At 36.7% G+C, this 72,089-nt stretch overlaps 7 protein-coding genes across 7 annotated transcripts; all 7 read left to right on the forward strand.

Moving 5' to 3' along the window:
- Positions 1 to 927: 927 nt before the first annotated feature.
- On the forward strand, positions 928 to 1,860 carry LOC138837466 (olfactory receptor 6C2-like). The gene has a single exon (XM_070036306.1). The coding sequence runs from the start codon at positions 928 to 930 to the stop codon at positions 1,858 to 1,860; it is 933 nt and encodes a 310-aa protein (XP_069892407.1).
- Positions 1,861 to 12,295: 10,435 nt separating this feature from the next.
- On the forward strand, positions 12,296 to 13,231 carry LOC138837472 (olfactory receptor 6C2-like). The gene has a single exon (XM_070036320.1). It carries the CDS (start codon positions 12,296 to 12,298, stop codon positions 13,229 to 13,231), a length of 936 nt encoding a protein of 311 aa, XP_069892421.1.
- Positions 13,232 to 19,615: 6,384 nt separating this feature from the next.
- LOC138837475 (olfactory receptor 6C2-like) lies at positions 19,616 to 20,551 on the forward strand. The gene has a single exon (XM_070036335.1). It carries the CDS (start codon positions 19,616 to 19,618, stop codon positions 20,549 to 20,551), a length of 936 nt encoding a protein of 311 aa, XP_069892436.1.
- An 8,921-nt stretch (positions 20,552 to 29,472) lies between these two features.
- Positions 29,473 to 30,417, forward strand: LOC138838311 (olfactory receptor 6C2-like). The gene has a single exon (XM_070037656.1). The coding sequence runs from the start codon at positions 29,473 to 29,475 to the stop codon at positions 30,415 to 30,417; it is 945 nt and encodes a 314-aa protein (XP_069893757.1).
- A 13,475-nt stretch (positions 30,418 to 43,892) lies between these two features.
- On the forward strand, positions 43,893 to 44,828 carry LOC138837482 (olfactory receptor 6C2-like). Its single transcript, XM_070036348.1, has one exon. It carries the CDS (start codon positions 43,893 to 43,895, stop codon positions 44,826 to 44,828), a length of 936 nt encoding a protein of 311 aa, XP_069892449.1.
- A 6,673-nt stretch (positions 44,829 to 51,501) lies between these two features.
- LOC138837486 (olfactory receptor 6C2-like) lies at positions 51,502 to 52,440 on the forward strand. Its single transcript, XM_070036362.1, has one exon. It carries the CDS (start codon positions 51,502 to 51,504, stop codon positions 52,438 to 52,440), a length of 939 nt encoding a protein of 312 aa, XP_069892463.1.
- Positions 52,441 to 69,419: 16,979 nt separating this feature from the next.
- On the forward strand, positions 69,420 to 70,352 carry LOC138837491 (olfactory receptor 6C2-like). Its single transcript, XM_070036376.1, has one exon. The coding sequence runs from the start codon at positions 69,420 to 69,422 to the stop codon at positions 70,350 to 70,352; it is 933 nt and encodes a 310-aa protein (XP_069892477.1).
- Positions 70,353 to 72,089: the final 1,737 nt, after the last annotated feature.

Raw genomic sequence — 72,089 nt, forward strand, 5'->3', positions numbered from 1 at the left:
AACCAACCTACAAAGATACACATTGAAGTATTCAAGAACTCAAGATAAGGCATTAGGACCCACCTTCAGTTAGAAAAACATAATTATATGGCTACTTCTAATACTGTGTACAGACAAAAAATAAGACATAAGCTGGGAATCAAAAGTCAAAAATAATTCTCATGTTTAAGTATGATTTAGATAAAAATGACCTGAAATCTTACTTTTTAAGTAACTATACAAAGACAATTCCATAGGTCAGCTTATGAGTAAATGCACCTTGATCAATATCACCCCTCCCATTGTTCTCCCTCAATTTTTCTCCCTCCTTTTCTTACCCTCAAGTTATGCAGTTCAATTATTAGATAATATGCACTGAATATAATTGGTGCATTTGTTCACCCTTCCTCCCTACTTTCCTGCATCCACCCCACAATGCTCTCAACCCCTGAAAACATGTTCTTTCATCCTGGTATTAATTTTTGTGTGTGACCCTGTCTTGGGTCTTGAGCCCAGAGCCTGGGAACTGTCTCTGTCCCCGAGCTTTTGCTCAATGCTAGCACTTGGGTCACAGATCCATTTCCAGTGCTTTTGCGGGGAGGGAGAGGCACTTAACTTGGAGATAAGACTTCACAAATTTTCATGCCCAGGCTGGCTTCAAACCATAATCTTCAGGTTTTAGCTCCCTGAGTAGCTAGGAACCCCTGGTGCCCAGCTGATATTACATTTTTAAACCCTTCCTTGGTAGTTCAAAGGAGAGCATACTGTACAAAACCTATATTATCTGTATAATGATACATTTCTAAACAAATTAAAGAAAATTTATGTCAAAAAACTTTTGCATCACTTTAAGGCACTGATTTATTGCTGTGCAATGTTAACAGGACTCTGTCATCTCAAATATTTCTGAATTTTCAGTGCAGACTGAGTAGAAGTCAGGAGTCCATGATGAGAAATCACACCGTCACAACGTTCCTCCTCCTGGGCCTTACTGATGACCCACAACTGAAGGCTGTGCTCCTCATCTTTCTGTGTCTCACCTACATGCTGAGTGTCACCGGAAACCTCACCATCATCTCTCTCACCATCGTGGATCCACAACTCAAAACTGCCATGTACTATTTCCTACAAAATTTCTCCTTCTTAGAAATCTCATTCACATCTGCTTGTATGCCCAGGTATCTGTACAACTTATCAACAGGGGACAACACAATCACATATAGCAGTTGTATCGCTGAAATATTTTTTACTGATCTATTTGGTGTAACAGAATTCTTTCTGTTGGCCTCCATGTCCTATGACCGCTATGTGGCCATCTGCAAACCCCTGCATTATGTGACCATCATGAATAGCAGGGTCTGTAGGAGACTTGTTCTTTGTTGCTGGGCAGCCAGCTTGTTGATCATATTTCCACCATTTAGCCTTGTCCTGCATCTGGAATTCTGTAACTCTGTTATCAACCATTTTCTCTGTGATGCATACCCCCTCCTGAAGATCTCATGCACAGAAACATGGCTCATAGAGCAGATGATCATAGCCAGTGCTGTGTTAACTTTTATCTTGACCCTTGTATGTGTGGTTCTGTCCTATATATACATCCTTAAGACCATTCTAAAATTCCCTTCTGCCAAGCAAAGGAAAAAGGCCTTTTCCACCTGCTCTTCCCACATGATCGTGGTTTCCATCACCTATGGCAGCTGCATCTTCATCTATGTGAAGCCTTCAGCCAAGGATTCAATGGCTGTCAACAAGGGTGTGACTGTCCTCATCACCTCCATCGCTCCTATGCTGAACCCCTTCATTTACACCTTGAGAAACAAACAAGTGAAACAGGCTTTCAATAACACAATCAAAAGAATGGTGTTGGGCTTTAAGGAGTAAAGAAAGTGGTTCAAGCCAGGTGTTGGTGGCTCAGGCCTAGAATCCTAGCTACTCAAGAGGCAGAGATCTGAGGATCGCTCAGATCCTCAGCCAGCCCAGACACAAAAGTCTCCATGAGACTCTTATTTCCAATTAACCATTCAAAAACCAGACATGGCACTGTGGTTCAAGTAGCAGAGTGCTATCCTTGAGCACAAAGAGGCTCAGTGACAGTTCCCAGACCCTGAATTCAAGCCCTGGAGCAGCAAAAACTTTTTAAAAAATGGTTCAAGAAGAGGAACCAAGTTTTTATCATACAGGCCTCAGTTAACTTGCTCTATGCTATCCATATCATCAAGATTTTATTCCTTTGCTACCTATATTATACACTTCCATGAAACAGAATTGCTGATCCTAAGTCCAGTTTGGGGTGGTTCTCTGAAGTCCCATCATTTTTTTTTGGGGGGGGGGGTCTGGTCGTGGGGCCCGAACTCTGGGCCTGGGCGCTGTCCCTCAGCTCTTCAGCTCAAGGCTAGCGCTCTACCACTTGAGCCACAGCGCCACTTCCGGCTTGTTTTTCTTTTTGCTTATGTGGTGCTGAGGAATCAAACCCACAGCCTCAGGCATGCAAGGCGAGCCCTCTACCACTGAGCCACCTTCCCAGCTCCCATCATTTTTTCCTAAGAGGATTCCTTTCATTTTTCATGACTATTTTATGAACATATAAGTCATTTTCAGGGAGTAGCAATTGTCCTAGTTCCATTCTGCAACTCTGTGCAGTGTTGCATGATCATGTTCAGCAAGAAAGGCAGCGATTTTCATGCTCCCTTTTTAGGATTTGCAAGGGTTTATCGTCCCATCAATTTTATGATGAACAATAAGCTCTGAAATGAATTGTCTCAGGATATGGAATTAATATTATAGAAAAGATTAAAGTGCTGATGTCCGTAATGGGTTTGCCTTTCCAGTAGAATGTCAGTGGTTACCACAATAATTACTACAATACCTCCAGTACCACTAAACATCACGGAAATCCTATGAATTTTTCTTTAAATGAAGTAGAAAATATAAAACACATTTTATCTTAGCTTTATTTTACAGATAGAATATTGAAATACAAAAGAGTTAAATAATGCCAGTAAGAGAAAGAGGTTGTCAAGTACTTTTATTTTATTTTTATCTGGCTCTGACCTTTTGTTTATTACAGTATATCTGATGCCCCGCTAACAGACATTAAACCATTGGGATGTTTATTTAATTTTTATTGTTATAAAGGTGTTATACAGAGGGGTTACAGTTACATAAGTCAGGTAAAAACTACATGATGTTTTTAAGCTACACCTAAGGAATGTCACACAATCCACTTTTTCATATTTCAATTTTTCATTTTCTAAACTTCCAGTGGATGTACAAGAAGGCTACAATTTAATGCGTCTACTTACATGTTCAGTGTTTCTTGGTCAGTGTCACCCCTTCCATCATTTTCCCCATGTCCCAGACTCATTTCACATTTCCCACACATTACACATGTTGAATATTCTGACGGTATCTGTGCTCTTTTTCCTTTTTTATTCATCCACCTCCCAAGAAACATTTTTTAATGAAAACCAAAAAGTTGAGTTCTAGGGGGAAAAAATTGTACAAAAGTTTATTTTTTGATATAACATCTTTGGCGGGGTGGGGGGAGGAGATGGGAAGGGATAGGAAGGGGAAACAAACAAAGGAGGGGGCAACAATGCTTGATAAGAAATGCTCATTATCTTGCCCATGTAATTGTAACTCCTCTGTATGGTATTTTCACAATAAAAAAAATAAAAATAAAAAAATTGTACAAAATATACCATGTCATTCTAACATGAGCATTCATGGTTTGTAAAGGGCAGAAATAGTTATGATGTTAGAAAATAGCTTATATTGAATGTTGTATTCATAAAATTAAGATTCATACTTTAGAACAGTGAAAAACCAAAAAATTGAAATCAACAAGAAGTCAAAGTGACTCAAGGAAATGACCCTGAAGTAAGAAATTCAGAGTCCCAAGAAGTTGAAAAAGTCAAATCAAAAGTTCTTTAGTCCTGAAGTCTTCAGAAAGTATACACTCCTAACATCTACTTGCTTTCATGCTTTGGATCTCCAGAATCCAAAAAGGATTATTCATGTTGTTGTTAAGCCAATAGGTTTGTAGTTATTTATTTCAGCAGAAGTAGGAACCTAAATCATAAAGAGAATTATACATGTGGGTCAGAATATTCCTGTGTACATATATAGATTGAATTCAGCCATGTTCCCTGAACAGAGAGCCTAACAAAACAAACCCATAACAACACCCCCATCCCAACACCCTCCTCAAAATCACTATTATGTGGAGCCATGAAGTAATGCCCCTGAAAAAAATCTTTAACAAGTTGAGCAAGGTAAAACCATTACATACTAGTGGCCACACATATCACAGGACCTGAATGGGGAAAAACATGCTGTTCTTCCTGGAAGAAAAAAAAATTCCTAGCAGAACATCTAGAGATATTCTAGGGTCTCATGCTAGGTTTCTCATTCCACAGTGGAGATAATTTAACCACAGATAATTTTCAAAGAGACAATGAAATGAAAGAGATATTTCTATAATCAATCAAGACTGATTCCCAGGAAAACGTTTTTATTTCATACCCTAAATAACTCTAATGTTCATGAAAACCACAGACAGACATTGCAACTCTTAGGTGTGCTTCTTTCATAACTCATTCTTGTGACATTGATGGACTCACAGCAGAATACACTCACCATTCCAATGATCTACTTTGTGTTTCCCACATTCCTGGGCTTATAAAACTGTTAACCTCTATCAATACTTCATCTAATGGAGTCTCTGGAAATCTGCCTTTCATTTCTCAACACAACTATATGCATTATATAGTAATACAAAGCAACTCAATAAGTTAATATGTAATCTGTTTTCATGAACTCATCCTTAAAGATAGACCAATTATCACTGAGCTATGGACCAGACATTATGCAATATACCATTTCTGTGATTCCAGAAACAGACTTTTAAAGGTTGCACTTACATTTTTTTCTTAGGCTAAAGACTTCCAGATTTCTCAGAACAAAAAAAAAAAAGATCTAGCAAGAACTTTTATGTCTTTATGTCTCCAATTTGGGGATCATCTTGCTCACCATTAAGAAACTACAAATCATTCTTGAGATTAGGACACAAGGCTTCTGACCACTCAGAGAAGAGATTTCTAACTGTCCTGATTTTTCACCTCAAACTCAGAAAATTTATGCCCTAGATATATTTATTAAGAGAGCTATATTTCAATATCAGTTAACATAACAAAAATACAGTTGCATAAGAATAATTCAATCAAGAGATTTATTTATATGGCCCAGTATAGTGATTTGCACCTGTAATCCTGTCAACTTGGGAGGATAACACTGTAAGGACAACCAAAGAGTTTGCAAGAATGCTTTCTCAATCAATGAAGAGCTGGGCATCTTAGCTATGGTAAAAAGCGTAAATAAGAAGATCATAGATCAGGTAAGTCCATCCCAATAATGAGGCCATATCTCCAAAACCTACCAAAGCAAAAGGAATAGAAGCATGATAGTTACATGCCTAACAAGCACAAGATCCTGAATTCAAACTCCAGTACTATTTTCTTAAAGGAGAGGAGTTTTGTTGTTGTTGTTGTTGTTATTGATATTTACAAAGGTGATGTGTAGAAAGATTATAGTTACATAAGTCATGTAAAGAGAGCATTTCTTTTTGGACCATGTCACCCCTTCCCTCATTCTCTCCCAGTTTTTCCCTCCCAGATACCCACCCACAAGTTGTATAGCTCGTTTTCAACATAGGGTCCAGTAAGTACCACTGCTGCATTTGTTCACTCTTTGTTCCACCATTTCTGGACCCTTCCCTATCCTCCCAAAGACAGATAAACAAGACAAAAAGAAAGCAAAAGTAACAAAGAAAAAGCTCATGTTTTCATTTCCTGAAGTTCATTTTGATAAATATTATTTTATATGATCAGAGGGACATAGGCATTGTGCCTTTATGTTCCTCCCTTAAAGGGTTTTGTTTTGAGGGGGTTTATTTTTGGTTTGGTTTTGTTGGTGGTGGTGGTGATGGTGGTGTGTCCATTGTGAGTCTTAAACTCTGGGCCTGGGCACTGTCTCTCAGCTCTGTAGCTCAAGGTAAGTGCTCTACCACTTGATCCACAGCATCACTTCCAGTTTTCTGGTGGTAAATTGGAGAAGAGTCTCACGGAGGTTCCTGCCCTGGATCCTCAGACCTCAGCCTCCTGAGTAGCTAGCATTACAGGCGTAAGCCACTGACACCCAGCTTTGTTTTGTTTGTTTTTGTTTTTTGTTTTTTATTTATCTCAGTCTGGAAGCCTGAACTCTAGATTGAGTCACTTTCTTTATGCTTTATTGTTCAAGGCTAGCTCTCTGCCACTTGAACTACAGCTCCACTTTTTGATGGTTAATTGCAGAAAAAAAGTCTCATGGTCTTTACTGCCCAGGGTGGCTTTAAACTACAATCCGCAGATCTCAGCCTCCTGAATAACCAGAATTACAGGCATGAACCACTGTCACCCAGCTTGAGAAAGATGATTAACTCATGCATATGAAACATACCTAATAATAGCAAAGTAAACTAAATAGATTTGTTTTGTGTAAGATAACTTTAAATGACTATAATTTACAGTAATAGTGTAGAAACAAAGAATGATTTGAATAATGGTATTCATAACTTATGGAGAAAACTATTTAATTTTACTATGTATTCATTAAAAATAAAATATAACAACTTGAACCAAAGAATACATATATCTTTATTTCAGCATTTTGTTATTTCCCTTCCCCGGGTGAACCCATTGTAACTTTACAACTGTGGAGTGGGAAGAGGTGTGAGGGAGGTGGAAGAAGGAAGGGATAGTGGGAGAAAAACAAAGAGGGGGTAACAATGCTCAGCAAGAAATATACTCATTACTTTAGCCATGTAACTGTAACCCCTCTGTACAGCATCTTTACAATAAAATAAAATTTTTAAAAAGATGCATTGTAGTCATAAATTAATGTTGAATTCAACCCTTTGTACAACTACTTAAAAATAATTTAAAGTATGTTATTTTAAGTACTACAAAGAAAAAGAAAGCTGGGCACCAGTGGCTCACACCTGTAATCTAAGCTTCTTAGGAGGCTGAGATCTGAGGATCACATTGCTAGCTAGCCCAAACAGAAAAGCCCCTGTGAGACTCTTATCTGTAATTTAAAAAACAGAAGTGGGGCTGTTGTTCAAGTGGTAGGGCACTAGTTTTGAGCACAAAGAGGCTTGGAGACAGCCCAGGCCCTGAGTTCAAGCTCCACAACCAACAGGAAATAAATAAATGGAAGGAACAAGTGCAAGAAAGGGTTGCAAGCATGACTTAGCAAGAGTATCTGCCTCACAAAGGAAAACCCCTGAGTTTAGACCCTGTATTGCCAAAATAAAACAACTACCCTTCCAGAAAAGTGTTAAGAGAAGATCACTGGTGTTCCATAAGATGACAGAGTTCCATGTGTCACAGAAACTTGAGATGGCAGCACAAAGAAGGGCTATGAGGCATCTGGTAGCAAGGATAGCAGAAGATCCTCAGCCACCTTAATTACCATCACAATCACCTACACAGGACAATCCCACAGTTATTACACGCCTTGAGTTCAGTTTGAAGAGTTGCTCAGACTCTATGCAGCAGGAATGGAATGCATGTGTCCCTTCTTTACCAACGACCCAAGCTGCTCTAGCACAAAACCATCTTCAACACAAAGCTGCTGCTAACGTGTATCCTGATGGAGAGGTCAGTGTCCAGTACATCATCCCTCCATCCTTGAGGACCTGCTGTCATTCTACCATGCTGACATAGAAGGGTGGAATTCCCAGATAGACCCTGTGCTATGATCATGCTTCTAGTTCCCAAACCCAAATGAAGTGCCTTTCATTCCAAGGAACAAGTGGCCAAGATCAAAGTAAGACCTCCCTCATGTCCAGGGGACTGACATGCACCAGGGACAAAGAACTAGCATGTGTAACAAACTCAGAAATATTATCCACACCACAGGGGGCCCACAAGCACCAAGAAAAGAAAATTACATGTCAATAACAGTCATGAATGCAAACAGATTAAACTCCCTGATTAACTGAAATTGACTGGGTAGAATAATTTTCCAAAACAAGATTCAACCATATACTGCCTAGAAGACATTTTTTTCACCAGTGAAATACACATGTATACTGAATAGAATATATACTGGATAGAAAAATGCATTCAAGCTAGGCACCAGTGGCTCATGCTTATAATCCTGGCTACTCAAGAGGCTGAGATCTGAGAATCATGGTTCAAAGCCAGCCCAGGCAGGAAAGTCTGTGAGACTCTTATCTCCAATTAACCACCAGAAAGCCAGAAGTGGCTCTGTGGCTCAAAGTGGTAGAATGCTAGCCTTGAGCCAAAAAGAGCTCGGGGACATTGTCCAGGCCTTGAGTTCAAGCCCCACAACAGACAAAAAAAGTACATTCCATAAGCACAGAAACCAAAAGTGAGCAAGAGTAACTATATCTGTGGCAGATAAAATATACTATGCTAAAAGGAAAATAGACACAAAGCAGATCACTAAATAACAGTAAAAGGCTAAAATCCACAAGAGATCTAACTCTTGTAAATGCATGCACCCAACAGTATCCAAATGTACAAGTACATTTGAGAGAAGAATCTAGTAAAATAATAGTTGAAGACTTCAAAACCCCACTTTCAACAATAAAGAGATCATCCAGACCAAAAAAAACATATAAAGAAACAGGAAAGCTAAACTACACTATAAACTAACTGGATCTAAAAGACATTTGCAAAGCATTGTGTCCAGCAACACAACACATATTCTTCTCATCAGCACATGGAACAATCTTGAGAATAAATAAATAGAACATATGTTAGAACTCAAAACAGTTTCAACATGCTTTGAAAAAAATTGAATACCATGTATCTTCTCTGACCACAATAAAATAAACCTAAAATCAACAGGAGTAACTTTAGAAGATAGACAAATACATAGAGCCATATTTCTGCACATCCAATGGGATGCAAACATGGCTCACTATATCCTGATTAATAAATATGATATACTAAATCAACAGAATAAGCATAAAACAATATAACCATACCAACAGAAGCAGAAAAACGTTTTGATAAAATTCAAGAGCATATCATGATAAAAAGCCTTTAGGGTAAACCAGATATAGTAGTTGTTAACATATTGGTACATTTGTAGAACAAACCTGGAATTATGTACAGTAAATATATATATATATATGTATATATATATATATATTGCATTTTCCTTCTCTTCTTGTCTAATTAAAATTTCCCAGTTATAATGAGTAAGTCAGGTAACAAACATAAAATGAAAGATGTGATTTCTTATGACTGTCTTATAGGTTTAACCTCAGTTTAGATAGTCTAGCCACCTAGCTACTCAAGTGGATAAGATCTGAGAATTATGAATTGAAGCCACTACTAGCAGACAAATCCTCAAGACTCATATCTCCAATTAAGCAGCAAAATTCAAAAACTGGAGATGTGGCTCAAGTGGTAGAGAGCCAGCTGAGCAAAAAAAACTGAATGAGAACTCAGGAGCCTGAATTCAAGCCACAATACTGGCACCAAAAACAAAATAAAAGTACCCAAAATTATGTTTTATTTTACAATCAGGTTTTTTTTCTATAGTCCCTACTGCTCTACACTCTAGTCTCCAAGGACACTGTCTCCAAAGAAGCTAAAGGTAGCACATTTATACACCTGTTTAACCTCAGATTTGGTTACTAGGAAGATTCATTAATGACTATGTATGGGTCACTGGGGACAATGTTTATACCCAGTTATCAAATAAGGTAAATGTTGAGCAAGATGCAGTGATGTGTTCATTGTTCTGTGAAGTAAGAGAAGCAGCTATCCTGAACTGGAGAAGGTTCCTGGCACTTTACATCCTTCATATGATACTACCCTTTCTTTTCCTTTTTTACTTTTACTTTTCCTTTTTTACTTTTACTTTTTGGAGGGGGAGTGGTGATGGAGAGTAACAGTAGTGCAGCCAAGATGCCCACAAAACCAGCAGAAGATGGATATCCTGAGATGTTTGTATGTCTTAAGAGTTGCCATGAATTTGACTGTGAATTCATAGCCAATGTGGCCAAAAGTTCACAGGGAAATCCACATTCTCCGTGGCCATTCCCAATTTATGAATTTTAATATTTCAAGTTTCAACCTCCAGTAGAAAATATAATTGGCAATCCTAATAGTAAGTTCAGTAAGTCATTTCTCATTCTTATGCTTACTTCCATGTAATCTAAGTTTCAATTATGCTCTAGAAGAAAAAAAAATGTTATACCTTAAAACAGGAAATGGAAGTGCTCATTTGTATATTCTGTAATTTTTTTTGATATATACAGGTCATTTAGAAAGATTTTTATACGCAAGAAAATGATGGCATTTAAATGTTAAAATGTGAGTATTGTCCAAAAGTAAGTTATCTATATTGTCAATCTCACATCAAAATATATATATGCATATAATTAGCAGTCCATATGTTCCCCTAAAAAACTGACAAATTGACAGAAGTAACATCCCTCATTAACAATGTCTGTCCTCATTTCAAACATATAGTTTGAAAGCAGACTTTTTAATCATATTTAGTGTATTGACTAATATCTGCTGGTAAGAGAGTTGATTAAATTGATTCTGTGATGTAATCTCTGTTACCTGAGAGATTAGAAGACAGGATTGTAGAAGATATTATGCCAAAATATCACACAAAGAGAAGTTATTTTTTCTAGTCTGTGCTATGCAGATAACAAAGTAAAGAAAACTAGTATCTCTAAAAGCAAAAGTAAAAAAAGACATTTAATGATAGGTTCAAAGTTCAGAAAATTTAAGTAAAATTAATATCAAAACATTTTGTGTGTGGGAGTACTGATCCTGGGCTTCAACTCGGGGCCTGAGCACTTTCTCTGAGTTTTTTTTTTTTTACTCAAGGCTTAACACTCTACCACTTGAGCAACAGCTCTGCTTCCAGCTTTTTGTTGGATAGTTGGAGATAAGAGTCTCACTAGCTAGGCGCCAGTGGCTCAGGTTTATAATCTTAGCTACTCAGGAGGCTGAGGTTTGAGGCAGTTGAAAGCCAGCCTGAGCAGGAAAGTCTGTGAGATTTTTATCTCCAATTAACCACCAGAAAACACAAAGTGGAGCTGTGGCTCAAGGTTGTAGAGTGTTAGCTTTGAGCACAAAAGCTCAGGGACACACCCCAGACCCCAGACCCTAAGTTTAAGTGCCATGACTGACAAGAAGGGAAAAAAGGAGTCTTACAGAATTTCTTGTCCTGTTGGTTTCAAACTAAGACCCTCAGACCTTAGCCTCCTAAAGTAGCTAGGATTTCAGGCATGAGCCACTCACTGGTTCTCAGCAGCCCCAAATTTGATGAATGGTGTTTGCTTGTGTCGATGTCTTTGACTATGTCATAATTATGACCATAATTTCTATTCTGTCTTAATTCAGATTTGTCATTTTTCATATTCTAGTGCTAGGTCAAGATTGTTTCACACAGCCAAAATTATTACCATAGGATATATTAGGGGAAGGAGAAAAGAAAACTGTAACAAACAGGCAAAAGAGCCTGAAGCTATTTGTCAGAATATTTCATGATACCATGTAGTATATCAGGCATTAAAGTATTCTGTATTGTACACCATCATGAATTGGAAGTAATTTCTTAAGGACCGAAGAGGCAGGCAATATCAGGAGAAGACCAAGGAAACTTGTGTTTGTATATATGTGATCATGCATGTTAGTTTGGCAGTGGGTGCCCCAGAGAGAAAACACACAAATGCAATGAACAAAAATGTAAACATGTTTAATGGTTGAGCTAAAAAAGAGATTCCTAAGTGATTATAGTGTGCATCATGATACCAAGTTGTGTGAGTTCTATCAGCATCTTAAAACAGGTCAAACAAATGCATCAGAGGATCTTATTAAGTACTTTTTATTCTCCTTAAGTAGCTGTTCAAAAGTGTTTAATCAGTTTGTAAGGACAATGCATGCTGATCAGTGTCACCCATTTTACCATACTCTCCCATCTCTCCAACCCCACCCATCCCCATCAGTTACCTAGTTCTGTTTTCACATATGTACATTAAATATTATGACTGCATTCACACACTCTTCCTCATCAGAGAATTCTTGAGTCAAAAAAATATATATATCTATGTTTGCATAGCATCTTTACAGACCCACAGACACTTGGAAGGAATCCTTGGAGTATGCATTTAAATAAGAAAAAAAAAAGAAATCTGAGTGGTCTAGGAAAAATTGTTCATCTCTAACAAAACATTTCTGAATGTTACATGCAGATGTACCAGAAGTCAAAATCAGCAATGAGGAACAGTACAGTAATAACTTTCATTCTGCTGGGACTGACAGATGACCAACGGCTACAGGTCGTGGTGTTTATCTTTCTCTTCCTGGCGTACACATTGAGTGTCACTGGGAATCTGACTATTATCTCCCTTACCTTAGTCCATTCTCAGCTGAGAACAGCCATGTACTATTTCCTACAGAACTTTGCTTTCTTGGAGATCTCATTTACATCAGCGAGCATTCCAAGATATTTGTATAACATAGCCACAGGTGACAAGATGATTACTTACAATGCCTGTGCTACCCAAGTCTTTTTTACTGACCTCTTTGGTATAACAGAATTTTTTCTTCTGGCAGCCATGTCCTATGACCGCTATGTGGCTATCTGCAGGCCCCTGCATTATGTGACCATCATGAATAGCACAGTGTGCAGAAGACTTGTCTTCTGTTGTTGGTTAGCTGGTTTGTTGATCATAATCCCTCCACTTAGCCTAGGCCTAAATCTGGATTTTTGTGCTTCTAACACCATTGATCATTTTCTCTGTGATGCATCTCCCCTCATAAAGATCGCTTGCTCAAATACTTGGTTCATGGAACAGACTGTTGTCATCTGCGCTGTGCTGACTCTCATTATGACACTGATGTGTGTAGTTCTGTCCTACATTTATATCATCAAGACAGTCCTAAAGTTCCCTTCTGCTCAGCAAAGGAAAAAGGCCTTTTCCACCTGTTCATCCCACATGATTGTAGTGTCCTTCACCTATGGCAGCTGCATCTTCATCTACATCAAGCCTTCAGCAAAAGACGAGGTGGCCATTAACAAGGGGGTGATGGTCCTCATGACCTCCATCGCCCCAATGCTGAACCCCTTCATTTATACACTGAGGAACAAGCAAGTCAAACAAGCTTTCAGCGACTCCATCAAAAGAATCATCATATTTTCCAAGAACTAACAGAATGTTGAAGTTGAACCAACATGGAATGAACTTCCCAAGTTCCCAAGGGTCAACTGTTTCAAAACAACCATCCAGGTCTAGTGACATCTTCCCCACAACCCCCTCTGAAGATCCCTTCCTTCCAAGCTGACTGTGATGGCTTGCTCTCACCTGTGAGCCTAGATACTCAGGAAGAGCAGATCAGAAAGATGACGACCACCAGAGACCAGCACAGGCACAAATATTAGTGAGAATTCCATCTCAGAAAATAAATTGGACACAGTGACATATGGCTATTATCCCAAGTATGCAAGAGATCTGAGGTAGGAAGATCGTGATCCATTGAACCTCAGGCAAAAGTGCAAGAGCCTACTTAAAAACTAAACTTAAAGCCAAAAGGGCTGAAGGTATGGCTCAAGTGGCATCATTCATGCCTAACAGGTGAGAGGTCCTGATTCAAAGCCTGGTACCACAACCACCAAAAATTAAAGTGAAATCAATTGTTAAAATCACATAATAGCTATGTTAATATCTTTCAAAAATATAAGGCTTAGCTTCAATTGAAAATAAAAAGAGGCAAATATAAATAAATAAATAAATAAAATCTAGCAAAATAAGAAGCAAATTGCCAATTACACTTTTAGCAACAAAAATAATATGATTGTCTCTTCCAAGCTGAAATACTACAGTCAAGCAAATTAACATATTTGTCATCTCAAAGGTTTTCTTCTTTTTTATTATTATTAATAAGTTTTTTATTGTGAAATGGTATACAGAGGGGTTACAATTACATAATCAAGGTAATGAGTACATTTCTTATCAAGCATTGTTGCCTCCTCCTTGGGGTTTTCTTCTTTGTATGAAGTAAAAGCACAAAATATTTCTTGTCAGTTTTTCAGTATAAAATACAATATTATAAGCTGTGTAGAGGCAAAGGAAGGAGATTGTGAGTTTCAAGCTCCATTGAGCTTTGAACCTTGTCTCAAAAATAGGTATATTGCAAGCATATTGTGCATCTTAAGAATAGGCAATAAAATTTTTAATAACCAAAATACTTTTACTAATATGCGACTTACATGCCACAAAGTTGAAGTATAAATTATGATTGTCAATTACATGATTTTAGTAATATTCACAAAATTGTGTGTATCACCATAATCTAACTTTAGAACATTTTAATCACCCCAAAAGGAATATTGTACCTATTAACAATTCCATTTTTTATCTTTCCACATTTCTTCACAGCCAGAGGCAAACACTAATACCCTTTTTGCTTTTGTTGCTCAAAGGATACAGAGTTTCAGTTGGACCACAGAAAGAGGTTTTGACATCTACTGAACAGCAAGCTGACTATGCTCCAAGATAATGTCTTGCACATGACAAAATAGCTATGACAGTAAATGCAATTCTTTAATCCCCCCAAAAAAGAATAAAGTGGTAACTTTACAATTTGGGGGGGGAGGATTGGGTGGGGGGGAAGGAGGATGGGAAGGGATGGGAAGGGTAAACAAAGGAGGAGGCTACAATGCTTGAGAAGAAATGTACTCACTATCTTGCCCATGTAATTGTAACCCCTCTGTACAGTATTTTCATAATAAAAATAAAATAAAATAAAATAAAATAAAATGAAATACAAAAAAAGAATAAAGTGGTTAGTATATTACTTACCTTGATTTAATCATTCAAAAATCACATGCATATATCAAAATTTATTCTGTACAAAATAATCATATGCAATAATTGTATGTTTTTATTAAAATTATTTCAACAAATATATGTATATAACTGGGTGCTGGTGGTTCATAACTATAATCCCAGCTACTAGAGGCTGAGATCTGAGGATCATGATTCAAAGCCAGCCCAAGCAAGAAAACCATGAAACTCTTTTTTAAAATATATTTTACTTATTGAAGAAATGATATACAGAGAAGTTACAGTTACATAAGTCAGGTAATGAGTACATTTCTTTTTGAACCATGTCACCCCTTCCCTCACTCTCTCCTAGTTTTTCCCCCCATTCCCACGCACAAGTTATATAGTTCACTTGCCACATAGTGTCTAGTAAGTACCACTGCTACACTTGTTTAGCCCTTGAATCTCTTATATCCAATTGACTATCGTAAAAAGTCAGACATGGAGTTGTAGCTCAAGTGATAGAGCACTCATGGTAGAGCACAAATGCTCATGGACAGCCTCAGGCCCAGAATTCAAATCTAAGGACCAGCAGAAAAAGAGAGGGAAAGAAAAAGGGGGAGAGAGAGAGAGAGAGAGAGAGAGAGAGAGAGAGAGAGAGAGAGAGAGAGAGAGAGAGAGAGAGAATGAATGTATATGCAATAAATGAACTTCAAATATTCCTAGATTACTTGTAAAATAAATTATTTAAAATATGATGTTTTGTGAAGTAGAATCTGCTGTAATTCTGTTACAGGAAAAATTATAAGTCAATAATGGAAAGCCAGGGCTGGGAAGGTGGCTCAGTGGTAGAGTGCTTGCCTTGCATACATGAGGCCCTGGGTTCGATTCCTCAGCACCACATAAGTAGAAAAAGCTGGAAGTGGCGCTGTGGCTCAAGTGGTAGAGCTCTCGCCTTGAGCTGAAGAGCTGATGGACAGTGCCCAGGCCCAGAGTTCAGGACCCACGACCAGCAAAAAAAAAAAAAAAAAAAAAATTGAAAGCCAAAAGAATGGATTTCAAATTAAGTGATCGTCCAAGAGTCAGAGGGATTCTTAGGTATTAAATATCAAATATGTTAAAAATAAATAAATATCAAATATGTAAATGCATTAAAATATGTTTCATGTCTCTTAGAGAATGCTTAGTTTCTAAACCTAGGAATGTGTAATGAAATTAATGATTAACTTTTACTGAAAAAGTTTTATAACTGGCCTGATGAGGAGAACATAATGAAAGTAGAACCAAATGGTAGTTTTAAAATATTAACATGGAATTCATTCACTGTTAAATTGATAAAGCCTAAAAGGAGATCTAAAACTTTTAGCTGTCTTTCAAGACAAGACTGAATGGAAAGAAACTGGACTAGTTTGTTTGTAATTAGGTTCTTAATGTTTTCCTAACAATCTCTTTGCAATGATCCTAGTGCTTTCTCTGGTCTCTGCAGGCTGTGTTCCCATAGCTACTAAGGCAGATTGGGTTTTCCCCCAAGTTCATTACATAGATAATTCATTAGTGATTTTCATCGTGAGTTACCATGGACTCCTTTGTTAATTAACTCGGTTACAGATTTGAAAAATAATATAAATATAGAGCTTAAAATTAGAGAATCTTCTCACTAAGCAAAAGAACTCACGGCATCCACTATTTCAAAGGTACTACAAACTCTGTGGACCCGTTTTTCAATGATAGAAAGAAAACCAAAGCTGCTTTCTTGCCTGATTGCTGGTGGCTCTATAGGGGTGGAGAGAAAGTTGATGTAACCAATTAGAGAGAGAAATCTCAAGCAAAGGGTGCATGGCTAGGCTACTAGAAATCATATGATGTTAGTGTTCAATGTAATGTTCATTTTCAAATTACATATCTAAGAGTAAGTGTAAACCATTAATAGAAAGATATAATTAACTGCCAGAAGTGTAAGTATAGAAAATTCTATCATTTGTTACATTTTTTGAGACTTGGGCTTCATAAACCTTGAATAAATGGATCTTTCTGGATTGTTGCAATTTAGAAAAGGAATTCATAAGATGATATTAATTCAAACATTAGCTTAGAGTAGTTTTATGTTGCATAGTACATAGGCATTGATACAACTACATTAAACAAACTTAAGAGAGTAAGTAGTATAATTTGAGTACTGTGAAATTTCAGGAAATTAAGAATTAGAAACCAACGACCAAGTATGTGTCTTTCTAGTGGAATTAGAGACTGAGGTACAGGAGTGGAAGGTGGAAACATGGAGCATTGGAGGGAATATTCCTGCAGACAGATAATTGACGTGAAGTACTTATTTCTGTAGCTAGCATAAACCACAGGTGCTCTAACTACAATACACTAGTTTATAAAGAATACATGGGAGAAACAAAAGCAGTGTGAATATCAAAAGTTTCATTTCTGACTTACACTTAGGGTGCATTTGGTTATATGAGTGACATCACAAGAATATTTGGAAATCATATACTAAAATACTACTCAAAGCTATTCAAAGCAAGTGCATATGTTAAGAAATAAATGAATTCAAGCGACTATCAACACCAGAGACATCAGAAGGAAAATAAATATCTACAAATTATAAATTGGAAAGATGACAGGTAAAACATGCATGCCGCAATAAAGGTAAGTTGTGAGAGAATGATTTCAATATTGCCTAGTTAAAAATACCCATTTTAGACAGACACAGTGGGCCCCACGTAATCTCAGGTATTCAGTAGACAGAGATGAATAGGATTGTAGTTTAAGGTGAAGGAGGGAAGGAATAACTAAAACAAAAAAAATTATTGAGGAGGGGTACTTATGGCTCACACCTATAATCTTAGCTACTCAAGAAACTGAGATCTGAGGGTCATGGTCCAAAGCCAGCCTTGGCAGTAAAGTCCATGAGACTTTTAGCTCCAATTAACTACCGGAAAACCAGAAGTAGAGCTGTGGCTCAAAGTAGTAAAGCCATAGCCTTGAGCAGAAAGAGATTAGGGACAGTCCAAGCCCTTAGTTCAAGCCCCATGACCAACAAAAAATAAAAGAAAGTGCTAAGGGTCATGGGTCAAGTGATCTATCATTTGAGGTGGTTTCTGTTACCAAGTACTGTTCCTTTACTACCAAACCTAAACAAACTTGAGGACCAGTGACTCAAACCTGTAATCCTAGCTATTTAGGAGTCCAAGAGCTGATGATCTGGGTTCAAAGCTGGACCGAACAAGAAACCCATGAGACTCTTATCTCCAATTAACCAGCAAAATTCTGGAAGAACAGGTTTGGTTTAAGTGCTAGAGTATCAGTCTTGAAGAAAGGACAGTTAGGGTCCAAACCTCAGTACCAGAACAAAAAAGAAAAAGAGAAAAGAAAAAGAAATTCTGTTTAGAAATTTGTAACTTCAACAGAAAGAAAAGATAAATTTTCATCATTTTCACTTTAAAATTACAGGGAAAACACATGATCTCAGTAAGATCAAATATATGTTATCCAACAACAGGGAAACCCTTGGCGACCAGGAAACAGAAACAGTTAATATTTCTCATTCATTTTCAGCCAGGTACTATTATAAGTATCTTATATGTTCACTTATTTAACTTTTTAGCAAAATATAGGTATGAAGGATAATATTCCTTTCATTACAAAATAGTGAAACAGTAATAAAATAAACAAAATGGGATCATGAGTAATAACAAAGTGAAATCAATCTGTACTTGTAGAAATGTTATTCAGCATCTGCTTAAACATATTTAAATTTAACCCATTAAACATGAATTAAATGTCATAGTTGGGGCTTAGTGAAATGAATAACAGCATTTTAAAGTATATTCCAAACTTAAATAAGCAGAAAACTAAAAACAATTGCAGTAACTTTTGTCAAGTATTCCTTTTATGCCAAACTATATGTTATCATACTACACAATAAATTGTATTATACTTACAATATTCCATTTCTTCAGTACCAAACAGAAAAAGAGTAGACTTGCAATTTTAAGATTAAAGTAATAATGGAAAACTAAAGGGATAGTAAAGAAAATGTAATTTTTTTTGCAATTTTCTGACTAACTTCAACAAGTTTTGTATATGTATGTGTGTGTCTGTGTCTGTGTATATACCTGCGCTAGTCTTGGGGCTTCAACTCAGGGCCTGACCAAACATAATGTCAGCATGACAAATACCACCAAATACTTGGAAAAACAAAGGGAAGAGAGAAGGATGAAGTAGAAATAAAATGGAGGAGATGAATTTGTTGAAAACACACTGTGTGCATATGCATTTCCCAATTACCAACACATGCTAATTCAAAAACAAAATTATATAAATATACAATATAAAATATATATGTATACTGTATATTATATATGTTTATCTTATAACAAGTACATATATATAATATATAACACATAGTAACAAAATATAGCATACAACACAATTATGACACATGTATTATTGAGTTACAATAATATAATATGTAAGTAACATGTTATGATATTATATATATATATTATATTACTCATTATAACAATATATAGTATTGTATATTTAAATAGTGGAATGTTATATGAATACTTGAATTTTTCATTTTACCTTGAAATGACATGAATGAATTATACAACCTAAACTATTATTATAATTGATAATATGTGTGAATAGAACATTTAAATTCATATGATGTAATTTCAACCACTTTTTGTTCTGTTAATTACCACACCCCAATATCTGAACTTGCCATGCAGACTGAGTAGCAGTCAGGAGTGGATGATGAGAAATCACACCGTCACAACGTTCCTCCTCCAGGGCCTGACTGATGACCCACAACTGAAGGCTGTGCTCCTCATCTTTCTGTGTCTCACCTACATGCTGAGTGTCACCGGAAACCTCACCATCATCTCTCTCACCATCGTGGATCCACAACTGAAAACTGCCATGTACTATTTCCTACAAAATTTCTCCTTCTTAGAAGTCTCATTCACATCTGCTTGTATTCCCAGATACTTGTACAACCTATCAACAGGGGACAACACAATTACATATAACAATTGTGCCATTCAACTTTTTTTTACTGATCTCTTTGCTGTAACTGAATTCTTTCTGCTGGCCACCATGTCCTATGACCGCTATGTGGCCATCTGCAAACCCCTGCATTATGTGACCATCATGAACAGCAGGGTCTGTAGGAGACTCATCCTTTGTTGCTGGGCAGCTAGCTTGCTAATCATACTCCCACCACTTACGCTGGGCCTAAGCTTAGAATTCTGTGACTCTAATGTTATTGACCATTTTGTCTGTGATGCATACCCCCTCCTGAAGATCTCATGCTCAGAAACATGGCTCATAGAGCAGATAGTCATAGTTGGTGCTGTGTTAACCTTTGTCATGACTCTATTGTGTGTAGTTCTATCTTACATATACATCATTAAGACCATTCTACAATTCCCTTCTGCCAAGCAAAGGAAAAAGGCCTTTTCCACCTGCTCTTCCCATATGATCGTGATTTCCATCACCTATGGCAGCTGCATCTTCATCTATGTGAAGCCTTCAGCCCAGGATTCAATGGCTGTCAACAAGGGTGTGTCTGTCCTCACCACCTCCATCGCTCCTATGCTGAACCCCTTCATTTACACCTTGAGAAACAAGCAGGTGAAACAGGCCTTCAGTAACACAGTCAAAAGAATCTCACTGTTGTTAAGAAAGTAAGTAAATTCACCAATGTTAAAAAAAAGTTCTGATAAGTTTTCTTTAAAAAAGCATTGGTTTCTACACATGTGACATTGGATTTTTACCTCAGGCCTTTCCTAACAATTTCAAGGTGACTCCGAATGAAAACACAAAACACAAGGAAACAACAGAATGACCACACATATCAAGACTTGCCAAAACCACAAATAAAGTGAAACAAAATCAGTAATTTTATTATGTATTTTGATTTCAGTAATTGTGCTTATTGTTGAATTTTCTTAATACCAGACTAGACTTCAGACACTGAGGATGGAATAGAAGACCCAGAAATCTCTGCTCTTTTTTCCATTCCTCACAATCTAATGAGATTCCATCTCACCAAGATAGATTGAACGATATTATGAATTGAACAACAACAAAAGTGGTCAGGGATGTGTGAAAAAAGGGAACCCTATTGCGCTGTTTGTAGGAATGAAAACTATTGCAACCATTCTGGACAGCAGTCAGGAGGTTCCTCAAAAACAAAAACAAAAAACAGATATTCCCTACAACCCAGATATACCACTCCTGGACTTCTACCAGAACATCTAAAGCCAAGATATTGTAAAGACACATGCACATCCACATTCATTGCTGTACTATCCACAATAACCAAGTTGTATAACCCAGATGCAACAAAATGAATGAGTAGATACAAAAAATGAAATGCCTGTAAACAATGATATTTTACACTGCCATAGGAAGAATGAAATTATGTCATTTGCAGGGAAATGGATGGATCTAGAACAAATCATATTAAGTGAGGTAAGCCAAGCTCAAAGAGACAGAGAATGTTTTTCTCATATATTGACACTAGATCTAAAGTACATCAGGACATGATAAATCATACAGGATTCTAGGCATTCACACATAGTGAGACCAAAGGAAAATGCTCTTAGGGGAGGTACACAAAGGCAAAATGACTCTGTGCATCTGACCATACAAAATAATATTTATCAAAATGAACTCTAACAATGGAAACAAAAGTATTTTTTTCATTGTTGCTGTTTTTGTTTTCTTTTCCTTTTGTCTTATTTCTTGGAGTACAACAGTAGTGCAGAATGAAGGCATAAATGGTGAACAAATGTACATAGCTTTTGACCTTTTCTGCCTGTCCTAAACATATACTAGTCATTGCAGATAAGGGAAACCATGGGACCTATATTTCTTACTTCACTTAATATAATTTTTTCCAAGTCTTTCCATTTCCTACCAAATGGGACAATGTCATTCTTTCTGATGGAGGCATAGAATTCCATTGTGTATGTGTATATATATATGTATATATATATATATATATATACATATATATATATACCACACACACACACACACACATATATATATATATATATATATATATATATATATATATATATATATATATATATATATACCACATTTTCTTGATCCATCCATTCATCTACTGAGGGGCATCAGGGTTGGTTCCCTATCTTAGCTATGGTGAATAATGCTGCAATAAACATAGTTGTGCTGGTAGCTTTAGTATGGCCTTGTTTGTGATTGTTTGGGTAAATGCCTAAAAGTGGAATTGCTCGATCATAAGGGAGCTCTATGTGTAGTCTTTTGAGGAACTTCTACACTGCTTTCCAAAGTGGTTGAACAAGTTTACACTCCCACCAACAGTGCAGTAAGGTTCCCTTTTGCCACATCCCCTCCAGCCTCTGTTGTTAGTAGATTTCTTGATTATAGCCATTCTAACTGGGGTGAAGTGGAATCTCAATGCTGTTCTGATTTGCATTTCTTTTATGGCTAGAGAAGTTGAGTATTTCTTCATGTGACTATTGGTCATTCTTATTTTCTCTTCAAAGAAGTCTCTCTTTAAGCCTTGAGCCCACTTCTTCATTGGTGGTTGTTTCTTTGAGGATTTGTTGTAAGTGGATTTAATTTTTTTAGTTCTAAGGGCTCTTTGGCACAGGCCAAAATTTTCTTAACAAAGACCTAGAAACACAACAAATGAAAGAAAGGTTGGACAAATGGGATTCCATGAAACTGCAAAGGACATAGCAAGCAAGATCAATAGAAAGTCCACAGATTGGGAGAAGATCTTCACTAGCCATACAACAGACAAGGGTCTCATATCTAAGCTATACTTAGAACTCAAAAAATTAAATCCACAAAGAACAAATCCTCAAAGAAACAACTGCCCAATTAATAAGTGGGCTAAACCCTTAAAGAGAGACTTCTCTGAAGAGGAAATAACAATAGCCAATAGACACATGAAGAAATGCTCAATTTCGCTAGCCATAAAAGAAATGCAAATCAGAACAGCATTGAGATTCCACCTCACCCCAGTGAGAATGGCTATCATCAAGAAATCTACTAACAAGAGATGCTGGAGGGGATGTGACCAAAAGGGAACCCTACTGCACAGCTCCACTTCCGGCTTTTTTTTTCTGCTTATGTGGTGCTGAGGAATTGAACCCAGGGCCTCAAGCATGCAAGGCAAGCCCTCTACCACTGATCCACCTTCCCAGCCCTGGTTTTTTTCTTTCTTGCTATTGTTTTAACGTATGTATAATTTACTATATGATTTTTTTTGTTTCTCTTGTATGTTCTTTCCCCCATGGTACAACCCCTGCTTTCACTGTATTTAATTCTGGTGCTCTGCACCTTGTATAGATACTTTTCTAATTTGGGGAGGGGAAGGAAAATAACAACATGCTGAAATAAGTATACAAGTTGACCCATTGTGGCAATGACATGTACGAGACACTATGTTGAAAACGAACTTTACAACTTTGGGGGGTGTGGGTGGATAGGAAGAAGTTGGGAAGGTGGGGAGGGAAGAGATGGTGGAGGCAAAACAAAGGAGGAGGTAACAATGCTCGACAGGAAATGTACTCATTACCTTACTCATATAACTGTAACACCTCTGTACAGTATTTTTGCAATAAAAATCTATACAAAAAAAGAATTTCAGTTGGAAAAGAAAAATAAGTCTTAACATCTACTGAACAGCAAGTTGAATATACTGGAAAATAAGGATTGGCAAAGAAAAAACAGCCAGGAGAAAAATTCAATCCTTAATCCAAAAAAGGAAAGAGTAAGAGAGGTGATTAATTTAATTATTTTACACAGCATGCATATATCAAAATTTATATTGTACACAATAACCATATAAAATTAGGGGTTGTTGTGTAAAAATGATGGCAATACAAATATATTTATATTAAATGAACTTCAAACTCTTATACTGCTTGTATTGTCAGAAAAATATATATAACACATGATATTTTCATAAAGTAGAATCTGCTGTAATTCTGTTCCAAGAGAAATGATGTATCAATATTGAAAGTCCAAAAGGATGGATTTCAAATCTTATGGACTACTAAGCATCTGAGGGATTCCTGGGTACTAAACATTTAATAATGGAATTCTATGCCTCCATCAGAAAGAATGGCACTGCCCCATTTGTTAGGAAATGGAAAGACTTGGAAAAAAATTATATTTAGTGAAGTAAGCCAGGCCCAAAGAAACATAGGTCCCATGGTTTCCCTTTTTTGCAATAACTAACATATGTCTGAGACAAGCAGAAATGGTTAGATAAGTTGATGTTAGGCAAAATGAACCCCAAGACAAGGACACGAGTGGTTTTTTCTTTCTTGCTATTGTTTCTAACATATTTATAAAGTACCGTGTGTTTTTGTTGCTTTGTATGTCTCTCCCCCACGGTATAATCCTTGCTTTCACTGTATTTGATATTGGTATAATTTGGGGAGTGAAGGGAAAAAAACCAATTGTTTTAAATAGGGATACAGGTTGACCCATTGCAACAATGAGATGTACAAGATGCTATGTCAAAAAACGAACTTTACAATTAGGGTGGGGGAGTGTAGTTGTGGAGATAGAAGGGAAGGGATGGTTGGGGAAATACAAAGGAGGAGGCATCAATGCTTGATTAGAAATGTACTCATTACCTTGCTGTGTAACTGTAACTCCTCTGTACAGTATTTTTACAATTAAAAACTTATTTAAAAAAAATTTTAAACGTGAATGTTTGAAAAACTGTTTCAGCTCTCTTAGTTTCTTAACTTAGGAATGTGCACTGGACTTAATTATTAATTTTGACTAAAAATGTTTATAGTTGGCCTTATGAGTAATAATGGAAGTAGAGCCAAATGGTAGCTTTCAAATATTAACATAGAATTTATTCACTGTTAAACAAACTGATAAAGCAAGAAAGGAGAACTAGATAATTTAGCTGTCTTACAAGAATGAATGAAAAGAAACCGGACTACATTTGGGTTTCTTTTTTTGTTTTGTTTTTTGGTCTGTCGTGGGGGACTGAACTCTGGGCCCTCTTCAGCTCAAGGCTAGCACCCTATCACTTGAGCCACAGTGATACTTGGACCTGGCTTTTTTTCTATTTATGTGTGCTAAGGAATCAAACCCAGGGCCTCAGGCATGCGAGGCAAGCACTCTACCACTGAGCCAACTTCCCAGCCTGGACTACATTTGGTTTTAATTGCATTGTTAATGTTTTCCTAACAACCTGTTTGCAATGCTCCTAGTGCTTTCTCCTGTCTCTATGGGCCATATTCCCATGGCTACTAAGGCAGATTGGATTTTTCTCCAAGTTAAGTAGAGATTTTCAACATGAGTAACCATGGACTCCTCTGTTTATTAACTTGATTACAGATTTGGAAAATAGTATAAATATGGAACTTATCATTTGAAAATCTTCCCGCTAAACAAAAGAAATCATAGCACCCCCTATTCTAAAGGTACCATGAGCTTTGTGGACCCACTTTTCAAAGACAAAAAAAACCCAAAGCTGTTTGTTCACCCGACTGATGATGGCTCTCCATGGATAGAAAGTTGATGCAATCAATTAGAGAAAAATCTCAAGCAAAGGTATATTCCTAGACTTCTAGGAATCATATCACTTTAGTGTACAATATAATATTCATTTTAAATTTTTTTCTCTAAGAGTAATTGTAAACCACTAATAGAAAGATACAATTAACTGCCGGCAGTGTAAGTATAATAAATTCTATCATTTGTTACATTTCTTGAGATCTTAATAAATAAGCCTTGAATAAATATTCTAAATTGCTACAATTTAGGAAAGGAATGCCTAGGATGATATTAATTCAAACATTAGAGTGTTTTTATGTTGGATATTAAGCAAAACATGAGTAAGAAGTCATTCAAAAGTAGAATAATTTGAGTGCTATGAAACTTTGGGAAGCTAAAAATTAGAAACCGAATGGCCAAGTATATGTATTTTTATTGGAATTAGAGACTGAGGCACAGGAGTGGAACTTAGAAATGCATAATACTGGAGAGAATATTTCTGCTGAGAGATATTTCACATAAAGTGCTTATTTCTGTATCTAGCATAAACTACAAGTTCTCTAACTCCAGAACACTAGCTTGTAAAGAAAGCATGGAAGAAACAAAATACAGTGTGAAGATCAAAAGATGCATTTCTGACTTATAATTAGGGTATATTTGGTTATATAAATGACATTACAAGGATATTTAGGAATTTGGAAATCATATTTGGAGCTCAAGAAAATCCTACTCAAAGCAAGTGCATATGTTAAGAAATAAATGAATTCACAACAACAAGAAAATGGAAACACTTAGCTCTTTCCAAATCCAATCACTTTCTCTCATTTCGTATAACTTTGATATGATTTATTTGCTTTAAATAAAAAAGAAAGCCATGTATTTACTATTAATAAATGCATACTATTAGCTTCCAAAAAATGGAAATAAATGAATTCAAACAGCTATCAACACCAGAGACATCAGCAAGAAAATAACTGTCTCAAATTTGCAAATTGGAAAGATGACAAGTAAAACATGTATGCAGCAATAAGGTCAGTTGTGAGAGAATTATATTAATATCCCATAGTTTAAAATGCCCATTTTAGACAGTGGGCCATATCTGTAATCTCAAGTATTCAAAAGGCTGAGATGGAGAGGATTGTATGTAAAGTGAAGGGCAGAAAGTTAGCCAAAGTCCATCTCAACAAATAAGCTGATAGACTGGTAAAAGCCTCATTTCAAGCTATGTAGGAAACATGGTGCCTAGGAGAAAATACAAGATCACACGTCATCAGAAGAAAACACTAAAACATAAATGTGCTGAGAGACATGTGTCTAGTGGTATTTCACTTGAGGTGATGCCTGCTTACCAAGTGCATTATCTCAACCACCAATATGGAGCATGGAGCATGGAGCATGGTAGCTCTCACCAGCAATCTTAGTTACTCAGGAGGTCATGATCTGAGGATCTTCAAAGGCAGACCTAACAGTAATTCCATGAGAGTCTTAAATCCAACGAATGGGAAAAATGCTAGAATAAGAGGTTTGGTTTCAGCCAAAGTTCTACTTCCAGCATTTTACTGGTTCATTGGAACTAAGAATCTCACAGACTTTCCTGCCCTGGCTGTCTTTGAACTGCCATCCTTAAGACTACAAACTCCTGAATTGCTAGGATTGTAGGCTTTAGACACCACTAGTATACACTTCAACATCTTAACCAATATATAAAGAGTTTGTAGAATGATACTCACACTGCTTGTAATATACTTGCATTTTATAAATGATGGAATTTCAAGGGAAATATAAATAGGCTACATAAAATTCAAGATTCAGCTTATGCTGATGAACACTTCGTATCACAAAATATTAGCAGTCATTAAGAAGAACAGCAACAAAGATAAAACCTCTTGTGTCCCCATTGTGGGGTTAATTTTGCTTACCATCATCTTATATGGTCATATGTACATAGCTTTTGAACTCTTCTGCTTGTCCTAGACATATACTAGTCATTACAGATAAGGGGAAACCATGGGACCTATGTTTCTTTGAGTCTGGCTTACTTCACTTAATATAATTTTTTCCAAGTCTTTCCATTTCCTAACAAATGGGGCAATGTCATTCTTTCTGATTGAGGCATAGAATTCCATTGTTTATATATACCACATTTTCTTGATCCATTCATCTACTGAGGGGCATCTGGGTTGGTTCCATATCTTAGCTATGGTAAATAATGTTGCAATAAACATAGTTGTACTTGTAGCTTCAGTATGGCCTTGTTTGTGATTGTTTGGGTAAATGCTTAAAAGTGGGATTGCTGAGTCATAGGGGAGCTCTTATAATGTACTATGTGATATTTTTGTTTCTTTTCTATGTTCTTCCCCCATGGTACAACCCCTGTTGTCACTGTATTTGATTCTGGTGCCCTACATCTTGTATATACATTTTTCTAATTTGAGGAGGGGATGGGAAATAACAAAATGATGAAATAAGGATACAGGATAACCCATTGTAACAATGAGATGTACAAGACAATATGTTGAAAACAAACTTTACAACTTTGAGGGCAGGTGGAGAGGGGAGGGAGAAGTTGGGGAGGTGGGGAGGAAAGGAATGGTAGGAGAAATATAAAGGAGGGTGTAACAATGCTCAATTCGAAATGGACTCATGGCTGGGAAGGTGGCTCAGTGGTAGAATTGCTTGCCTAGCATGCATGACGCCCTGGGTTCAATTCCTCTGTACCACATACACAGAAAACGCCGGAAGTGGCACTGTGGCTCAAATGGTAGAATGCCAAGCCTTGAGCAAAAGAAGCTGAGGAACAGAGGCCAGGCCCTGAGTTCATGCCCCGGGACTGACAAAAAAGAAAAAGAAAAGAAAGAAAGAAATGGACTCATTACCTTGCTCATGTAACTGTAAACCCCTCTGTACAGTATCTTTACAATTAAAAAATATATTAAAAAAAAAAACAAAGTATTAGCAGTCAAAACCAGGCACAGATGGCTCAAACCTATAATCTAGCAACTCAGGAAGCTAAGTTCTGAGGATCACAGTTCAAAGCCAGTACAGGTAGGAAAGTCCATACGATTCTTATCACCAATTAACCACCAAAAACTGAAAGTAGAGCTGTGACTCCACTGGAGAGTGCTAACCTTAAAAAATGAAGCTCAGGGACAATATCCAGGCCATGAGTTCAAGCCCATGACCTGCACAAAAGAAAAACCTAGCAGTCAGTTTTGTTTGAGAAAAAATAAACTGAGGAGCAAAACATGTTTTCAATGGTACAACACTTATCATGCACAAGAACTTGGGATCAATATCTAGCACTACAAGAAATAGAAACCCAGAAACAAGAAATTAAATAAGATTTTGGAGTAATACTAATTGGAAATAACAGTGAGAGGTAACAATGTAAGAGATGATAACAGGGAGGAAGGGAAAAAAATGGGGATTCTGAGGGGCAAAGGGGACTGAAGGGTATTGCATACAAACATAAAATCAGCCTTATGAATACCACCAAATACTTGAAAAAGAGATGGGAATAAAGGGAAGAAGTGGGAATATGGTAGAGGAGATGACTATGTTGAAAATGCACTGTGTACACTTACATTTCCCAATTATCAACACATGCTAATTGAAAAACAAAATTTTATATATTATACAATATAAAATATATATGTATGCTATATATTTTATATGTCCATTTTATATGATGTACATATATAATATAAAACACATAGTATAATATTATATAAATATGCTATTTTATGTTATGATATACTATATATATTATTGAGTCACAAAATAATACTATAATGTATATGTAAAATGTTGTAATATATGTTGCAATAGTTATTTTAACATACTATAATATTGTATATTTGAATTTTAGAATGATATGGATACTTGAATTTCTAATTCTCTCTTGAAATGACAACTATGAATTATTCAGCCTAACCTACTGGTCTAATTAATAACATGCGTAAATGGAATATTTAAATGCATGTGACATTATTTCCATAAGTTTTCTTGCTCAGTTAATTACCATTCCACCCACATATCTGGATTTTCAGTGCAGACTGAGTAGAAGTCAGGAGTGGATGATGAGAAATCACACCGTCACAACGTTCCTCCTCCTGGGGCTGACTGATGACCCACAACTAATGGTTGTTGTTTTCATCTTTCTGTGTCTCACCTACATATTGAGCATAATTGGAAACCTCATGATCATCTCTCTCACCATCGTGGATCCACAACTGAAAACTGCCATGTACTATTTCCTACAAAATTTCTCCTTCTTAGAAATCTCATTCACATCTGCTTGTATTCCCAGATACTTGTACAGCCTATCGACAGGGGACAACACAATCACCTATAACAGTTGCATCACTGAAATTTTTTTTATTGATCTTTTTGCTGTAACAGAATTCTTTCTGCTGGCCACCATGTCCTATGACCGCTATGTGGCCATCTGCAAACCCCTGCATTATGTGACCATCATGAACAGCAGGGTCTGTAGGAGACTAGTCCTTTGTTGCTGGGCAGTTGGCTTGTTGATCATACTCCCACCATTTACCCTGGACCTAAAGCTGGAATTCTGTGACTCCAAAGTTATTAACCATTTTTTCTGTGATGTATACCCTCTCCTGAAAATCTCATGCTCAGAAACATGGCTCATAGAGCAGATGGTCATAGTTTGTGCTGTGTTAACTTTTGTCATGACCCTATTATGTGTAGTTCTATCTTACATGTACATCATTAAGACCATTCTACAGTTCCCTTCTGCCAAGCAAAGAAAAAAGGCTTTTTCCACCTGTTCTTCCCACATGATCGTGATTTCCATCACCTATGGCAGCTGCATCTTCATCTATGTGAAGCCTTCAGCCCAGGATTCCATGGCAATCAACAAGGGTGTGTCCATCCTTACCACCTCCATTGCTCCTATGCTAAACCCCTTCATTTACACCTTGAGAAACAAGCAGGTAAAACAGGCCTTCAATAACACACTCAAAAGAATTTCACTGTTTTTAAGGAAGCAAGGAACTTAACCAATGTAAAACAAAACTTTAGGTAAGTTTTGATCAAAGAGCATGGCTTCCTTGCATGTATCTCTGAATTTGTACCTTAGGCTTTTCTTAGTAATTTCAAAGTGACTCTAAAAGAAAACACAAAACACAAAGAAACAACAGAATGACTGTACATATCAAGGAGACCTGGCAAAAATCACTAATAACATGAAACAAAATCAATAAATACATCATGTATTTTGATTTGGGTAATTATGCTTATAGGAAAATATTCTTAATACTAGACCCTACTTCAGGCATTGAGGACAGAATACGAAACCCATAAAACTCTGGTGCTTCTTCCATCCCTGACATTTTATTTGTTTTAATTTTGTTGTAAAGGTGATGTAGAGAAAAGTTTACACTTACATAAGTCAGGTAATTAGCACATTTCCTTTTGATAGTGTCACCTTCACCTTCATTGTCTCCCAATTTTTCCCCTCCCAACTTCCCTCCCCCAACAAGTTGCAGAGTTCACTTCCAATATAGTCTACTATGTTTCACTCCTGAATTGATTCACCTTTTGTCCCACTGTTTCTGTGCTTCCCTTTCTCCTCCCTAAATCAGATAAACTTATATACAAGACAAAAGCTTCAGAAATCAAAAACAGTTATAGAAGGGAATAAACCAAAGAAAAAGGAAAGGAAAAGAAAAAAAAGAAGTGGAAACAGTACAATAAAAAATATTGCTTCCATTTCTTGGAGTTCATTTTGCTAAACATCATTTATAAGATAATATACACATAACTATTGATCCCTTGTGATCCTCTCCTAAAAATGTCCTTCTTTAGTGTCACTGTGTTAATATTTAGACAAATGTTTCATTAGTCATGTCTAAGTGTAATGATTTGTCTTTTGCTATCCATTGGGTTTACTTATACATTTATAGGCACATTCTAATTATTACAAATGAGGAACACCATGTAGCCTATGTTTCTTTGGATCTAGTTTACTTTTCTCAATATAATTTTTTTCCAAGTCTTTCCATTTCCTTACAAATCGGTCAATGTCATTCATTCTTATGGAAACATAAAATTCCATTGTGTATATACACCACATTTTCTTGATTCAGTCCTCTGCTGAGGGGCATCTGGGTCAATTCCATATCTTGACTATGATAAACAATGCTGCAATGAACATGGTTTTGCTGATGGCTTTAGTGTAGCATGGTTTGTGGTCAACTGGATAGATGACCAGGAGTGAGATGCTGGGTCATAGGGAGGCTCTTTGTCTAGTCTTTTGAGAAACCTCCATACTGCTTTTCAGAGTGGTTGAACAAGTTTACATTCTCACCAACAGTGTTCCTTAGCATTCCCTTTTGGCTACATCCCTACCAAATTTATTATTGGTAGTTTTCTTGATAATGGTCATTCTAACTGGAGTGAAATGGAATCTCAATGTTGTTTGGATTTGCATTTCTTTTATGGCCAGAGATGTTGAACATCTCTTCATGTTTCTATTGGCCATTCTTATTTCTTCCTAAGCGAAGTCTCTTTTTAAGTCTTTAGACCATTTATTAATTGGATTGTTGTTTCTTTGAGTATTTGTTTTGGGGAGGTTTAATTTTCTGAGCTCTGAGTATATTTTACACATGAGACCCTTGTCGGATGCATTTCTACTAAAGACCTTCTCCCATTCTTGAGCTTTCTATTTGTCCTGTAAGCTATGTCCTTTGCCATGAAGAAACTCATCTGTTTGATGCAATCCCATTTATCCAATCTTTCTTTGATTTGTTGTGATTCTGGATCTTTTGAAGTTTTAACCTGTGCCAAGGAGCTTTAATGTTTCCCCTATCCCTTCCTGTAATATTTTCAGGGTCTCTGATCTTACAATGAGGTCTTTGATCCATTTGGAATTGATTCTTATGCAGGGTGATATATAAGGATCTAACTTCAGCTTTCTGAATGTGTATAGCCAATTCTGCCAACACTATTTGTTGGAGAATCTGTCTTTTTCTTTTTTTTTTAATTTATTTATTTTATTTTATTTGAGAACATACTGTACAGAGGGGTTAAAATTACATGGGCAGGATAATGCATACATTTCTTACCAAGCATTGCAGCCTCCTCCTTTGTTTACCCTTCACCTCCCTTCCCAGCCTCCCCACTCCCCCCTACCCAATCATACCCCCCTCCCCCCCACACACCGACATTGTAAAGCTGGTTTTGACATGACATTTTGTACTTCTCATTGTTGCAACAGGTCCACCTGAATCCTTAAACGACTTGTTTGTCCCCATCTCCTCCACATGTTATACTGACATCAAATATAGTGAAAGTGGGGGTTACACTGTGGGGGAGGGACATACAAAGCAACAAAGAAATAATCTTATAAATGCATTAGAAACACATGCATGAAAGAAACGAAAACATTAAAATACATATTTAAGGGTTCATTTTCCTAACATCACATTATCTGACCTTTTCTGCTTGACTCATACCTATACTAGATATTGCAAATAAGGGAAACCATGGGACCTATGTTTCTTTGGGCCTGGCTTACTTCACTTAATATAACTTTTTCCAAACCTTTCCATTTCCTAACAAATGGGGAAATGTCATTCTTTCTGATGGAGGCATAGAATTCCATTGCGTATATATACCACATTTTCTTGATCCATTCATCTACTGAGGGGCATCTGGGTTGCTCCATATCTTAGCTATGGTAAATAATGCTGCAATAAACATTGTTGTGCTGGTAGCTTTAGTGTGGTCTTGTTTGTAAACATTTGGGTAAATGCCCAAAAGTGGGATTGCTGGATCATAGGGGAGATCTATGTGAAGTCTTTTGAGGAACCTCCATACTGCTTTCCAAAGTGGTTGAACAAGTTTACATTCCCACCAACAATGAAGTAAGGTTCCTTTCTGTCCACATCCCCTCCAGTATCTGTTGTTGTTAGAGTTCTTGATTTTTGCCGTTCTAACTGGGGTGAGGTGATATCTCAATGTTGTTTTGATTTGCATTTCTTTTATGGCTAGGGATGTTGAACATTTCTTCATGTGTCTATTGGCCATCCTTCTTTCTTCTTCAGAGAAGCTTCTCTTTAAGTCTTTTGCCCACTTATTTATTGGGCAGTTGTTTCTTTGAGGATTTGTTGTTGGGTGGTTTAATTTTTTGAGTTCCAAGTATATTTTAGATATGAGACCCTTGTCCGTTGTATGGCTAGTAAAGATCTTCTCCCAATCGGTGGGCTTTCTATTGATCTTGCTAGCTATGTCATTTGCCCTGCAGAAGCTCTGCAACCTTATGCAATCCCATTTGTCCAACCTTTCTTTGATTTGTTGTGTTTCCGGGTCTCTATTCAGAAAATTTCGGCCTGAGCCAAGGAGACCTAGGGTTTCTCCTATTCCATCCTGTAATGTTTTCAGAGTGTCTGCTTTGAGTTCAAGGTCTTTGAACCATTTGGAGTTGATTCTGGTGCAGGGTGATATATAAGGATCTAGCTTTAGTTTTCTACATGTAGTTAACCAATTTTGCCAGCACCATTTACTGAAGAGGCTGTCTTTCTTCCATTCTATTGTTTTAGCTTCCTTATCGAAGATTAGATGGCTATAGATCTGTAGGTTCATTTCTGGGTTTTCAATTCTATTCCATTGGTCCTGAGGTCTGTTCTTATGCCAATACCAAGCTGTTTTGATTACTATGGCTTTATAGTAGAGTTTGAAATTTGGTATTGATATTCCTCCAGCAGTGTTCTTTCCGTTGAGGAGCGTTTTTGCTATTCGGGGTCTTTTATTGTTCCATATGAATTTTTGGATTGCCTCTTCTATTTCCTTGAAGAATGAGGGTGGAATTTTGATAGGTATCGCGTTGAATTTGTAGATAGCCTTGGGAAGTATTGCCATTTTCACGATGTTAATCTTGCCAATCCAGGAGCATGGGAGGTTTTGCCATTTTTTAAGTTCTGTGTTGTTTTCCTTTTTCAAGATTTTAAAGTTTTCATCGTAGAGGTCCTTCACTTCTTTAGTTAAGTTAATTCCTAGGTATTTTATTTTTTGTGGGGCTATTACAAATGGAGTTGCTTTCCTAATTTCAGCCACACTTTTCTCATTGTTGGCATACAGAAAAGCCATTGATTTTGGGGAGGTGATTTTATAACCTGCTACTTTGCCAAAGTTTTGAATCAGCTTGAGTAATTTGGGAGTGGAGTCTATGGGATTCTTTAAATACAAGATCATGTCATCTGCAAAGAGGGAGAGTTTTATTTCTTCTTTCCCTATTTGGATCCCCTTTATGTCTGCATCTTGTCTTATTGCTGTAGCTAGGCATTCTAATACTAGATTGAAGAGAAGTGGAGAGAGTGGGCATCCTTGTCTTGTTCCTGAGTTAAGAGGAAATGGCTTTAGTTTTTCACCATTGAGTATAATGCTGGCTGTAGGTTTGTCATATACAGCCTTTATTGTATTGAGGAATGTTCCATGGATTCCTAATTTGAATCTGTCTTTTTCTATCTTGTGTTTTTTGCTCCCTTATTAAATATTGGGTGGTTTGGTTCTGTGGGTTCATTTCTGGGTCTTCTATTCTATTCCATTGGTCCTATACTTGTCCCAATACCAATCTATTTTTATTAGTACAGCTTTGTAATACAGTTTGAAGCTTCATATTGATATTCCTCCAGCACTGTTCTTCCTGGTAAGGATTGTTTTTGCTATTCAGGGTCTGCTAGTATTCCATATGAATTTGGTGGTTTCTTCTTCTATATTGTTAAAGAATGTTGTTGGGACTTTGATGGGTATTTCAATGAATTTGTAGATAGCTGTGGGCAGTTTTTCCATTGTGATTATGTTAATCCTTCTAATTCATAAACATGGGAGGTTTTTCCACTTCCTACACTCTGCTTTAATTTCCTTTTTCAGATTTTTCATCATAGATGTCCTTCAATCTTTCGATAAGATAATTCCTAGGTATTTTTGAGGCTATTATAAATGGAGCTCCTGTATTTATTTGTCTTGTTCTTCTCATTGTTGGCATATAGAAAAGCTACACGTTTTATGCGTTAATTTTTAGACCTTGCTACTTTGCCAAAGTTTTAAATCAGCTCAAGTAACTTGCATCCCTCATATTTTAGTGAGATTCCATCTTACCCCAGTTAGATTAGCCAATATTGTAAAATCAAACAACAACAAATGTTGGCAGTGATATGGGTAAAAGGAACCTTAGTGCACTGCTGGTGGGAATGTAAACTAGTACAACCACTCTGGATGGCAAGAAAGTGGACTAATTTTGTTTTCATTACATACTTAATGTTTTCTTAACAACTGTTTACAATTTTCCTGGTGCTTTCTCCTGTCTCTATGGGCTATGTTCCCATGACTACTGAGGCAGATTGGATTTTTCCCCAAGTTCATCAGAGATTTTTCAGCATGAGTTACCATGGATTCCTTTTTTATTAACTTGGTTACAGATTTGGAAAATAATATAAACACGGAAATTAGAGAATCTTCTCGCTAAGCAAAGAAATCACAACACACATTATTCCAAAGGTAGCACAGCTCTGTGGACTCACTTCTCAATGATAGAAAGAAAACCAAAGCTGTTTCCTGGCCTGATTCATGCTGGCTCTAAAAGGATGGAGAGAAAGCTAATGCAATCAATTCAAGAGAGAAATCTTAAGCACAAGATGAATTACTAGGGTACCTGAATTCCTATTATGTTAATGTTCAACATAATATTCAATTTAAACTTTTTCTTTAAGAATATTTGTAATCCACTAAAAGAAAGATACAGTTAACTGACCGAAATGTAAGTATAATAAATTCTATCATTTATTACATTTTTTAGACCTGAATAAATAAGTCTTAAAAAAAATAGATCTTCCCAGATTGTTAGAATTTAGGAAAGGAATTCTTAAGATGATATTAATTCAAACACTATTTTTAGACTATTTTATGCTGAATAGTAAATAGGTATTGATACAACTATATTAAGCAAAAAATGAGTAAGAAGTCATTCAAAAGTAGCGTAATTTGAGTGCTGTGAAACTTCAAGAAATTAAAAACTAGCAACTGATGGCCATATACATGTATGTCTAGTGGAATTAGAGGCTGAAGCACAGGAGTGGAAGGTGGAAACACAGAGTATTGGAGAAAATATTTCTGCAAACACATAATTGATATAAAGTGTTTATTTCTTTAGCATGAACTACAGGTTATCTAAGTACACCAAATAGTTTGTAAAGAACACATGGGAGAAACAAAATAGTGTGATGAGCAAAAGTTTTTGACTTATGCTTAGGGTACATTTGATTGTATGATTGCCATTATGTGGACATTTGGGAAACTGGAAATCATATTTGGAGTTCCAGAAAATGCTACCAAGAGCAAGTGCATATGTTAAGAGATAAATAAATTCAAACTGCTATCAACACAAGAGTCATCAACAAGAAAATAAGTATCTTGAAATTACAAATTGGTGACAGGTCAATCATGTATGCAGCAATAAGGTAAGTTGTGAGAGAATTATATCCCTGTTGTGTATTTTAAAATACCCATTCTACACAGACATGATGACTCACACCTGTAATCACAGATGTTCAGAAGGCTGAAATCAAGAAAATTGTAGCTTAAGGTGAAGGGCAGAAAATTAGACCAAGTCCATCTCAACAAATAAACTGATATATTGGTGAATGCCTCCATTCCAAGCTAGGAAACATAACACCCAGGAAAAAATACAAACTCCATGGAGGTAAAGAAGAAAAAACTGAAACAAAAAAACTGCTGACAAGCCAGGTGCTGGTTCACACCTATAATCCTAGCTATTCAGGAGGCTGAGATCTAGCATCACAGTTCAAAGACAGCCTGAGCAGGAAAGTCTGTGAGACTTGCCTCTCCGATTAACTACCAGAAAACTGGAAGTTACACTGTAGTTCAAAGTAGGAGAGCTCTAGCCTTGAGCAAAATAGCTCAGGGATAACATCCAAGCCCTGAGTTCAAGACCCATGACCAACAAAACAAAGTGTTGAGGTCATGGGTCAAGTGGTCTATCATTTGACGTGGTACCTGCTTACCAAGTACAGCACCTCTACCACCAAAACAAACCTGAGGACCAGTGGCTCACACCTGTAAACTTAGCTATTCAGGAGGCCAAGATCTGATTATCTGGGTTCAAAGCTAAACCAAACAGGAAGTCCATGACACTCTTAACTCCAATTAGCCAGCAAATTGCTGCAAGTATAGGTTTGATTCAAGCGGTAGAGTACCAACCTTGAGCGAAAAAGTTATAGAAAGATAAATTTTCATCATTTTCACTTTAAAATCATAGGTAAAACACACAATCTCAGTGAAGATCAAATATACATTAACCAACAAAATGAAAATCCTTGTAGACCAAGACAATAGAAATAGTTAATAGTTAATAGTTTCTTATCCACTTTCAGCCAGGTACTATTGTAAGCATCTTATATGTTCACTAACTTTTTAGCATAATCGAGGTATGAAGGATAATTTTCCTTCCATTATAAAATAGTGAAACAGTAACAACATAAACAAAATGAGATCATGAGAAATAACAAAGTGAAATCAATCTGTACTTGTGGAAATGTTATTCAATGTCTGCTTAAGCATGTTTAAGTTTAATACATTAAAAAGGGATTAAATGTAGTATTTGGGGCTTAGGGAAATGAATTACAGCACTTTAAAGTAGGTACCAAACTTAAACAAGCAGAAAACTAAAATCAAATGTAGTGGGTTTTGTCAGGAGTATGCTTTATGCCAAAACTAACATCCTATACCATAAATTGTATTGTCCTCACAATATTCAATTCCTTCAGTACCAAAACAGGAAAAAAGTAGAACTGCAATTTTAAGATTAAAATGATGAGGGGAAAACTAAAGGGATACTAAAGAAAAACATTATAAAGAAAACAAATTTTTATAATTTATTGACTAGACCTCAACAACTCGTGTGTGTGTGTGTGTGTGTGTGTGTGTGTGTGTGTGTGTGTGTGTGTGTGTGTGTGCGTGTATGTGTGCCACTCTTGGGGCTTAAACTCAGGGTCTGAACATTGTCCCTGAACTTTTTTGGTCAAGGTTGATGCTCTACCATTTGAGGCACAGCTCCACTTTTGGTGGTTAACTGGAGATAATAATCTTACAGACCTCCCTGTTCAGGCTGGCTTTAAACTCCCATCCTTAAGATAAAACCTCATGTTCATCAAAAAACCAAACAATCCCACTCCTGGGTATCTATCCAGTTGATCACAAACCAGGTTATACTAATGCCACACTCACAACCATGTTCATTGCAGCATTGTTTACCCTAGCCAAGATATGAAATCAACCCAGATGCCCCCCAGTAGATGAATGGATCGGGAAAATGTAGTATATATACACAATGGAATTCTATGCTTCCATCAGAAAAAAAGTGACATTGTCCCATTTGTAAGGAAATAGAAAGACTTGGAAAAAATTATATTAAGCAAAGTAAGACAGACCCAAAGAAACATAGGTTGCATGGTTTCTCTAATTTCTAATAATTAGAATGTGCCTAAAAATTACAAGTAAATGGACAGCAAAAGAAATCATTACAATTGGACATGATCAATCAATTAAATATCAGCCTAAGAAAAAGGATATTCCTAGGAGAGGATCATAGGAGCCCAATAGCTATGTGCATATGACCACATAAAATGATGCTTATCAAAGTGAACTCCAAAAAATGGAAACAAGAGGTTTTTCTATTGTATGGCTTGAAGTTATTTCTTTTTTCTCTTTCTTTCATTTCTTTTGGTATATCCCCTGTTGTCACTGTTTTTAATTTCTGTATGCTTTGTCTTGGATTTAAATTTATATGATTTGGGGAAGGAAAGGGGAAGCACAGAAGCAGTGGGATAAAGGGAGAATCAAGTCAACAAGGATACTCACTAGATATTATGTTGGAAATAAACTTTACAACTTGGATGAAAGGAAGGGGGTGGAGGAAGTGTTCAAAAAGAAATGCACTCATTATCTTAGTTATGTAACTGTGGCCCCCTCTGTAGATCACCTTTACAATAAAATTTAAATTTAAAAAAAGATGGCAACCTCCTGAATTGAAAGGATTTCAGGTGTTAGCCACCTGCACTCGTCTAAATCTCAACATATTCACCAATAGAGTTTATAAAGTGAAACTCAAGCTATGTGCGATGTACTTGAACTTTATGAATGACAAAACTTCAAGGAAAACATAAATAGGCTAAATCTTGTCCTTATAGCAATTACTCATCATTTATTGCCTTCTACATTTCTCCACAGCCAGAGGCAAACAATAATATTCTTTCTGCTGTTCTTGGTCAGTGGATACAGAGTTTCAGTTGGACAAGAGAAATAAGTTTTGACATCTACTGAACAGTAAGTTGAATGTACTCATAGACAATCTCACACATTACAAAACAGCTAAGACAGTAAATTCAAATCCTTCATCCAAAATGAAGAAAGAAAAATGATCTGGTTGCTTTAACCATTCTACACCACATGCATACATCAAAATTTATACAGTTAGGGATTGCTGAGTAAAAATGATGTCAATAAGAATATATGTGTGTTAAATGAACTTCAAACTTCATAATACTTATAAGATAAATTTATTTAACACATGATATTCTCATAAAATAGATCCTGCTTTAATTCTGTTCTGGGAGAAATGATATGTCAAAAATTGAAATCCAAAAGGATGGATTTCAAATCATATAGACTACTAAGAGTCTGAGGGATTTGGGGGTATTAAACCTTAAATATCAAAAATGTGAATACATGAAAAAATGTGTTTCAGACCTCTTATAGAATGCTTAGTTTCTAAACTTAGGAATGTATGCTGCAATTAATTATTAAGTATGACTGAACAGGTTTTATAGTTGGTCTGATGAGTAAAACATAATGAAAGTATAACCAAATGGTAGTTTTGAAATATTAACATGGAATTTATTCACTATTAAACAAACTGATAAACAGGAAAGTATACCTAGAGACTTTTGCTGTCTTTCAACACAGGAATGAATGAAGAGAAGTGGACTAGATTTGTTTGTCATTAGGTTCTTAATGTTTTCCTAAGAATCTGTTTGCAATGCTCTTGGTGCTTTCTCCTGTCTCTACAGGCCGTGTTCCCACAGCTACTAAGGCAGATTGGATTTTCGCCAAGTTCATTTAGTGGTTTTGTTCAACGTGAGTTACAATGGATTCCTTTGTTTTTTAACTCGGTTAAAGATTTGGCAAAAAATATAAATATAATTATAATATAAATATAAATATAAAATATAATTTGAAAATCTTCCTATTAAGCAAAAGGAATCATAACACCTACTATTTCTAAGAGCTCTGAGGATCCACTTTTCAATGATAGAAAGAAAGCCAAAGAGAGAGAAATCTCAAGCAAAGAGTGTATTCCTAAACTACTAGTAATCCTATCATGTTAGTACTCAACATAATATTTATTTTCAAATTATAGCTTCAAGAATAATTGTAAACCTCTAATAGAAGGTTACAATTAATATAAATTCCTTCATTTGTTACATTTTGGGGGACTTGTCTTTTGAATAAATAGATATTTCTAAATAATTTAGAAATATCATCTGAAGATGATATTAATTCAAACACCAGCTTAGAGTACTTTTATGTTGGATAGTATAAAGTCATTGATGCAATTATATTCAGCAAAAAATGAGTAAGAAGTCATTCAAAAGTAGCATAATTTGAGTGCTGTGAAACTTCAGGAAGCCAAAAATTAGAAACCAATGGCAAAGTATGTGTATTTCTAGTGGAATTAGCAACTGAGGCACTGGAGTAGAAGGTAGAAGCACAGAGCCTTGGAGGGAATATTTCTACAGATACAAAATTGACATAAAGTACTTATTTCTGCAGTTAGCATAAACTACAGGTTTTTTTAGTTTGTATTTTATTTTTTATTTTTTTATTGTGGAAATACTGTACAGAGGGGTTACAATTACGTGGGCAAGATAATGAGTATATTTCTTATCAAGCATTGTAGCCTCCTCCTTTGTTTCCCCTTCCCATACCTTCCCATCCTCTCTCCGCCCCCCCACCCCATCTTTCCCTCCCCTCTCCCCCCCCCCCCGACCAAAGTTGTAAAGTTCATTTTCAACATAACGACTTGTACATCTTATTGTTTCAATGAAACCACAGGTTTTCTAACTACAGTACACTACTTTGTAAAGAACGCATGAGAGAAACAAAATACAGTTTCATTTCTGACTTATATTTAGGGTGCATTTGGTTATATGATTGATATTATGAGGAGATTTGAAATCATATTTGGAGTTCAAGAAAATACTACTCAAAGAAAGTGCATAAGGTAAGAAGTAAATGTATTCAGTTATCAATACAAGAGACATTAGCAAGGAAATAACTGTCTGGATATTACAAATTGGAAAGATGACAGGTAAAACATGTGCATCAGAAAGGTAAGTTGTGAGAGAATTGTATTAATATTGCATAGTTTAAAGTGCTTATTCTAGACAGACAGGATGGCTCTAGTCTCTAATCTCACATGTTCAGAAGGCAGAGATCCTTATCTTGGGATTCATTTAGCTTAGCATCAAGTTATCTGACCTTTTCAGCCTGTCTCAGACATATACTAGTTATTGCAAATAAGGGAAACCATGAGACCTATGTTTCTTTGGGCCTAGCTTACTTCACTTAATATAATTTTTAAAAAGTCTTTCCATTTCCTAACAAATGGGGCAATGTCATTCTTTCTGATGGAGGCATAGAATTCCATTGTGTATATGTACCACATTTTCTTGATCCATTCATCTACTGAAGGGCATCTGGGTTGGTTCCATATCTTAGCTATGGTAAATAAGGCTGCAATAAACATAGTTGTGATGGTAGATTTAGTATGGCCTTGTTTGTGATTGTTTGGGTAAATGCCCAAAAGTGAGATTGCTGGGTCATAGGGGAGCTCTATGTGGAGTCTTTTAGGAACCTCCATACTACTTTCCAAAGTGGTTGAACAAGTTTAGAATGGCTATAATCAAGAACACTATACTTGAATTTTATGAATGGTAAAATTTCATGCAAAAGATATACAGGTAAAGAAAATCCCAAATTCAGTTGTTAAGCATTCAGCCTCTTTGTTACAAAGAACACTTCAAATAACAAAAACATTAGCAGTCAAGTCAGGCACAGATGTTTCAAACCTACAATCTAACAACTCAAGAAGTTGGGCTCTGAGGATCACAGTACAAAGCCAGCCCCAATCAGGAAAGTCATTGAGACTCATCTCCAATTAACCATCAAAACATTGAAAGTAGAGCTGTGGCTCAAGTGCACAGTGCTAGTTTTAAGCAAAAATGATCAGAGACAATGCTCAGGCCCTGAGTTCAATCCCCAGGACCCACACAAAAGAAAAAACTAGCAGTCAGTTTTGTTTAGGAAAAAACAAATTGAGGAGCGAAATGTGTCTTCAGTGGTACAGCCACTTAACATGCACAAGAACTTGGATTCACTCTCTACCACCACAGAAAAGAAAAACCCAGAACCAAGAAATTAAATAAGATTTTGAAGCCATAGTAATGGGAAATAAATAAAAGAAGTGACTATCTAGGAAGTGATCACCAGAAAGAGGAAAACAGGGGGATTCTGAGGAGCAAAGGGGACTGAAGGGCATTGCACATGACATAACACCAGCCTGATGAATCCCACCAAATTCCTTGAAAAAAGAGGAAAAAATGGGAATAAAGTAGAGGAAGTGAAATGTTTAAAAATTCACATATATTTTAATTTCATAAACACATGTTAGTTCAAAGCAAAATGCTGAAACAAGGATTCAAGTTGACCCATTATAACAATGAGATGTACAAGACACTATGTTGAAAATGAACCTTACAACTTCAGGTGTGGGGGGGAGGATGGTGGGAGGGAGGAGTAGAGGAGGTGGGGAGGGAGGAGTTGGGGAAGGGGGTAAGGGATGGTAAGGGAAAAACAAAGGAGGGGGAAACAATGCTTGATAGGAAATGTACTCATTACCTTGCTCATGTAACTGTAACCCTTCTGTACAGTATTTTTACAATAAAAAATGAACAAAAAACACAATTACATGTACTGTACAAAATAAAATATATATGTATATTATATTATCTATATATGTAATACATACATATTATGTAGTAAATATATAACACATAGTATAATATGTAATATTATGTATTGTATTATTATATAATATATGTGTGTTAGTATGTTACAAAATAATAGTATAATTAATATGTAATGTGTTATAACATCCATAATATGTAGCATTATGTATTTAAACTGTGGAATATGATATAGATACTTGAATTTTTAATTCTACCTTGCAATGATAACTATGAATTATAAACCTTAAACTACTACTATAATTAATAAGTGTAATAGAATGTTTTACTTCATGTGATGATATTTTCATAGGTTTCTTGCTCTATTAATTACTATTCTACCAAAATATCTGAATTTTCAATGCAGACTGAGTAGCAGTCAGGAGTGGATGATGAGAAATCACACCGTCACAACGTTCCTCCTCCTGGGCCTGACTGATGACCCACAACTGAAGGCTGTGCTCCTCATCTTTCTGTGTCTCACCTACATGCTGAGTGTCACCGGAAACCTCACCATCATCTCTCTCACCATTGTGGATCCACAACTGAAAACTGCCATGTACTATTTCCTACAAAATCTCTCCTTCTTAGAAGTCTCATTCACATCTGCTTGTATGCCCAGATACCTGTACAACCTATCAACAGGAGACAACACAATCACCTATAACAGTTGCATCACTGAAATATTTTTTACAGATCTATTTGGTGTAACTGAATTCTTTCTGCTGGCCACCATGTCCTATGACCGCTATGTGGCCATCTGCAAACCCCTGCATTATGTGAGCATCATGAACAGCAGGGTCTGTAGGAGACTTGTTCTTTGTTGCTGGGTGGCTGGCTTGTTGATCATACTCCCGCCATTTACCCTGGGCCTAAGCTTGGAATTCTGTGACTCTAATGTCATTGACCATTTTTTCTGTGATGCATATCCCCTCCTGAAGATCTCATGCTCACAAACATGGCTCTTAGAGCAGATAGTCATAGTCAGTGCAGTGCTAACCTTTGTCATGACCCTATTATGTGTAGTTCTATCTTACATGTACATCATTAAGACCATTCTACAATTCCCTTCTGCCAAGCAAAGGAAAAAGGCCTTTTCCACCTGTTCTTCCCACATGATTGTGATTTCCATCACCTATGGCAGCTGCATCTTCATCTATGTGAAGCCTTCAGCCAAGGATTCAATGGCTGTCAACAAGGGTGTGGTTGTCCTTACCACCTCCATTGCTCCTATGCTGAACCCCTTCATTTACACCTTGAGAAACAAGCAGGTGAAACAGGCCTTCAGTAACACAGTCAAAAGAATTTCATTGTTGTTAAAGAACTAAGGAAATTCACCAATGTAAAATAATAACTTTAGATAAAGTTTTGATGTAAAGATCATTAGTTTCTCTGCATTTATCTTTGGATTTTGACGACATCCTTTCCTAGCAATTCCAAGATGACTCAGAAAACAAACAAACAAAAATACACAATACACATACTCAAGGAAATAACAGGATGGCCTTGCCTATCGATAATCCTTGGCAAAACCACAAATAAAGTGAAACAAAACATGTATAAACTCAACATGTATTTTGATTTCAGTAATTACACTTATTGAAGAATATTTTTAATAACAGAACCTACTTCTGGCACTGAGAATCGAACCGAAAACCCATAAATCTCTGGTTTCATCCCTCACATTTTAGTGAGATTCCATCTCACCCAAGACAGATTGAATGAAATCATGAATTGAATAACAAGAAATATGGTCAGGGATGTGGGGGAAAAGGAACCTTATTGCACTCTTTGTAGGAATGTAAACTAGCACAACCACTGTCAATGGTGGAATGAAGGTTCCTCAAAAAATAAATATGGATGTTCCCTAAAACCCAGACATAACACTCCTCGGCATCTACCCAGAACACCACAGAATATCATAAAGATACTTGCACATCTGTGTTCATTGCTGCAATATTCACAATAGCCAAGTATAGAAAGAACCCAAATGCCCTACAATAGATAAGTGGATCCAAAAAATATGGTACCTATACATATGTAATTTAACATAACCTTTAAAAAGAATGATATCATGTCATTTGAAGGGAAATGAGTGGACCTAGAACAAATCATGTTAAGTGAGGTAAGGCAAGCTCAGAGAGACAAATGGCAAATAATTTTTCTCATATGTGGAGACTAGATCTAAAACATACAAGGACATGATAAATCATACAGGACTGTAGGCATTCACACATAATGTGATCAAAGGAGGATGCTCTTAGGAGAGGAACATAAAGGCTCAACACCTATGTGTCTGCTCATACAAAATAATATTTACCAAAATGACCTCAATGAAATTTAAACAAGAGGTTTCTTTGGTATTGCCACTGTTGTTTTCTCTTCCTTTTTTCTTGTTTCTTTGTTTATATGCCTTTTGGAGTATAATAAGAGACATAGAAACGGAGGCACAAGGGGTAAAAACTTCAGCAGTAAAACTCACTGGACACTTCTTAGACCCTGTCTTAATCATATGTACACTATTGACATATTGTATAACCTTTTTTTGGGGGGGGTCCAGTCGTGGGGCCTGGACTCTGACTTGGGCGCTGTCCCTCAGCTCCTCAGCTCAAGGCTAGCGCTCTACCACTTGAGCCACAGCGCCACTTCCGGCTTTTTTCTTTTTGCTTATGTTGTACTGAGGAATTGAACCCAGGGCCTCAGGCATGCAAGGCATACCACTGAGCCACCTTCCCAGTCTATATATATCTTAAGAAAAGGAAGCAAAGTGGTGGTGGCTCATACCTGTAGGCCTAACTACTCATGAGGCTGAGATCTGAGGATCATGGTTTGAAGGGAGCGCTGGGAAGAATATCTATGAGACTCTTACCACCAATAATTACTCAGAAAAAGCCAGAAGTGACACTGTGGCTCAAGTGGTAGAGCGTTAGCTTAGAGCACAAGGAAGCTCAGGGACAGAGCTCAGGCCCTGAGTTCAAGCCCCAGGACCATCAAAAAATACACAAAAATATTTTATTAATATGTAAAATAGAGGCAACAAAGTTGAAATAAACCTAAACAGCTACTATACTTGATAATATGCATAAATACAATATTTTAATGCATGTGATAGTATATTCAGTTATTTTGCTCTGGTAATTATCACTACACACTAATATGTGAATTTTCAGTGCAGACTGAGTAGAAGTCAGGAGTCCATGATGAGAAATCACATGATCAGATCACAACTTTCTCCCTCCAGGGCCTGACTGATGACCCACAACTGAAGGTTGTAGTTTTCATCTTTCTATGTCTCACCTACATACCGAGTGTGACTGGAAACCTCTCAATCATCTCTCTCATCGTCATGGATCCACAACTCAAAACTGCCATGTACTATTTCCTACAAAATTTCTACTTCTTAGAAGTCTCCTTCATGTCTGCTTATATGCCCAGATACTTGTACGGCCTATCAACAGGTACAACAAAATCACATATAACAATTGTGCCATTCAACTTTTTTATGGATCTTTTTGCTGTAACTGTTCTTTTTTGTTCATTTTTTTCTGTGATGCATACTCCTTCCTGAAGATCTCATACTCAGAAACATGGGTCATAGAGCAGATAGTCATAGTGCAGTATTAACTTTTATCATAACCCTATTATGTGTAGTTCTATCTTACAAGTATATCATTAAGACCATTCTACAATTTCCTTCTGCCAAGCAAAGGAAAAAGGCCTTTTCCACCTGCTCATCCCACATGATTGTGATTTCCATCAGCTATGGCAGCTGCATCTTCATCTATGTGAAGTCTTCAGCCAAGGATTCGATGGCAATCAACAAGGGTGTGTCTGTCCTTACTGTATTTGATTCCAGTGTCCTATATCTTGTATATACATTTTTCTAATTTGGGGAAGGGAAGGGAAATAACAAAATGCTAAAATAAGGATACAGGATAACCCATTGTAACAATGAAATGTACAAGACACTAAGTTGAAAATGAACTTTACAACTTTGCCAGGGGTGGCAGGGAGGATGGAGAGATGGAGGGGAGGAAAAGGATGGTAGGGGAAAAACAAAGAAGGAGATAACAATGCTTGATAGGAGATGGTCTCATTACCTTGTTCATGTAACTATAACCCCTCTGTACAGTATCTTTACAACAAAAATATATATTAAAAAAGACAAAATATTAACATGGAATTTATTCACTGCTAAACAATCTGATAAATCAAGAAAGGAGACATAGATAAATAAGCTGTCATAAGACAGAATGAATGAAAAAAAAGTAGACTAGATTTGTTTTCATTAGTTTATTAATGTTTTCCTAACAATCTGTTTGCAATGCTTCTAGTGCTTTCTCCTGTCTCTACAGGCTGTATTCCCATAGCTGCTAAGTCAGATTGGGCTTTTCCCCTAGTTCATTAAGTGGTTTTCCAATGTGAGTTACCATGGACTCCTTTGTTTATCAACTTGGTCACAGATTTGGCAAACAATATAAACATAAAAATTAAAATTAGCGAATATTCCCTGTAAGCAAGAGAAATCATAATGTTATGCCAAAGGTACTCTAAGTTCTGTGGACCCACTTTTCAATGATAGAAAGAAAACCAAAGTTATTTGCTCATCTGATAGATGACGGCTCTTCATGGATGGAGAGAAACGACATAATCAACTATGGAGAGAAGTCTCAAGCAAAGGGTATATGTCTAGGTTACTGGAAGTCATATTGTGTTAGGTTTCAACATAGTATTCATTTTAAAATTTTTTTCTATAAGAATAAGTATAAACCACTAATAAAAAGATACAATTAACTGCCAGAACTGTAAGTATAATAAATTCTCATTTGTTACATTAATTGAAACCTGAATAAATAAGCTTGAATAAATAGATATTTCTGGATTGTTACAATTTAGAGAAATAATTGCTAAGATAATATTAATTCAAATATTATTTTAGACTGTTTTTTTATTGTGAGAATACCGTACAGGGGAGTTACAACTGCATGGTATTTTAGGCTGTTGTTCTGTTGGATAGTATATAGGTATTAATGCAACTATATTAAGCAAAAAGTGAGTTAGAAGTTGTTCAAAAGTAACATAATTTGAGTGAAGTGAAACGTCAGGAAGTTAAAAATTATAAACCAATAGCCAAAACTGTATATTTCTAGTGGAATTAGAAACTGAAGCGCAGGAGTAAAAGACAGAAGCACAGAACATTGGAGGGCATATTTCTGCAGACACATAATTGACATAAAGTGCTTATTTCCACATCTAGCACAAACTACCTGTTATTCAATTACAAAGTATTCGTTTGTAAAGAACACATGGGAGAAACAAAATACAGTATGATGAGTAAAAGTTTCTGATTTACACTTAGGGTGTTTACACTTACACATATGGTTATATGATTGACATTATGAGGATGTTTGGGAATTTGGAAATCACATTTGGAGTTCAAGAAAACACTTCAAAGCAAGTGCATATGTTAAGAAATAAATGAGGCAAGGTGCCAGTGGCTCACACTTGTAATCCTAGCTACTTAGGAAGCTGAGAGATGAGGATCACAGTTCAAAGCCAGACCAGGCAGGAAACTCCATGAGACGCTTACCTCCAACCACCAGACTCTTATCTCTTATCATCAGAAAAACTGGAAGTGGCACTGTGGCTCATATGGCAGAGTGCTTGCCTTGAGCTTAAGAGCTCAGAGAAAGCTACCAGGCCCAGAACTCAAGCCCAAAGACAAAAAGAAAAGAAAAATAAAGAAAGGAAGGAAGGAAGGAAGGAAGGAAGGAAGGAAGGAAGGAAGGAAGGAAGGAAGGAAGGAAGGAAGGAAGGAAGGAAAGAAAGAAGGGAGGGAGGAGGAAAGAAAGAAAGAAAAATAAAAAGAAAGAAAGAAAGAAAGAAAGAGAAAGAAATTCAAACAGCTATCAACACAAAACATCAGCAAGAAAGTAAGTCTAGATATTACAAATTGAAAAGATGAGAGGTAAAACATGTATGCAGCAATAAGATAAGTTGTGAGAGAATTGTATCAATATTGCATAATTTAAAATGTCCGTTCTAGATAGACATGATGGCTCCCATCTCTTATCTCACATTTTCAGAAGGTAGAGATCAAGAGGATTATATTTTAAGATGAAGGGCAGAAACATAGCCAGAGCCCTTCTGAACACATAGATCCTTGTAATGGTGAATGCTTCTATTCCAAGCTATATAGAAAACATAGCACCCAGGAAAAAATACAAGACCTCATGGAGGAGAGAAAAACTAACACAAAAAAGTGCTGATAGTCATGAGTCAAGTGGTGTTTCCTTTGAGGTGGTGCCTTCTTACCAAGTACAACTCAAACACCAATACTGGGCAGCAATCGCTCCAACTGCAAAGCTAACTACTCAGGAGGCCATGATCTAAGGATCTTTGCTCAAAGCCAGACCAAACAGGAAGTCTATGAGGCTCTTAAACCCAATGAACCAGAAAAGGAAGTTTGGTTTGAGCCCAGACCCCTTCCAGATTTTTGCTGGTTAATTGGAAATAAGAATCTGAGAGACTTGCTTCCCCTGTCTGTCTTTGAACTATCATCTTAAGATTACAACCTCCTGAAATTCTAGGATTGTAGGCTTTAGCCACCAGCACTAATCTAGACTTCAACATGTAATCAACAGATAAAGAGTTCGTTAAATGAACCTCACTACCTGTAATATATTTGCATTTTATGAATGACAAATACCAAGGGAAACACAAATAAGCTAAAGAAAAATAAGATTGAGAGTGAGGATTCAGCCTCTGTCTTACAAAGAACACCTCATATCACAAAAACATTGGCAGTCAAGCTAGGCACAGATGGCTCACACCTATAATCTAGCAACTATAGAAGCTGAGTTCTGAATATCATAATTCAAAGCCAGTCCTGGAAGAAAAGTCACTGAGATTCTTATCTCCAATAAACAGGAAGTATAGCTGTGGGTCAAGTAGAGAGTGCTAATGCACAAAAGCTCAGGAAGAGGGAAGGGATGGTAGGGGAAAAACAAAGAAGGAAGTAATAATGCTGGATAAGAAATGTACTCATAGGAAATGTAACCCCTTTATACAGCATCTTTCCAATAAAAATATATATTAAAATAAAAAGCTCAGGAACACTGCTCAGACCCTGAGTTCAAGTCCCAGGACACACACAAAAGAAAAAAATAGTATTGTTTTGTTTGAGAAAAAAGAAATTGAGGAGCTGAATATGTCTTCAGTGGTACAGCACTTAGCATGCACAAGTACTTGGGGCCAGTCCCTAACACCACAAGAAGAGAAACCCAAAACAAAAAAAAAAACCTGAATAATATTTTGAAGCAAGAGCAAATGGAAATAAAAATAAGAGGTGAGTAGGAGTTGATCACCATGAGGAGAGGAAAAAAATGGGGATATTGAAGGGAAAAGGGGACTGAAGTGCATCACATATGAACATAAAGTGTGATGATGAATCCCACCAAATGCTTGGAAAAAAGATGGGAAAAACAGAGAATAAATGTGAATAAAATGAAGGGGATGAATGGGCTAAATATTCACTATGCACATGAAAATTTTCATATTATTAACATATGCTAATTCAAAAACACAATTGTATGTATTTTATAATATAAAATATATAGCTATACTATATTGTACATGTAAATATAATATGTACATATTACATAATAAATATATAACAAATACAGCATAATATGTAATAAAATGTATTATTGGTTAAATGTGTTCATGTGTTATAAAATAATAATAAAATGCATACAATGTTATATGTTATAATATAATGTTTATTATAACATGATATAGAGTATTATATTTAAATTTTGGAAAATGATTAGGGATGCTTAAATTTTTTATTCTACCTTGAAATGTTAACTACTAATTGTAAATACTAAACTGCTACTGTAATTAATATGTGTGGAGTACAAAGTTTTAATGCAAATGACTTTACTTTCATGTTTTTGCTCTGTTATCTGGATTTTCAGACTGAGTAGCAGTCAGGAGTGGATGATGAGAAATCAAACCATCACAACGTTCCTTCTCCAGGGCCTGACTGATGACCCACAACTGAGGGCTGTGCTCCTCATCTTTCTGTGTCTCACCTACATGCTGAGTGTCACCGGAAACCTCACCATCATCTCTCTCACCACCGTGGATCCACAACTCAAAACTGCCATGTACTATTTCCTACAAAATTTCTCCTTCTTAGAAATCTCATTCACATCTGCTTGTATTCCCAGATACTTGTACAGCCTATCAACAGGGGACAAGATAATCACCTATAACAGTTGCATCACTGAAATTTTTTTTACTGATCTTTTTGCTGTAACTGAATTCTTTCTCCTGGCCACCATGTCCTATGACCGCTATGTGGCCATCTGCAAACCCCTGCATTATGTGACCATCATGAACAGCAGGGTCTGTAGGAGACTCGTCCTTTGTTGCTGGGCAGCTGGCTTGTTGATCGTATTCCCACCATTTAGCCTTATCCTACATCTGGAATTCTGTGACTCTAATGTCATCAACCATTTTATCTGTGATTCATACCCCCTCCTGAAGATCTCATGCTCACAAACATGGCTCTTAGAGCATATGCTTATAGTCTGTGCTGTCTTAACCTTTGTCATGACCCTATTGTGTGTAGTTCTATCTTATATGTATATCATTAAGACCATTCTACAATTCCCTTCTGCCAAGCAAAAGAAAAAGGCCTTTTCCACCTGTTCTTCCCATATGATTGTGATTTCCATCACCTATGGCAGCTGCATCTTCATCTATGTGAAGCCTTCAGCCAAGGATTCGATGGCTGTCAACAAGGGTGTGACTGTCCTCAACACCTCCATTGCTCCTATGCTGAGCCCTTTCATTTACACCTTGAGAAACAAGCAGGTAAAACAGGCTTTCAATAACACAGTCAAAAGAATTTCATTGTTGTTAAGAAAGTAAGGAAATTCTCCAGTGTTTAAAAAAAATTGCTGTTTTGATGGAAAATCATTGGTTTTTCAGCATGTATCTTTGGATTTTGACTTCGTCTTTTCCTGTCAATTTCAAATGACTCAGAAAAAAAAAATCACACCCAGAATACATATACACAAGAAAATAATAGAATGAATTCACCGATCAATGAAGCTTGGCAAAACCACAACTAGAGTGAAAAAAAACAATAAAGTACAAGTGCTTATTGGAGAATCTTCTTTTTTATTTTTTTTATTGTGAAAATACTGTACAGAAGGGTGACAATTACATGGGCAAGACAATGAGTACATTTCTTATCAAGCACTGTTGCCTCCTCCTTTGTTTCCCCTTCCCATCCCTTCCCATCCTCCCGCCGCCCCCCCCAATCTTCCCCCCCCCACCAAAGTTATAAAGTTCGTTTTTGACATAATGACTTGTACACCTCATTGTTGCAATGGGTCCACCTGTATCCCTATTTAAACGATTTGTTTTTCCCCTTCCCTTCCACAAATTATACCTACATCAAATACAGTGAAAGCAGGGGTTATACTGTGGGGGAGGGGCATACAAAGCAACAAAGAAATTATCTTATAAATGTGTTAGAAACAATCGCATGAAAGAAAAAAAACATTTGAATACATATCTTAGGGTTCATTTCCCTAACATCACCTTATCTGACCTTTTCTGCTTGACTCAGACATATAATAGATATTGCAAATAAGGGAAACCATGGGACCTATGTTTCTTTGGGCCTGGCTTACTTCACTTAATATAATTTTTTCCAAGCCTTTCCATTTCCTAACAAATGGGGCAATGTCATTCTTTCTGATGGAGGCATAGAATTCCATTGTGTATATATACCACATTTTCTTGATCCATTCATCTACTGAGGGGCATCTTGGTTGGTTCCATATCTTAGCTATAGTAAATAATGCTGCAATAAACATAGTCATGCTGGCAGCTTTAGTGTGGTCTTGTTTGTGAACATTTGGGTAAATGCCCAAAAGTGGGATTGCTGGGTCATAGGGTAGCTCTATGTGGAGTCTTTTGAGGGACCTCCATACTGCTTTCCAAAGTGCATAAACAAGTTTACACTCCCACCAACAATGCAGTAAGGTTCCCTTCTGTCCACATCCACTCCAGCATCTGTTGTTGTTAGAGTTCTTGATTTTAGCCATTCTAATTGGAGTGACGTGGTATCTCAATGTTATTTTGATTTGCATTTCTTTTATGGGTAGGGAGGTTGAGCATTTCTTCATGTGTCTAGTGGCCATCCTTCTTTCCTCTTCAGAGAAGTTTCTCTTTAAGTCTTTAGCCCACTTATTTATTGGGAAGTTGTTTCTTTGAAGATTTGTTGTTGGAGGATTTAATTTTTTGAGTTCCAGGTATATTTTAGATATGAGACCCTTGTCCGTTGTATGGCTAGTAAAGATTTTCTCCCAATCTGTGGGCTTTCTATTGATCTTGCTAGCTATGTCCTTTGCCATGAAAAAACTCTGCAATTTCATGCAATCCCATTTGTCCAACCTTTCTTTGGTTTGTTGTGTTTCTGGGTCTCTATTAAGAAAATTTCGGCCTGTGCCAAGGAGACCTAGGGTTTCTCGTATTCCATCTTGTAATGATTTCAGAGTGTCAGCTTTGACTTCGAGGTCTTTGATCCATTTGGAGTTGATTCTGGTGCAGGGTGATATTTAAGGATCTAGCTTTAGTTTTCTACAAGTAGTTAACCAATTTTGCCAGCACCATTTACTGAAGAGGTTGTCTTTCTTCCATTCTATTTTTTTAGCTCCCTTATGGAAGATTAGATGGCTATAGGTCTGTAGGTTCATTTCTGGGTTTTCAATTCTATTCCATTGGTACTGAGGTCTGTTCTTGTGCCAGTACCAAGCTGTTTTGATTACTATGGCTTTGTAGTAGAATTTGAAATTTGGTATTGATATTCCTCCAGCAGTGTACTTTCTGTTGAAGATCGTTTTTGCTATTCGGGTCTTTTATTTTTCTATATGAATTTTTGGATTGCCTCTTCTATTTCCTTGAAGAATGAGGTTGGAATTTTGATAGGTATCGCATTGAATTTATAGATAGCCTTGGGAAGTATTGCCATTTTCACAATGTTGATCTTTCCAATCCAGGAGCATGGGAGTTTTTGCCACTTTGTACGTTCTGTTTTGATTTCCTTTTTCAAGTTTTTAAAGTTTTCATCATAAAGGTCTTTCACTTCTTTGGTTAAGTTAATTCCTAGGTATTTTATTTTTTGTGGGCTATTACAAACGGAGTTGCTCTCCTAATTTCAGCCACACTTTTCTCATTGGAGAATCTTCTTAATACCTGATGCCACTTAGGGACAGAAGATAAAACAGAAATCCCCAAAAACTCCAGTCCTACTTCCATCCCTCACATTGTAGCGATATTCCATTTCATTCCTGATAGATTGGCCAACACCACAAAATCAAACAACAATAAATTTTGGCAGGGATGGACGTTGGGGGGGGGGAACCTTATTGCACGTTTGGTGGGAATGTAAACTAGTACAACCACTCTGGACAGCAGTCTGGAGTTTCCTCAAAAAACTAAACTAAGATCTTCCTTTGACCAGCCTTACCACTCCTGAGCATCCACCCCAGGTGGATATGGAAAAGACACTTGCACAACCATGTTCACTGCTGTACTATTTACAATAGCCAAGTTATAGAAACAGTCCAAATGCCCTACAATAGATAAGTAGTTCCAAAAATATGGTACCTACCCAAAATGGAATTTTAGTCAACCATTAGGAACAATAAAATTAAGCCATTTGTAGGGAAATGATGGACCTAGAGCAAATCAAGTGAGTTAAGCCAAGCAAAAACTGACAAATGTTGCATTTTTTCATATGTGGACACTAGTTCTAAAACACACCAGGATATGATGAATGATACAGGACTCTACACATTCACACACAGTGAAACCAAAGGAGTATATTCTTAAGAGAGTATCACAAAGGAACAATGCCTATGTGCATCAAATCAAACAAAATAATATTTATTGAAATGAATTCCAGGGCAAGGAAACAAGTTTTTTCTTTCCTTTTGACTTTTTGTGTTTTCTTTTTCATTTATCTTGTTTGTTCATTTCTATGTCATTGGGAGTGTAAAGGGAGGCATAGAAATGGAGGGACAAAGGGCAAACAAATGCAGCAGTAATTCTCACTAGGCACTATGTTGAAAATGAACTATATACAACTTGTGGATGGGGATGAGAGAAAAACTGGGAGAGAGCAAGGAAAGGGGTGATATTGTGCAAAAAGAAATGTTCTATTTAAGCTGGGCGCTGGTGGCTCACGCCTGTAATCCTAGCTACTACTCAGGAGGCTGAGATCTGAGCATCACGGTTCAAAGCCAGCCTGGGCAGGAAAGGCCATGAGACTCTTTTCTCCAATAAACCTCTAGAAAACCAGAAGTGGTGCTGTAGCTCAAACAGAGTGCTCGCCTTGAGTGCAGGGATATCACCCAAACCCAGAGTTCAAGCCCCACGACCAACAAAAAGAAAAAGAAAAAGAAATGTTCTATTTAAATAAAGAGGCTTAAGTAACTCTAACCCCTCTGTACATAACCTTTATAATAACAATTTTTTAAAAATGTTAATGCTTTATTATAAACTGAGGCTAAGGTATGAAGTTTCAAGTTCCCTTGAGCTTTAAGACCTTGCTACAATAATATGTATATTGCTAACATATTGTTCATCTTAAGAATAGGTAATAAAAATTCAAATAACAAAAACACTTTTATTAATATTTAACTTATAGGCCACAAAGTTGAAGTGCAAATTTCAATAACCTCAATTAAATAATTTTAGTAATATTCACAAAGTTATGTCTATCATCATAATCTAAGGTTAGAACATTTTCACACCTCCAAAAAGAACCTTGTAACCATTAGCTATTATTCATCATTTATCTCTTTTCACATTTCTTCACAGCCAGAAGCAAATGCTAATATTCTCTTTGCTGTTGTTTCTCAGAGAACATACAGTTTCAGTTAGACAAGAAAAATAAATTTTGACATCTACTGAATAGCAGGTTGACTGTACTCAGAGACAATGTCTTGCACATTACAAAACAGCTAAGACAGTAAATTCAAATCCATAATCAATAAAAAGAAAGAAAAAGGAAGCTTTTTATTTAATCATTTTATACCATATGCATACATCAAATTTATATTGTACAAATAACCATATGCAATTAGGGGTTGTTGAGTAAAAATTATTTCAATAAGAATATATGTATATTAAATGAACTTCAAACTTTATATCACTTTTAAGATAAATTTTTAACACATATTTTCATACAGTGGAACCCACTGTAATTACATATGGACTTCTAAGAGTCTGAGGGATTCTTAGGTATTAAACTGTAAATATCAAATATGTGAATGCATGAAAAATGTGGCTCAGCTCTCTTAAACTTAGTTTCTAGATTTAGGAATGCATACTGGAATTAATTATTAATTGTGACTGAAAAGGTTTTATAGTTGGCCTGATGAGGTGAACATAATGAAAATAGAACCAAATGGTAGCTTTGAAATAATAACATGGAATTTATTCACTGTTAAACTATTGTAATGTAAAATTCAGTTTCAGATCCAGTTGCAAGAAAACAGAGAAGCCACATTTTGAGAAGTGAAATCAGGAGTCTTTACTAGAAAATGGGAGTCTGCAGGTAGACCCTTGTCACAGAGACCTGCAGCCTCCACAGCTCCTGCAGCAAGTCTTAATGACAAAAACCACATGTATGGGTAGAGACAAAGCCCCAACATAAACAAAGGCACCAAGAGCAGGCCTTCCCTAAACATGATACATTTGCATATGCTTTCTGGGGCCAGACAACATGATGCATCTGCATGTCCTCTAAAACAGAGCCCTCCTTCACTAAGCTAGGCATCTTCTATTCAAAGGTTGGCTTGTCTCAGCTGTAGGCCTTTGAGGCTGGGTGAAAAGCCCCCATCACCTAGCTAGGCACCAAGATGTCTGTGAGAACAAAGTGGCATCATCTAGACCTGGTCTCTCAACTTCAAAGCAAACTAATAAAGCAGGAAAGGAAACCTACATAATTGAGCTGTCTTACAAGACAGGAATAAATGAAAAGAAACTGGACTACATTTGTGGTTAATGAGGTTCTTAATGTTTTCGTAGCAATCTATATTTTCGTAGCAATCTATTTGTAATGCTCCTAGTGCTTTCTCCTGGCTCTACAGGGAGTGTTCCCCAGCTACTAATGCAGATTGGGTTTTTCCCTAAGTTCATTTAGTGGTTTTGTAGTGGGGAGGTGCAGTGAGACCACTCAGTCCGAAATGAAAATGTAAAAGATTTTATTGAGCACAAAGTGCTAACGCGCCAGGGCGGCACCTGGAGTTGGGATCCCAGGAAAGCGCCCCAAGTGCCAGCCCACATTGGCTTTTAAGCATTTTGGGCTAGGGAGGGGAAAGGGGAAGGCTGGGTGTTGGTTTTAGCCAATGATTGTTACAAGAAATTCGCACGTTAAGTTTAAATTTCCGGCCAAGGTTTTGCTGGCAGGAAGCAGGGGAAAAGAATAAAGTGTGGGTTAGGGCTCTCATTGCTCAGAAAATAGCAGAAGCAGACATTAGAGTGACGGGGTTACAGGGTTACAATTACAGTTACTAGCTAACATAGCTAGTTGCCAGGGAAGTCTTATCCACAACACACTTACATTTATATCTTAAAATCGTTCATTATCCATTTTACACAATCCAAGTCAGATATTATATTCCATCTTTACTTCCTCCACCATACCAGTTTTTCAACGTGAGTTACCATGGACTCCTTTGTTTGTCAACTGGGTTATAGATTTGGTAAATAATATAAATATGGAAATTAAAATTAGAGAATATTCCCTGTAAGCAAGAGAAATCATAATACTCACTATTCCAAAGGAACCCCCAAGTTCTGTGGGCCCACTTTTTAATGATAGAAATAAAACCAAAGTTGTTTCCTCACCTGATGGATGATGGCTGTACATAGATGAGAGAGAAGCTTGATGCAAACAACTACAGAGAGAAATCTCAAGAAATCTCTAGGCTACTGGGAATAAGATCATGTTAGTGTTCAACATAGCATTCATTTAAATTTTTTTCTCTAAGAATAATTGTAAACCACAGATAGAAAGATACAATTAGCTGTCAGAAGTATAAATATAATAAATTCTATTATTTGTTACATTTTTGGCACTTGAATAAACAAACCTTGAAGAAATAGATCTTTACAATTTGGGGATGGTTATTTGGAGGTAGAGATGTGCCTCAGTGGAGAGTGGTAGCCTTATACAAAAAGCTGAGGGGGCTGGGAAGGTGGCTCAGTGGTAGAGAGCGCTTGCCTTGCATGCCTGAGGCCTTGGGTTTGATTCCTCAGCACCACATAAGCAAAAAGAAAAAATCCGGAAGTGGCGCTGTGGCTCAAGTGGTAGAGCACTAGCCCTGAGCTGAAAAGCTGAGGGACAGCTCCCAGGCCCAGAGTTCAGGCCCCATGACTAGACCCCTTCCCCCAAAAAAAAGCTCAGGCCACAGTGCTCAAACACTGAGTTCAAGCACCATGAATGACACAAAAGAAAAACGTAGCAGTCAGTTACATTTGTGAAAAAATAAACTGAAGAGCTAAATGTATCTTCAACGGTACAGCAGCACTTATTCACACAAACTTGCAGTAATTTCCTAGCAACACAAGAAAAGAAAACACAGAAACATAAATTAAATAAGATTTTAAAGCAATAGCAATGGGAAATAAAAGAGGTGACTATCTAGGAGGTGATCACCAGGAGGAGAGAGGAAAAAAATGGAGATATTTGAGGGGCAAAAGGGATTGAAGGGCATTGTATATGAACATATCACAGCATGATGAATCCCACCAAATACTTTGGGAAAAGGTGGGAAGAGAGAAAAAAATAAATATGATGGTGAAATTGTTGAAAATTCACTTTGGACTTATACATTTTCATATTATGAACATATACTACTTCAAATGCACAATTATATATATATAGTGCAATATAAAAACATACACGTATTCCATACATTATATATGTATATATTATAACATGTACATTACATAATAAATATATAACACCTATAGCATAATATAATATGTAATATATTATGTGTTATGGTAGAATACGTGGTTAATCCCACCAGGAAGGGCTGCTTTTCTCCATGCTAACCTCCCTCTCTGCCCCACCACCACCACTTTCCACTCCCTCCCTCTCACTTTTGCTTTCCATGCAAGGAGTCGCCCTGCAGCCCCTGCATTACCTAGACAACTGGTACAGCTGAGGGGCAGTTAATTCCCCCCTTCTCTAAGGTCACATACTGCACTAACCGGGTCACGCCTCCTTTAACCAAGGGGGAGTCACGGAGTCTGAGGCCACATCTCACCTGCTGTGGCCACCCCTTCTCTCCCCTCCACCCACCCTTTCTCACTTGAACCCTACCCTGCCCTGTGTTGCCCCCCCCCCCCGCATTCCAAACTCATGTGAGGCTGGCCAGCAGTTCAGGAATAAACGTTCTCTTTACACCTTCCTTACCTAATTAAAACTTACCATCATGGTGCCCAACATCCAGGAGGGACTTTGAGTTAGCAATGGCACAATTCCCTCTGCTTTTCTTTCCCTGGGGCTAACTCACTTCCTGTCCATCCTTTTTTTCACTGACTGAACTGCGCCTTTACCATTGCTGGTACCTGCATCCACACCACACCACTCTCCCACCACTTTTCTACTTGTGGTGAGTGAGCATCTCTACGAGCCCTCGGGCGCTCACTCTCTCTTTCTCTCTCCAGATGTGGCACCTTGCCAGAGGTCCATATCTTCTATGGCCTCGCCCGGTCACCTCCTGGGTCCAGGACACCTGACTCAAGACGATTGGCCCTCTCTCTAAAGAGAGCCTGGTGGACAGGGACACCCTTCCACTTGGTAACCTCTTCAGCACTCACCAGACTCCCTTCTGCACTTCTCATGGGGTGCTGTCTGTCACGCCCCAGCCTGGACATTCCTTTAGGATGCCTCCTACCGTCTCTAGATACACATTCCCTTAAGGATTCTATAAAGCCAAAGCGTCTTATTTTCTACTGCAATAAAGCCTGGGTGAAATATAAACTAAATAACCCGTCTCAATGGCCCCAAGAAGGAACTTCTAATTACAATACTCGCAGAGATTTGGACAATTTCTGCAATGGTAAATGAACAGAAGTTCTGTACTTCAGACCTATCCTCTCTGCCTGTCTCTTGTCTCTTAAAACTTCTAGCTATCTTTTTCAGAACTGTTCTTCTGTCCATCTGTTGTCTCACATAAGCCTTCCAGCTATCTCTAGAAATTTTAGTTGTCTTGTAGGGGTTCAATCTGCACACATTCCTTACTCTCCACACTTTCCCCCTGACAATCTTGTATGACTTTCTGCATCTCCTCCCCTCCCCACGGGCAGCCCATCCCCACCCACTCATCTCTATTCATGGCCTCCCAGACATCTCTCTTCCACTCTCTACTTCTTTCTCTCCTTTCTTTTCTCCTTCTCTTGTCTGTTCATGCTCAGAGAGACAAATGGTGAGTGTTTTCTCTCATATATGGACACTGGGTCAAAAATACACCAGGACACAATAAATTATTCAAGAATCTAGCCATTCACATACAGTGAGACCAAAGGAAGATACTCTGAGGGAAGGAATGCAAAGGTAGAAGATCACACAAAGTAATATTTCTCCAAATGAACTCCAGGAAAGAGAATCATCAAAAGTTTTTTATTCTTCATTGCTGTTTTTGTTTTCTTTTTCTTTTACCTCAGTTCTTTATTTATATGTCTTTTAGAGTATAAAACGAGGCACACAAATGGAGGCACAAATGGCAAACAAATGCAGCGAGGCACAAATGGTAAACAAATGCAGCAGTGGTACCCACTTAGACACTATGTTGAAAATAAACTATAGAAGTTGTGGGTGGAGATGGGAGGGAAAAACTGGGAGAGAGCAAGGGAAAGACATTGTCTAAAAACAAAGCTTTTCTTTACCTGCCTTATATAACTCTAACCCCTCTGTACATAATGCTTACAATACCAAAAAATATGCAATATTATAAAGTGGATTATACCTAACCAGGAACATTCTGAGTTTGAAGCTCCTTTGAGCTTTGAGACCTTGTCTCAACAATATGAATATTATTAACATATTGTGCATCTTAAAGATAGGCAGCCTAGTGCCAGGGGCTTACACCTGGAATTCTAGGTACTCAGTAGTCTGAGATCAGAGGATCATGGTTTGAAGGCAATTGTGGACAGGATAGTTCATGAGACTCTTACTTACAATAAATTACTCAGAAAAAGCAAGGTGTTGTCCATAATAACAAACATATTTTGAAAGTAAAAGGCTGGAACAAAATCTACCAAGCAAATAGTCCCCATAAACAGGCTGGAATTGCAATCTTAATATCAGATAAAATAGACTTCAAATTAAAATTAGTGAGAAGAGATAAAGAAGGTCACTACATAGTAATTAAGGGATCTCTCTTTCAGGAGGATATTACAATTCTAAATATCTATTCACCAAACAGCCAAGCACCCAAATTTATCCAAGAAACACTACTTTCCATCAAATCTCACATAGATCCAAAGACATTAATTGTTGGGGATGTTAACATACCACTATCCCTACTAGACAGCTCCACTCAGCAAAAACTCAACAGACAAACCACAGATGTAAACAACGGCATAGATCACATAGATTTAACAGACATCTACTGAATAGTTCACCCAGCAGCATCAGAATACACTTTTTTCTCAGCAGTGCACAGAATATTTTCCAAAATAGATCACATTTTAGGCCACAAAGCAAACATCCAAATTCACAAACATTGAAGTTATACCTTGCATTCTCTCAGACCACAAGGGAATAAAATTAGAACTCAACACCAAAAGCCACCAAAGAAAGTCTTGTAACACATGGAGGCTGAACAACACACTGTTGAATCACCAGTGGGTAATGGGAGAGATTAGAAAAGAAATTTAAATGTTCATGATATTCACAAATGAACACACAAATTACCAGCTCCTCTGGGACACAGCAAAGGCAGTACTCAGAGGCAAGTTTATAGCTCTGAGTTCCTACATCAACAAATTGGAGAGATCTGAAACCAATAATTTAATGAGACATCTGAACTCCTTGAAAAAGAGCAGCAAGATAAACCCCAATCCAGTAGATGGAAAGAAATAATTAAAATTAACTCAGAATTAAATGAATTAGAATCCAAAAAACTATAGAAAGGATCAACAAAACAAAGAGTTGTTTCTTTGAAAAAATTAACAAAATTGACAGACCCTTAGCAAATCTTACCAGAAAAAGAAGAGAACACACCCAAATAAATAAACTCAGAGATGAGAATGAAAACATCACCACAGAAACAACCAAGATTCAGAACATTATAAGGGAATACTTCTCAAAACTTTATGCTAATAAGTTTGAGAATCTGGAAGAAATGGATGATTTCCCATCAAATATCGACATGTCAAAACTAAACCAAGATGAGTTAAACCAACTTAACAGACCCATATCAAGCATTGAATAGAAACAGAAGTAAGAGACCTCCCATCTAAGAAAAGCCCAGGATCAGATGGATTTACAGCGGGATTCTACAAGGCTTTCAAAGCAGAACTCACACCAATATTCCTCCAACTCTTCCATGAAATTGAAAGAGAAAGTTCACTACTGAACTCTTTCTATTAAGCCATCATAACCCTCAGCCCAAAATCAGGCAGGGACTCATCAAAGAAAGAGGACTATAGACCCATTTCTTTGATGAATACCGATGCAAAAACTTCTTAACAAAATTTTGACCAATCGACTTCAACAACTCATCAAAAAAAATCATACATCATGATCAAACAGGATTCATTTCAGGGATGCTAAGCTGGTTCAAATCAAATTAATTAATATAATTAATCAAATAAATTAATATAATTCATCACATCAACAAGAGCAAGGATAAGAACCACATGGTTATCACAATAGATGCAGAAAAAGCATTTGATAAGATCCAACACCCCTTTATGATGAATTAGGAATCCATGAAACATTTCTTGATATAATAAAGCTAAATCCACAGCCAGCATTATAATTAATGGCAAAAAACTAAAGCCATTTCCTCTAAACTCAGGAATGAGACAAAGATGTCCACTCTCTCCACTTCTTTTCAATTTAGTATTAGAATGCCTAGCTACAGCAATAAGACAAGATGCAAACATGAAGGGGTTCCAAATAGGGAAAAATGAAGTAAAACTCTCCTTCTTTGCAGATGACATGATCTTGTATTTAAAGAATCCCATGGACTCCACTCCCAAATTACTTGAGCTGATTCAAAATTTTGGCAAAGTAGCAGGGTATAAAATTAACCCTCAAAAATCAATGGCTTTATACAAAGAACAAGGGTCTCATATCTAAAATATACCTGGAACTCAAAAAATTAAATCCCACAACAACAAATCCTCAAAGAAACAACTGCCCAATAAATAAGTGGGCTAAAGACTTAAAGAGAAACTTCTCTGAAGAGGAAAGAAGGATGGCCACTAGACACATGAAGAAATGCTCAACCTTCCTAGCCATAAAAGAAATGCAAATCAAAACAACATTGAGATAACACCTCAACCCAGTTAGAATGGCTATAATCAAGAACTCTCATAACAGATGCTGGAGGGAATATGGACAGAAGGGAACCTTATTGCATTGTTGGTGGGAGTGTAAACTTGTTCATGCACTTTGGAAAGCAGTATGGAGGTTCCTCAAAAGACTCCACATAGAGCTCTCCTATGACCCAGCAATCCCACTTTTGGCATTTACCCAAAACATCACAAACAAGACCACGCTAAAGCTACCCACACAACTATGTTTATTGCAGCCTTATTTACTATATCTAAGATATGGAACCAACCTACATGCCCCTCAGTAGATGAATGGATCAAGAAAATGTGGTATATATACACAATGGAATTCTATGCCTCCATCAGAAAGAATGACATCGCCCCATTTGTCAGGAAATGGAAAAACTTTTAAAAAATTATATTAAGTGAAGTAAGCCAGGCCCAAAGAAACATAGGTCCCATGGTTTCCCTTATTTGCAATAACTAGTACATGTCTGGGACAAGTAAATAAGGTCAGAAGCCATGTACATATGACCAGATAAGATGAAGTTAAGCAAAATGAACCTCAAGATAGGGATATAAGTGGGTTTTTTTTCTTGCTATTGTTTCTAATGTATTTATAAGGTACCATGTGATTTTTTTTGTTGCTTTGTATGTTCCTCACCCATGGTATACCCTCTGTTTTCACTGTATTTTGAGGAGGAGAAGGGTAAAAACAAAATGTTTAAATAGGGATACAGGCTGACCCATTGCAACAATGAGATGTACAAGACACTATGTTGAAAAACTAACTTTACAATTTAGGCTGAGGGGAGGGTGGAGTGTAGGGAGGGAAGGGATGGTAGGGGAAAAACAAAGGAGGAGGCAACAATGCTTGATAAGAAATGTACTCATTACCCTGATCATGTAACTGTAACCCTTCTGTACAGTATTTTCATGATAAAAAAACTTATTAAAAAAAGAAAGAAAGAAAAGAAAAAGAAAAAGCAAGGTGTGGCATTGTGTCTCAAGTGCTAGAGCACTAGCCTTGAGCACAAAGAGGCTCAGGGACAGAGCCCAGGCCCTGAGTTCAAGGACCTACAACAATAACAAGAAAATAATAGATAATAAAAAATATAAATAACAAAAATATATTATTAGTATGTAACCTAGAGGCCACACAGTTGAAGTATAAATAATAATTGTCCAATTAAGTGACTTTGGGTAAAATCACAAAGTTGTGTTTATCATTATAAACTAACATTAGGGCATTTTTATCACCCCAAAAAGGAATCTTGTACCCATTAGCAATTGCTCATCATTTATCTATTTCCACATTTCTTCACAGCCAGAAGCAAACAATAATATTCTTTCTACTGTTCTTGGTCAGAGGATACAGAGTTTCAGTTGGAAAAGAGAAGTAAGTTTTGACAGCTACTGAACAGCAGGTTGGCTCCACTCAATGACAGTGATTCACACATTACCAAACAGCTACGATAGTAAATTCAAATCCATAATTCAAAATAAAGAAGAAGTAAGGCAACTGATTTAATCATTCTACACTACAAATTTATACTGTTCATAACGATATACAATTAGTGCTTGTTGATTAAAAATAATGTCCATAAGAATATATGTATATTAAATTACCTTCAAACCCTTATACTACTGTATTGTCAGATAAATTTATTTTATATATGATATTTTCATGAGGTAGAATCTGCTCTAATTCTGTTCCAGGGGAAATAATATGTCAAAATTTGAAATCCAAAAGGGCAGATTTCAAATCATATAGTCTTCTAAGACTCTGAGGGATTCTTGGGCATTAAACTATAAATGTCAAAAATGTGAATGCTTGAAAAAATATGTTTCAGCTCTCTTATCGAATGCTTAGTTTCTAAACTTAGAAATGTGTACTGGAATTAATTATTAACTTTGACTGAATAAGTTTTAAAGTTTTCCCAATGAGAACATAATGGAAGTAGAACTGGATGGTAGCTTTGAAATAGTAACATTTAATTTATTCACTGTTACACAAACTGATAACGCAGGAAAGAATGTCTAGAGAATTTAGCTGTCTCTCAACACAGGAATGAATGAAAAGAAAGAGGACTAGACTGATTTTCACTGGGTTCTTAATACTTTCCTAACAATCTGTTTGCAATGTTCCTACTGCTTTCTCCTGTCACTATGGGCCATGTTCCCTTGGCTACTAAGACAGATTGGGGTTTTCCCCAAGTTCATTAGAGATTTTTCAACATGCCATAGACTCCTTTGCTTATTAACTTGGTTACAGATTCAGCAAATAATATAAATATGAAAGTGAAAATTAGAGAACCTTCTCACTAAGCAAAAAAAATTGCAAAACCCTCTATTCCAAAGGTACCATGAGCTTTGTGGACCCACTTTTCAATGACAGAAGGAAAGCAAAAGCTGTTTCCTCACCTGATTCGTGATGGCTCTACATGGATGATGAGAGAAATCTCAAGCAAAGGATGTATTCCTAGGCTACTGGAAATCATATACTGTTAACATTCAACATAATGTTCATTTTCAAATTATAGTTCTAAGAATAATTGTCAGCAACTAATAGAAAGATAATTAACTGCGAAAAGTGTAAGTATAATGACTTCTACTATTTGTTACAGTTTTTGAACTTGAGTTACATAAGCTTTCAATAAATAGATCTTTCTCCATGGTTACCGTTTAGAAATTATCCTAATATTAGTTCAAACATTTGTTTTAAGTGTTTTTATGTTGCTTGGTACATAATGATTGATATAACTATATTAAGTAAAAAAAATGAGTAAGAAATCATTCCAAAGTAGCATAATCTGAGTTCTGTGAAGAGTCAGGAAATTAGAACTTAGAAACCAATTGCCATGTATGTGTATTTTTAGTGGAATTAGAGACTGAGGTACAGGAGAGGGAGGTGGAAACACAGAACATTAGAGGGAATATTTCTGTAGGCAGATAAATGACACAAAGTGCTTATTTCTGTATCTAGAATAAACTACAGGTTCTCTAACTTCAGTACACTAGTTTGTAAAGAGCACATGGGAGAAATAAAATATAATATTGAGATCAAATTTTTTATTTCTGACTTATCTTTGGGGTATATTTGATTCTATGATGGACATTAAGAGGATATTTGGGAATTTGAAAATAATGTTTGGAGTTCAAGAAAATACTATTCAAAGCAAGTGCATATGTTAAGAAATGAATGCATTCAAACAGCTATCACACAAGAGACATCAGTAAAAAAATGTGTGTCTCGAAATTATTGGAAAGATGACATGAAAAACAAGTATGCAGGGATGTGGTCAGTTGTGAGACAATTATGTTGATATTGCATGGTTTAAAATGTCCAATCTAAACAGACATAATGGCTAATGCCAGTAATCTCAGGCAGAGAATTGTAATTTAAACTGAAGAGCAGAAAGTTATCCAGAGCTCATACCTCTATATCAAGCCATGAAGAAAAAATACAAGACCTCCTGGGAGAGGAAGGGAAGAAAATAATAAAACAAACAAGTGCTGAGAGTCATGGGTCAAGTGGTCTGTCATATGAGGTGATGCCTGCTTATCAAGTGCATCATCCCAACCACCAATACTGGGCACCAGTGGCTCCCACATACAATCCTTGCATCACAGGAGGCCAAGATCTGAGGATTGTGGTTTAAAACCAGACCAAACAAGAAGACTATCTTCAATTAAACAGCAATACACTGGAAGTGGTTTAACTTACCTGCCCTCGCTGGGTTAGAATGGCATTCCTTAAGATTACAATCTCCCTGGGCTGGGAATGAGGCTTAATGGTACAAGCTCGATTCCTCAGTACCATGTAAGCAGGGGGGAAAAAAAGCCAGAAATGCTCTGCGCCTCAAGTGGTAGTGTGCTAGCTTGAGCAAAAAGAAGCTCAGGGACAGTGCTCATACCTGAGTTCAAGCCCCAGGACTGGCTAATAATAATAATAATAATAGAAGAAGAAAAAATGGAATCTCCTGAACTGCTAGGATTGTACACTGTAGCCACAGCACTAGTCTAGACCTCAACATTTCCACCAATAGGTGAAGAGTTTGTAGAATGAAACTCAAACTGCTTGTAATTTTCTTCCATTTTATGAATGACAAAATTTCAAGGGAAATATAAATAGGCTAAAGAAAACTCAAGACTCTGCTTAAGCATTCATCCTGTCTTAAGAAGAACACTTCATATCACAAAAACATTAGCAGTGAAGACCTGTGCAGGTGGCTCACATCTATAATCTAGCAACTCGCTAAGATGAGTTCTGAGGATCACAGTTCTATGTCAGCACAGGCAGTAAGGTCATTCAGACTCTTACTTCCTATTAACCACCAAAAAACTGGAAGTAGAGCTGTGGCTCCAGGAGAGAGTGCTAGTCTTACCAAAAAAAAAAAAAAAAAAAAAAAAAGCTTGGGTATGGTTCTCCAGCCCTGTGTTCAAGCCCCAGGACCCACACAAAAGAAAAACTAGCAGTCAGTTTTGATTGAGAAAAAAGAAACTGGGGAGCTAAGAATGTCTTCATTTGTACAGCATTTAGCATGTTCAAGAACTTGGTGTCAATCCCTACCACCTCAAGAAAAGAAAACACAGGAACAAAAAACTGAATAAAATTTGGAGCAATGACAATAGGAAATAAAAGTAAGAAATGACCGTGTAGGAGGTGATCACCAAGAGGAGAGGAAAAATGGAGATTCTGAGGGGTAAATTACATATAAACATAAGGTCAGCATGGTGAATCCCACCAAATATTTTTTTTTAAGATGGGAAAGAGAGGGAATAGGAATGTGACACAGAAGTTGAATTAGTTAAAAATGTACTGTGTACACATACCCTTTCACATAATTAACAAATGCTAAATCAAATGGACAGCACATTGTATTATATGTTATGATATGTTATATATTTATATAAAACACTACATATTATATGTTATGATATAATACATATGTATTATTGTGCTATAAAATAATGCAATATGTATATGTATACTATATGCATACTATATGTTATAATACTCATTTTAATCTAAAATACTATATAGTATATATTTAACTTTTGTAATATGATATGCATACTTGAATTTTGGAGTATCATGGATACTTGAATTTTTTATTCTACCTTGAAGTGACAACTATGAATTGTAAAACTATGAATCATAAAATCTACTGTAATTGTTAATATGTGTAGATAGAAAATTTAAGTTCATATGATGTAATTTTCATCATCTTCTTCCTCTGTTAATTAATACTCTACCCAAATTTTTGAATTTTCAGTGCAGACTGAGTAGAAGTCAGGAGTGGATGATGAGAAATCACACCATCACAACGTTCCTCCTCCAGGGCCTGACTGATGACCCACAACTGAAGGCTGTGCTCCTCATCTTTCTGTGTCTCACCTACATGCTGAGTGTCACCGGAAACCTCACCATCATCTCTCTCACCACCGTGGATCCACAACTCAAAACTGCCATGTACTATTTCCTACAAAATTTCTCCTTCTTAGAAATCTCATTCACATCTGCCTGCATTCCCAAATACTTGTACAGCCTATCAACAGGAGACAATACAATCACATATAACAGTTGCATCACTGAAGTTTTTTTTACTGATCTTTTTGCTGTAACTGAATTCTTTCTGCTGGCCACCATGTCCTATGACCGCTATGTGGCCATCTGCAAACCCCTGCATTATGTGACCATCATGAACAGCAGGGTCTGTAGGAGACTCGTCCTTTGTTGCTGGGCAGGTGGTTTGTTGATTGTATTTCCACCACTTATCCTGGTCCTAAAATTGGAATTTTGTGACTCTGTCATTGACCACTTTTTCTGTGATGCATATCCCCTCCTGAAGATCTCATGCTCAGAAACATGGCTCATAGAACAGATGGTCATCGTTTGTGCTGTCTTAACCTTTGTCATGACCCTATTGTGTGTAGTTCTATCTTACATATACATCATTAAGACCATTCTACAATTCCCTTCTGCCAAGCAAAGGAAAAAGGCCTTTTCCACCTGTTCTTCCCACATGATCGTGATTTCCATCACCTATGGCAGCTGCATCTTCATCTATGTGAAGCCTTCAGCCAAGGATTCGATGGCTGTCAACAAGGGTGTGGTCATCCTTACCACCTCCATCGCTCCTATGCTGAACCCCTTCATTTACACCTTAAGAAACAAGCAGGTGAAACAGGCCTTCAATAACACAGTGAAAAGAATTTCACTGCTATTAAGAAAGTAAGGAAATTCACCAATATAAAAAAAGTTTGGTAAGTTTTGATAAGAAAAGATCATGGTGTCTGTACATGTATAATTTGTCTTCATCCTTTCCTAATAATTTCAAATGACTCAGGAAAAAAAACTCACAATGTACATAAACCAGGAAACAACAGAGTAACCTAGCATATCAATAATCCTTGACACGACCACAGATAAAGTGAAACAAAACCAATACATTCATCATGCATTTTGATTAGGGTAATTATGTTTACTAGAGAATATTCTTACTACCAGACCACACTTCAGGAACTGAGGATAGAAGAGAAAGCCCATCACTCCATCTCTCACATTTTTTACATTTTATTGTAAAGGTAATGTAGAGTGGATTACAATTACATAAGTCAGTTGAGTACATTTCTTTTTAAACAGTGTCACCCCCCTCCCACACACAGTTTTTCCCCTTCTGAATACCTCCCCCAAGATGAATACTTCACTTCCAATATAGTATCTAGTGGGTTTCACCCTGAATTGGTTCAACCTTTGTCATGCCATTTCTGTGCTTCCTCTTCCCCTCCCCAAATCTGATAAACACATATACAAGACAAAGGGTGCAGAAATCAGAAACAGCAACAAAAGGGAACAAACCAAAGCAAAAAGCAAAGGAAAAGGAAAGAAAAATAATGACATGTGGACAGTACAATATAAAACTTCTTGCTTCCGTTTCTTGGAGCTCATTTTGATGAGTTCATTTTATAAGATCATATAGACATAGCTATTGAACCCTAGTATTCCTCTCCTAGGAATATCCTCCCTGTCTCAGACATATATTAGTTATTGCAAATAAGGGAAACCATGGGACCTATGTTTCTTTGGGCCTGGCTTACTTCACTTAATATAATTTTTTCCAAGTCTTTCCATTTCCTAACAGTCAGATAAGTTGATGTTAGGTGAAATGAACCCCAAGAAAAGGATTCAAATGTTTTTTCTTTCTTGCAATTGTTGATGATTTCTTTGTTGCTTTGTATGTCCCTCCCCCACGGTATAACCCCTGTTTTCACTGTATTTGATGTTGGTATAATGTGTGGAGGGGAAGGGAGAAAACCAATTGTTTAAATAAGGATACAGGTGGACCCATTGCAACAATGAGATGTACAAGGCGTTATGTCGAAAAGCGAACTTTACAACTTGGGGGGGGGGGGATTGGAGGGGAGATGGGAAGGGGAAACAAAGGAGGAAGCAATAATGCTTGTTAAGAAATGTACTCATTATGGTGGGGGAGAGGAGGGTTGGGGGGGTGGAGGGAGGATGGGAAGGGAAGGAGAAATGAGGAGGCTACAATGCTTGATAACAAATGTACTCATTATCTTGGCCATGTAATTCTAACCCCTCTGTACAGTATTTTCACAATTTAAAAAAAAGAAATGTCTCATTACCTTGCCCATATAATTGTAATCCCTCTGTACGGTACTTTCACAATAAAAAAAAAGAATATCCTCCTTTGTTCAAACTGTGTTAATGTTTAGACTAATGTTTAATCATGTCCAAGTGTCATAGTTTGCCGTTTACTCTACATTGGGTTTACTCATTGATTTATAGGCACATTCTAATTATTACAAATAAGGAAAACCATGCAGCCTATGTTTCTTTGGATCTAGCTTAATTCATTTAGTATAATTACTTTCCAAGTCTTTCCATTTCCTTAAAAATTGGGCATTGTCATTATTTCTGATGAAAGTATAAAATTCTATTGTGTATATAG

Source organism: Dipodomys merriami, unplaced genomic scaffold (assembly GCF_024711535.1).
Source record: "Dipodomys merriami isolate MVZ:Mamm:240054 unplaced genomic scaffold, mDipMer1.0.p SCAF_10, whole genome shotgun sequence".
NCBI classification, from domain to species: domain Eukaryota; kingdom Metazoa; phylum Chordata; class Mammalia; order Rodentia; family Heteromyidae; genus Dipodomys; species Dipodomys merriami.

What these genes read in the sequence shown, in the direction of transcription:
- LOC138837475 (XM_070036335.1), top strand. Translation starts at nt 19,616, where the DNA reads ATGAGAAATCACACCGTCACAACGTTCCTCCTCCAGGGCCTGACTGAT.
- LOC138837482 (XM_070036348.1), top strand. Translation starts at nt 43,893, where the DNA reads ATGAGAAATCACACCGTCACAACGTTCCTCCTCCTGGGCCTGACTGAT.
- LOC138838311 (XM_070037656.1), top strand. Translation starts at nt 29,473, where the DNA reads ATGAGAAATCACACCGTCACAACGTTCCTCCTCCTGGGGCTGACTGAT.
- LOC138837472 (XM_070036320.1), top strand. Translation starts at nt 12,296, where the DNA reads ATGAGGAACAGTACAGTAATAACTTTCATTCTGCTGGGACTGACAGAT.
- LOC138837466 (XM_070036306.1), top strand. Translation starts at nt 928, where the DNA reads ATGAGAAATCACACCGTCACAACGTTCCTCCTCCTGGGCCTTACTGAT.
- LOC138837491 (XM_070036376.1), top strand. Translation starts at nt 69,420, where the DNA reads ATGAGAAATCACACCATCACAACGTTCCTCCTCCAGGGCCTGACTGAT.
- LOC138837486 (XM_070036362.1), top strand. Translation starts at nt 51,502, where the DNA reads ATGATGAGAAATCAAACCATCACAACGTTCCTTCTCCAGGGCCTGACT.